The 58,602-nt window shown below is 45.8% G+C and overlaps 2 protein-coding genes across 3 annotated transcripts in view; one reads left to right on the top strand and one right to left on the bottom strand.

The window, feature by feature from the left end:
* LOC104291554 (transmembrane protein 45B-like) overlaps positions 1-2,804 on the top strand; it is a 3,289-nt gene extending 485 nt beyond the window's left edge. The window contains 4 exon segments of the mRNA XM_009890803.1: positions 1-159; positions 1,380-1,564; positions 2,239-2,384; positions 2,675-2,804. The exon segment at positions 1-159 is cut by the window's left edge and continues 18 nt beyond it. Coding sequence (XP_009889105.1) covers positions 1-159; positions 1,380-1,564; positions 2,239-2,384; positions 2,675-2,804 — 620 coding nt within the window.
* A 13,513-nt stretch (positions 2,805-16,317) lies between these two features.
* Positions 16,318-41,514, bottom strand: APLP2 (amyloid beta (A4) precursor-like protein 2). 2 transcript variants are annotated; one of them, XM_009890801.1, is made up of 17 exons: positions 41,345-41,514; positions 39,993-40,122; positions 36,265-36,377; positions 34,583-34,758; positions 33,798-34,015; positions 31,925-32,092; positions 29,686-29,801; positions 29,251-29,325; positions 27,900-28,058; positions 27,363-27,491; positions 24,971-25,070; positions 24,238-24,408; positions 23,589-23,624; positions 20,590-20,672; positions 19,691-19,765; positions 19,069-19,224; positions 16,318-17,911 (listed from the first exon to the last, which is right to left on the bottom strand). In XM_009890801.1, exons 1-17 carry the CDS (start codon positions 41,462-41,464, stop codon positions 17,810-17,812), a joined length of 2,127 nt encoding a protein of 708 aa, XP_009889103.1. In that variant the 5' UTR covers positions 41,465-41,514; the 3' UTR covers positions 16,318-17,809. The 2 variants fall into 2 exon arrangements, with proteins under 2 accessions (XP_009889103.1, XP_009889104.1); XM_009890802.1 differs by lacking the exons at positions 23,589-23,624; positions 31,925-32,092.
* Between the last annotated feature and the right edge of the window lie 17,088 nt (positions 41,515-58,602).

Raw genomic sequence — 58,602 nt, 5'->3', positions numbered from 1 at the left:
ACCCCAAGACGCACAGCTGGACCGACCTCACCCACTGGCACTACACCACCATGTACCTCTTCTTCCTCCTCTCCGGCATCGTGGACGTCTCGCACTCCTCGCTCAAGCTGCCGCTTGGCTTAGATCGGCTCTCGCTGTCGGTGGCTCTCTTCATCGAAGGTAAATCGCACGCGGTGCCCGGTAGAGTAGGGGATATGGGACAGGGGCAGCACTGGCAGGGTCACCCATGTGCAGTAGCCCAAAATCCCTGGGCTGTTTTGAGGCTGGCGAGGTACTGTACAAGCAACTGGAGCCGGAGGGTGGGCAGATGCGCGATGGCACCCCCTCCCTATAGTTTTCCAAATACGAACCCGGCCATGGCTGGGTGCCCCGGGTGCATACGGGACCCACGAGGCCCTAGGGATGTGTGCCTCTTCTGGTGACAAGCAGCTGGCTCTCTCCGGAGTCACAAAAAGGTGGTGTCCCCCTGCCTTGGTTGGGTGCACAGCAGGACAAACCCTGATACAAAGCTCCCCACCACCTTCTGAGCTGAAGGTCACCATGAGATGATTTTGCCCCTCTGCTGCGCTCTGGGGAGACCCCACCTGGAGTGCTGCGTCCAGCTCTGGAGCCCCCAACGTAAGAAGGACACGGAGCTGTTGGAGCGGGGCCAGAGGAGGCCCCGGAGATGCTGGGAGGGCTGGAGCCCCTCTGCTGGGAGGACAGGCTGGGAGAGTTGGGGGGGTTCAGCCTGGAGAAGAGAAGGCGAAAAAGGGGAGACCTCAGAGCCCCTTCCAGTGCCTAAAGGGGCTCCAGGAGAGCTGGGGAGGGACTCTGCATCAGGGAGGGGAGCCATGGGATGAGGGGGGATGGCTTCAAACTGGAAGAGGGGAGATTTAGATTAAATATTAGGAAGAAATTTTTCTCTGTGCGGGTGGAGAGCCCCTGGTGCGGGTTGCCCCGAGAAGCTGTGGCTGCCCCATCCCTGGAGGTGGTCAAGGCCAGGTTGGACGGGGCTTGGAGCAACCTGGGCTGGTGGGAGGTGTCCCTGCCCAGGGCAGGGGGGTGGAACTGGATGATCTCCAAGGTCCCTTCGAACCCAAACCGTTCTGTGATTCTATGATCACTGTGCTCCCCCTGACAGCCCTACGGCCCTGGCCGGGGATCCCCACGGTTACAGGGGCTACTCTGCGGGCAGAGCGGACCCTGGCGCCGGGGACTACGTGGTCCTCGCAGAGTGAGGGTGATGACAGCAGGCTGTTTGCTGTCTGGCTCTTCTGACCGGGCAGATCATAGCAAGACCTGGAGGATAGGCTCAGTGTTCAGATATTTTTGTTTGTTTGTTTTTGAAAAAACAAATCCCAGAGCATCCTTTTCTAATGCAGTGTGAATCTTGGCAGGTTTGCTCTTCTGTTTCCATGACTACAGCGATGGTGCACTGGACCACCACCTCCATTCCCTGCTGGCCATGGCTATCTTTGCTGGAGCCCTCTGTGCCCTCCTAGAGGTGTTTCTCCGAGACCACATCATCCTGGAGACCTTCAGGACCAGCTCCTTCCTTCTCCAGGGCTCTTGGCTTTGGCAGGTCAGTGTGTGTCCGGCGCTGTCCTCCGAGCAGTGGGCTTTGCAGCCAGGAAGGCAAGCGGAGAGGGGCTGCTCTGCCCTTTATGGCGCATCTGTTAGGGTTAAAATTGTAAGCCGGTTGGAATATCTTAGTAAATAAGAGAAGGGAAAGTGCCAGAGCGGTCCTCGTGGAGATAAGCACATTTAATGTCTGCAGCATGGGCAAACCTGCACGATAAATGGAAATTAGACCCCACGAGGGTGGGAAACCACAATCATGAGTTTTTAATCTTTTTATTACGTCCAAGTTTTTCCCCTCTATGTGTTCCAAGTAACTGGAAATATCTGGAAACCTCTCATAATCGCCCAGCTTTGGGTCTAGGGAGAAATGCGCAGCCTGGCAATGCAGCCTTTGGACTGCCAGCTTTCTCTGGGGATGCTGGGCTGCGCTGTGAGCCCTAAGGCTTGTCTGCAGAGCATCCCTCTCCTCCTGAAACACCCCCACCCGTGTCAGTGTGGGGAGACGAGTGTGCTCGGGGGTGCTGATGGCAGTGGTCCGGGTGTTACTTGGGATTATTGTGCTTCTAGTCCATAGCCAGCTGCGGCAGCGTGGCTAAAATCAGGAGGAAAAGAGAGGAGGGATGTGCTATCGCCCGATTTGTGCTGGTGCCTAACATCTCTTCTGTCTGCCACCAGATTGGGTTCGTGCTCTTCCCTCCGTGGGGAGGACCGGGCTGGGATCAGACCGATCGCAGCAACTTCGTGTTCCTCACCATGTGTTTCTGCTGGCACTACGTGGGCGCGCTCGCCGTCTTGGCAGCAAACTCCGCTGCGTCTCGCTGGTACGTGGGGGAGAGGGGTCCCAGGGGGTCCCGGCACCGTGCACGAGCTGGGATGACCAAGAGCAACACCCAGACCCGATGCTACCCTGGGGAACCCAGCCACCAGCATCTCATGGGATAAGAAAAGTGGGTGTCCTTGCATGGACGAGTCCATGGCTTGGCTGGAAAGGATGGGTTTGGTGTCACCACGGAGCAGACAGTCCTTAGCATCCTTCCCGAGCGGGCTGGGGGTGTGCTGATGGCTCTCATTGCCCACAAATTCCTGACCAGTGTCACTGCCCTTTCTGTAGCTGCAACGAGTCCTGCCAGCTGAAATTTGGGGACATCGATGTGGAGCTGGACTGCGGCATGTGCATCCGCAAAGGCAACAAGAGCTCCAGCGGTGCCCTGCTGCCGGAGAGCCCATCGGATGATAAATGAGGCCATGGAAACATCTTCCCCGTTGTGGCTTGGCGCTCTTGAGATGAGGTTTTTAATTAGTCTTGATAAACTACACCGGCACTTGATGGTGGAGCATCAGAAGTGGGAGGCGGGACCCCGAAGGCAGAACGCGGCAGGAGATGCGAAGCCTTTCCCGTGCATCCCTTTGGCGGTAGCAAGAGCAAACCAGGCTTGTCTGGGAGGGAGGTCTTTAATTTTCCATGCTGCAGCTCAGACTGTGAACCGCAGCACTGGTTTGCTGATGGAGTCCAACTGGTGTGGCCGATCTGGCTATTTTTTTAATGTTATTTTCACTTCTGCTCCTGCAGAAGGGAGCCAATCCAGCATTTGAAGCTCCCGGTGGCTGTCGCTCACTCTGGTGTTAATTGGAGGGTGTTTTGTACAAAGCTTAATGTGCACACAGTATACGTGATCACCAATAAAGTCCTTTAACAAACCACCTCGACGGATCTCCTCAATACGATGCCTTGAGATTGAAGGTTAAGGTGATGTCGGGCTTCAAAACAGTTGTTGGGGGGGATGAAATATCAGAGGGATGGGAATGCGTGTGACTTTAATGTGGCCAAACCTGTCTGGAGAAAAGGGCTGATGGCCAGGGATGGGGTTTTTCCCTGTTGGCACTGGCAGGTAGCTGCTCTCTTTTGTGTCTGTACTCAGAAGCTCAGGATGATGCGGATAGGTGAGGCAGCCTGTTTGCAACGGGTTTTGGCGTGCCTGGGAGATGGGGTGTTTGCCGGGCAGGGTTCAGCTTGGGGAGAGGCCCCGGAAGCAAAGTGATGGCTTCAGCCGGTCCGGGCTGGGCGTACGGATGCTCCTGGTGAGTCTCTGAGAGCCGGGCTGTGCGGTGATCTCAGTGCAGGTATGGCTTTTCTTCTCCTCCGACAGCGTTATTCCCTCCCTGGAGCTGGTCAGAAACAAACCTGTCGCTTCTTGGTGTCCAGGGCTATGTGGGGTTGTTGTTTTTTTTTTTCCCTTGGGTTCTTCATTTGGTTTGCAACAGAATAGCACAGGGAGATGCTTCCTGCCGTCAAGATCAAAACCTAATTTTAAAGATGTCATTAAACAGCATTAGTGGAAGAACAGCAAGTTCATCAGAAAGTTCATCATCAACGTTTAAAATATGTGTGCCACGTCCTTTGCTAAGGGCTGGTCTAGTAGAACAGGGGAGCACAAAGAGGGTTGTTATTATCTTCTAATACCTTTGCTATACTGCTCTCGGACGTACCAGAGACAACTTAGTCTAAACGCATCACTGCCAGTCTGCACAACTCCAAAAACTCAAGCAAGCGGTGGGAGGAAAGAAAAAATCCTCCCTGGCTCAAAGCAGTTGCAATTCCCAGTGCCACGGGAGGTCCCTGGAAGAGTGAGAACTTGATATTTTATTTTATTTTCTCCCTTTGGAGCAGGGCTGGAAGGAGACCGACGCTTTGTGCTGCTGGCGGCTGTCAAGAAAAGGACCTCGAGGAGCAAAGAAACCAAGGCGAGCGCTGCATTTTGGGCTCCCCATTTTTGCACCCGTCCACCGAGGGCTGTTATTTGGGGCGGAATAGCAGGCTAGCGTTCACCAGCAGTGGTTTCTGCAGGATCTGGTGGGAAGCGTTGCCTTTAACCCAGGCTGATGCGGATCTCCCGTGCCGGAGCGAGAGCTTCAAACATGCTCCGTGGAGGTGATGTGCTCTGGTTATTAATAATCCTCATGGGACGAGGAGCCGGGTCGTTTGGTCAAGTTGTTATAGACCAGCTGCCATTAACGGGAAGCTTAGTGCATAGGTTATAACCCTATGTACTGCACTTTGATTGAAAAGAAAGGGGAAAAAAAATCTCTTTCTCCTTTGATCAAGTCATGTTCCTTTTTTCTTATTTTTTTCCTGTTTTTTCTTGTTCTGGTGTTGTCTAAGTAATGCTGAATCCCCCTCTTACTGAGGTTTCAGCTACTGAAAGTGTAGGTGTTTAGTGAGGATGTTTGTTCTTTCCGTGAAGAAATGCAAATAAGAGCAAACGCTTACTGATCATCCTGGCTGTGTGTTTTACCAAGCTTTGTTGGATCACACCCTGAGCCTAAAGCGAATGCGCAAGGGTTTCTTTGAACAGGGCCAGCAAAATTACCTGTCGTCTCGTCGGGTGATAGAGGTGCCCCATATCTGAGATATGACGGACGTTTGTTGGGTCAGTCGAATAGAAAGAAGAAATGCGATTATTGTGGCTGTAATTGCCTTTGTGCAGCGGTTCCGAGCCAGCCTGCGTGTGGAACTGACACCCTCGGTAACGAGCCTGTAACCCAAAGCGCTTCTTCCCATTGAAGCTGGAAGGCAACAGAACTCGTTGAGGAGGCAATGCGGTATTGGCCGGCAAAGCCCGCGCTGTCCGCCCAACACCGATGCTCTCCGCGCCGGTACCGTGCTATGGACGGACACGGGTGGCCCTGAAATAGGGTGGGAGCACAGAGCTGTGACATCCCCCTCCATTGCCATCCCTGCCCCCACACGGGGGGTGATGATGTGTGCCTGAGAGGGTTTAATTACTGGGGACCTCATTATTATACACAAACCCAACTGATGCTCTTCCCCTGATGACACAGTGTTGATTTCCTGTGGATCTCCTGTGGTCTGTCCGTGCTGTTGGTCCCCAGGGAGACAGCAGTGATGGGGATGTCCCATTCTGGCACTGATTTATCTTTTTTTTTCATAGCCTGGGATGTCCGCTGGGCTGTGATCTACCCCTGGAAGCACCTTGGCCAGAAGGTGATGCCACATCTCTCTGCCGCTCCACACATGAGCGAGTTGTTAAAGTTTAACCAACCGGTACTGCAGGAGCTCAGGTAATACTTACCCACACTTTATCTTCGTTTTCTGCCTATCGGCATACAGAAACGCTAAGACGGGTGGTTTTAATGGCAAATACGTGGTGTGGTTCGGGATACCCTCTTGGTGCCGCTGGAGGGACGAGAAGCTGCTTAAAGCCATCTGGAAAGGTGCTGCTGGAAGAGCTGAAGTGCTTTGTGGACTCTGGGTACCTGGAGTCTGTATGCAACACGTCTTATTGTTATTGCCGAGAGACTTTGCTGGAGGTTCATAGTTTAAAGAGGAGTTGAAATTAGTGCTTTAAGCGCCGCTGAAATCTACTGTTTCAGTTTAATTAGCGAATTTAGTTTCCAAACTTAGTGCAATTGCCGTTCAGAGGACAATTGGATTTTCTAGGTCACCTTTCTCTTGCAGAACTTATAATTTTGGTTGTTGGTTTGTTGTTTGGTGTGTTGTGTTTTTTTTTTTTTTTTAATCTTGTTGCATTTCTTGCCTATTAACTCAAGTGATTTGAATAACAACAGTAAGCAGTACATGCTTATGCATCCCCATAAGTATCCGTAACTCGAATCTCATCCAGAACTCAGGGATAGGCTGCGTACGATAACAGCAACTTGTAACAAACAGTTCAGCAGTTTTAGTAATGCAGGAGTTGGGTCCTACCTCTGCTGGCTGCCCTTCGGAATTAGGAGGTTGCTCATGGACCTCAGCTGCAAACAACCATCCCGGAGCAGTCGGTAAGACTCGTGGCAAGCGGTACGGCAATATTTGGCCACTGGCATCCCTGCCAAACGCCGGGGGCAGGCTAGCCACCAGCTGGCACACTCCAGCCAGGTGCAGAGGAGAAATGTTGGTTTGGAGAAGGTGCGTGGTGTTCTGCTGTTGCGTAGTTCTCGGTTTCAGTTTTTTTACGACACGGTAGAGACGATAAACAAATTGTTTCTTGTTAGCATCTTTGCTGTAAAATTCATGGGATTTCAGACCAGCAAGTGCTGTGCTGAATGCGTGTGTTTGTAACGTGGTGCTTGTAAACCATACATTTTAGAAGACTCCGTGACACTCACATTGAAGTGGCATTATTGAAATAGTGTTCAGTTTTACCCTTGGTATATCATCGGTGGGGTCTAACCTGCTCAGATCACTCGCGTCTTGCCTGACACTTGGACAGGTATGTGAATTTCTGGTAGGTGCGGAGCTGTTTTGTTTTGGTGTTTTTTTTCCATTGCTGCTTGGAAAATAGATAGGAGTAACTGTATTTCTGGGTGCAGGAATAAAACAAAAGAAACGGGTGTGTCAATGTGTTTCATAGAACAAACTGCGGTGTTTGTAGGACAGCCTTTGGTCTCAAACAGCAGATTTACGGTTGTTCAGCGAACAGGCAAGGTGTAATGTGCTTGTTACTTCAGATAAGAGCAGCTGCTTTGCGAAACATAGAAAAGTCGGCAGCTTCAGGTGAGCCAAAACCTCTGGGTATAGAGGAGGTGTTTCAAAATATACTAAAAAAACCCAAAGCAATTGCAATCTATGTAATTGCACTTAAGCTTAGTAATATCTATTTGCCTTACAGGACATGGTGAGGTTCCTGTGTTGTGTCTACCTGCCAAGACTGGTCTTGGGCTACCTAGTTGTGCTGGATGGCCGGCTTGTGCTGGCTCTGAAGTTCAACAAGAGCACCATTGACACTGGACCAGTAGAGCACCATTGACACTGGACCAGTAGAGCACCATTGACACTGGACCAGTAGAGCACCATTGACACTGGACCAGTAGAGCACCATTGACACTGGACCAGTACAGCACCATTGACACTGGACCAGTACAGCATTGCTGGTCACCCAAGAAGTTCCCGGGCCAACACCTTGCTGAGAGAAGGCTGTTTTCCTCGGAGGCTCCAGGTAAGTCCATGCCCTTGTCACTCCTCAGCAGAGCTCAGCAGCACATGGACAGGCGTAGGAGGAACGTCAGCGAGTCGGAGCCCCTCCGGCTTTCCCCGACTACCGTTCAGCAGTTGGGGCGTTGAGGCTGTGAAGATGAAGGCAATGGAACACAGCAGGCAGCCGGGGAACAGATGCACACACCAGTAGTGCTGGTAAGCGCTCAGCACTTCCGATGTTTCCATACAGCAAAGTGGAGTCCAATGAGTTTGTAAGTACCCGTCCTACTGTTTTCCTTAAAGAAGTTTGAAAACATCTCACGTGCAACTGCTAAAATCCGGTAAACCTTTTGTCCTCGTTGTGCCAAGCAGACTCAAGGTTGTCCTGGGAGTCCCCGACTGTAGTAGTGGTCAGGTGTGTCCCTACAGCTCCCGGCTTGGGCGAGAGCTTGGGTATAAATATTAAAGGAAGGTTGTTCTAAGTGTTTAGCATTGTTTTAAGGACTTTGTTTCTCTAGAATCTGTTTTGATTGCACGTGCTGGAAAGAAATAATCACGTGTAGCGATACTGGGGCACAGGATACCTGGATTTAACGATGAGCTGCCAGCGCTGCTTGGAAACACAGCTCAAGCCCTTAATACCGTATCAAAAATTGGAATAGTTTTTATAAGCTAATCTCCATAACTGATGCTGCGATGATGAAATAACAGCGGTTGCCTCTTACCTGCTGGCTTTCCTCCCCTCGTGACTGTCACTGCCCCTCCTTTCTCTAGGCTGAGGGTGACACTGTTGGAAAATGACATGTCTGTAGTGCTCGCTTTGTTGTGTGGCTTTGTAGAAAGATGGATTTATTTGTGAATTTATTAGATAACCCACTGGTTTTATTTGATTTGCAGTGTATTTGTGATACATTTTTCTTTGGCAACCTGACTGTATATGATGTGCTACTGCTGCTCCCCGTGTCAATTTGGCTGCTCCATCACCTGGTGAGTACTGTCCCTGAGATGCCAGGGTGGAAAAAAGTTGGGTTGGGGATGGGGGTTGGTTTTTTTTTGGTTTTTTTTTGGTTTTTCTTGGTTTTTCTTGGTTTTTCTGGGTTTTTCTTCCCCCTGTGGACTAGTGGCAGCTGATGGACATGTGCAGCTCTGTTTCCTCCTTATTGGGAGACTCTATTTGTAACCCAAGGGACAAACCCTACCCTGTTCCTGAATTTGTCTGGAAGAGGTACTTGGAGGAGCTGTGGCACGGCTCAACTGAAGGGCTTGAAGGAGATGTTGGGGTCTGAACTGCAGCTTGGGATGCAGCAGTGTCACCTACATAAAGTTTTATTTTTAAAATCTCATTAGAATGAAACTGATTTAGTTTATCTTTAAATTCAAAATATTTGTCTTGGATCTTGTAGCGTTAGACACAGGGCCAGTAATTGTGTGTTTAAGTTCTTTGGGGGTGAAAGTTTTCGCTTTGTGCTGTCATAGTGCATTGTAGTTGTGCTTTAAATTTACACTGCACCAAAACTTTTTGTTACAGAATCCTTGGGAAGGTGCAACCAGCAAAGAGGTGGTGGTCTAAAGTTCTGCATCTACACTGTACGGCTGAGAGGATCTACATAAGAAGAAGGGAAAAAGCTCAGCTGCTCTTTTTTCTTAGTGACTGAAGGGAAATGACGTTATCGTGTGTATCTCTACAGCTTGCTGATGATGTTCTGCAGCAAAGCACAGGTACGAATCCGATTTAAATGGCAACAAGACAGAGGACTGGAGATGTACCTTACAGCTTAGTTCCTGGAGCCACAGCTGTAGTAGTTTGCTTCGTGAACTAATTGATTAATTATCACTTGAGCTCAGAAGCTGGGACTCTTGTGATTCATGTATTACTTGATGCTTTCGATGTAGAAACTAGTTTATATTTTGGACCAGGCTTAAGCACAGTGCCGGAGCCTGTACTGCTGTCAGCCCACGATGGATGTACAGAGATGAGCGTAGAGCCGGTGCGCCGCTCTCTGGGGGTGAAGACTGATCATCTGCGTCCGGTCTGGTTTTGACAGAAAGCTTTTATTCAATGTTATATTATGTTTTACTCAAACGGCTCTATGCTTTGTCTTGTCGCTGTGATTCAACAGGTGTAAGTGGAGAAGCTTCAGAATGAAAGACGCCTTTTCCCATGTCCATGATGTTTTTAACTTCATACTGTTCCAGTAAAGGACGATGGATGGACACAGATGAAGGCGGCCATCTCTCCACAAAGAATCATCTCTCTAAGTCTGTTCAAGTTAAACACACTTTATTTCAGGCTTGTTATTTGTATTTTTAAACATGATTATTACCAAAAGTACAAATAAAATAGTAATAATAAACAGCAACAAAAAAAATAATGTAAGACCCAAAAATACTAAAACCAAACTAAGTCCTTAAGTTACCCCTCCTCTCCCCTCTTCGCTTTGGCTCCAGCCAAAACGCACGAGATAGGTTCCGGCCTGACGTTTACTACTGTAGAAAGGAAAATTGCAGCCCCCCCCCTTAGAGTTTTTACAAGGGGAAAAAAAAAAGCCGCCAGCCCCCCCAAAAAAAAAGAGGCTAAGTCCTGCGTTTTTTATTCAGCTCTACCCCGTAAAAACCAAGCAGCACATACAGACCACCATCATCTACATATAAATACATAACCAAGAGGACTTGCTCCTGCAATTTCAGTACAAGCAACAGTACTACACCAACTCTCTCAAAGACTGGAGCTGGGCACACTCCTGTCCCCTAAGTAGCCATCGACATATACTAACATCTCATTCAAGTGGAGAAAAAAAGTCTAAGTCCTTCGTTGAAAAAAAACCACCATAATTTCTGTGCTGAAGCTTCTGTCTTCATAAAGATATTTATAATATCACTGGAGAGCAGGTTCCCCCCCTGCTAAGTAGTGCATTGGTGGATGGACTCACTCCAGACCCAAATCCCTTAATGATTAGATAGTCTATAAAAGCAGAGAACACTTGAACATCTCAAAAAAAAAAGCCAATGTCCAAGTCCCTTGTAAAAATATGAACGGACAGGAAAAAACACACCGCCTAAAGCAAGAGCGTGCGATAGCTGACTTGCAGCACTGCTCTGCTGGGGAAGATTCAACCCCACTACTGAGTTTAGGTTGTAGAAAATTCAAGCGTTCTCGCTTTTTACAAATAAACTCAGGCAAATAGGCCTGAAAGTAAAAATACAAGGACTTTTTTCTCATCTTCAGCTTGTAGTTCTTGCTGCATCATCCTGAAAAATGAAGGATGCCTCATCTCGTAGTGGTAGTGCGGTAACGTCCTCTGCCACGCTCTTGGTATTCACCCTTCAGAACAAGGAGACAGCAGTGAGAAAAAAAATAATCTCCCAGAATTATGAGCAGAGGGCACAAAATATACAAAATACACAGCGGAGTAGCTGTGATACCCGAGAGCTCAGTCCAAACGTCGCCCCGGGACCATCCCAGTCTGGCTCTGATTCTCAGCAACTGGACTGAGCTCCAGTGATTCGCTCCAAGTTTGTGAGACCAGCGAGTGCTAAAACCCAAATTCAGCCCAGAAAACCCACAAAGCACCATAAAGGCGTCCCGGCAGAGAATAGCCAGACCATCGCTTTTGCCTGCAGCTTATTTCTGTTCCAGCATGCGGGTACTCACGTGGGGATGAGCCCTTCTCCAAAAACGCTGCGCGAGGAGCAGTGTTGCCTTCCTCTCACCCGCTGAAAGCTCACGACCGCGCTTCTTCACAGCGTAAGACAAAATCTCAAGGCCTGCAAAGCAGATTATCCCATTCCATCAAAAGAACCAGAGAGTGACACCCGGGACCCTTCCCGCCCCCCAGAAATAGGGTTTAGCATCGCAAGGACTGCATCCCCAGAAAGAGAGCTGCACGCAAAGTACATTTGCCTCGTGGAGGAAAAAAGGATGCCTTTTTCCTGTTAGGATGGAGTACGAATTCACCTTTACTGACCTCATATAATAATTCACATAGTTTTTCGTGCCCCAAAACCCACGGACAGGGGAAGGGGAGCCACTGCAGGAAAAGGCGGCGTTCTGTTCAACCGCACAGCGACCTGATCTGACTTCCCAGTAGTCCCTTCCAACCTATATTTCTGCACCAGCTGCCGGATCATTCCCTGCCAAACCGCCGCGCTGGAGAAAATGATTATTCCTCACCTTGCATTTGATTACGCGGTGCCAGCCCCCAGAGAATCGGCTCCGCTCTGTTCTTGTGCCAGTCTCTGCTGCAGAAACCGGAGGTCCCCGTAAAACACACCGAAAAACAACTCCCCCTTCCCAAACACAGCCCGCAAGCCCCGGCAGCGACACAAGAAGCCCACCTTGAAACATCTCTTTGCTCCTTGTTCAAAGGCATGTCCTGGGGGCACCAAGCCCTGCTCCAGAGGAGGAGTTGCAGGGCTCCGGGTGCTCCTCGGGGAGCACAAAGGCAAAGCAGCCACCCAGGGAATCAATCAGTCCCTCCCTCCCCCTGCTCAGAAAGCAGGGGCTTCTCTCTGTCTTCATACAGATATTTCAAATACACCAGTAAAGTATAGTATATGTATACCAATAGCAGTCCGTTGCTGGATGGACTCAATCCAGTCCCACATCCCTCACCGATTGCATAGTCTATAAAAGTAGAGAAGACTTGAACATCTCAAAAATAAGCCAATGTCTACTTTCCACCACCTTCTCCCTGCAGATATTTTCTCTGAGGCAGCTGCGCTTTCAGCTAAACAAAATTAATCAATCAATCCACCCTGGCACCATCCAACAGACCAGGATGTTCCTACATCTCGAGCTTGCCGTTGCCGGACAGACCCCTTCACCTCAGAGACCTTGCAGGAGGATGCACTAAACAATTGCTACGACCCAACCCAGAAGGGATATTCAATCCAACACAGTCACCACAGCATCTCCCCTACCCCTCATCTACGTTGTCCGGCGTGAGCAGCAGCACAAAAAAGCCCCCTCAGCCTCTTACGCATTAGAGCGACAAGTTTTACAGGGAGAGGATTCCAAAACAATTTAGGCTGGTATTTGTTTCTCCCAGCAGGAGGAAACCCCACGGCGTGCAGCCAGCGAAGAGATGCGTCCTGCAGGACAGCCAGCCGCCTCCATGGCATCCCCAGAAATTGAGGATACACACCTCAGCCCACTGCGGGAAAGCAGTGGGAAGAGTCCCTGCCACCCGGCAAGCTTGGCTAATGTGGACCTTCTCAAGTTTTTGGCACCAGAGACGCCTCTCATCAGCCTTATAGCTACACACAGACTGCTAAAGTCGCCGCGGCGTGTATGCTAAGCGAAGTACCTTTCATCCTCGTAAGGAAGAGCTTCCTTTCTCGCAGGAAATGCGCCTTCCACTTCCTCGGATGGAGGAAACCCCGCAGCTCCTGGTAAAGCCGACAGCACGCTGCAGTCTCAGAAGTCACCAGGTTGCCATCAAAGGCAGCCTCTGCGGTCCCAGGGAGAATCGCATCCTTCTCCTCTCCCCCAGCACGGAAACCTGGAAGAAAGCACACAACCGGTGTGAGCAGCAGGTTCAATGCAAAGAGCAAACACCTCCAAAGCCTCGGGAGCTTCCCATCGCTACGCAGCTGGGCGGAGAAAAACCCAAAAAAACCCCACGGACTCGGGGGTGATCCATGGGGCTGTTTGCACATCCACGCCGTCTACAGGCAGGCTCCCTGTCACGTAAAGTTTTTGCGGGGGGCAGGTGAGGAGGAGGAAGGGAGGAATTCCTTCTGGGGGAATCCGTGCTCTCGCATGAAAGCACGGTGAGAAGTTCCCGGCCTCGGGCAGCCGGCCTTCGGGAGGTTTCTGCCTCCGGAGCAGCCTCCAGCCCAGGCTCTGAGGAAGGATTTGGACCGGCTGGCGTCGCCGTGGGGACCGCAGGGCGTTGGAGGATGCTAGGAGGAAAGCGCCCAGGTAAGACTGCCTCCCCCGGCGCTTTCTGCTCTCCCATCCAGAGATCAAAGGGACCGTCAGGGGAAGCCTAAGGCACGGCCAACAGAAAACCTGCTAAATCACGTACCTTCCCACCGCACACACAGCCGGGCTGTAGGACCCACACCTGCACAGCGGGGGAGGTGTGGGTAAGGAGGGAGGGCGAGGAAGCCTCCAGAAACCTGGAATATCCCCAGGTTGTTCCAGCAATTCTGGAAGAGGGTATTAAGCTTCAGGCTCCATCACCTCCTCCTCTTTACCTCTGCCATGGCGGGGCCTTGACACACCCCACGTCCCCTTTTGGGGAGATGGGACTCAGCTTTTCCCATCGCTTTCAGCCCAAATGCACCGGAGCATCATGTTTGTCTGGTGATGGGCATGCCAGCCGCACGGAGAACCTCCCAGATGCCATCCAGAGGGCGGCTGATGCCATTTAACAGCCGACTCGGTTCAGCCCGCCGCCTGTTCCCAAACCGCTCTCGGGAAAGGAAAGCTGCTTGAAATAAAACAGGGTACATCAAACCATCCCAGAGAGGCGACAGGCCGGAGGTTGAGCGCTCCTGCGACAAAGCACAAGCTCCCCACGGGCCACTGTGGGAAATACAGCGAAACTCTTGCGGTTTAACATGCTCTTTCCTGCAGAATCACATACACGCGCATTACCGCCTCGTCTCTGCTATGCGCTGCGCTCAGCAGAGCCCTCTCACCACATCCGCAGCGCGGCCACCAGTGCCCGCCGGCAGCAAAGGGTGAATTTGGGGAGAGCGGCATCCGAGCGCCGCCTGGCACGGGTTAAGGATGCCCCGTGCTGCTTTCCATGCGGAAGGCAAGGGAGGTTGGCAAAATAATTCCAGCCACGCTACATCCACTCAGCATTGTGCGCGGAAGGGTTTCATCGTACGTTACCCCACCGCACCCTCGGCGAAGCGGGATTCGCAAACAGCTCTATGGTAAGAAAGGAGGAGACATACCGACTCAGCGCTTCCCCCTCTGCTCAGCGCTCCCACTTGCCAAAGGCCCCTCAAAAATCCTTCTGCCTTAACCGAGAACTACACCGCTCCTCTTCAAAGGTAAGCACAGGACTACTATTTTTTTTTTTTTTTAAAAAAAATCACAGTTTTCTTTTGAACTGCAGCTCTCTACGACACTCTGCAAGTCTTTTACTACACCACGGTGCTTCGGACCACCTAATTTCAAGTGTCTTATCACAACGAAACTTTTGATGCGTCCCCCAACAGGCCCCGGTGGCCTCCACCCCTTCATTTGCACAGCTGATACCAGTAAGGTCTGGGACATGTCTTAGCACCCGTCATCAAACCAATACTTTTAAACATGACTTTTCAGAAGCTGCGGCTAAAATCCATCATAAAGAATCGATCCCGAGCACTTGGCAGTCTGCGCCAAAGCATGTAACTAATAGACTTTGATTCCAGCCTGATGTATTTATTTGGTAGGACTAATAGGATTTATCGAAGGAAAAATCTAATACCCAAATTCAATTCTGGAATTCAATCCACAGCCTCTGTAATCTGTTTCTCTTTCAGGTCACCCTACCTGAGGGTGCAGTTCAAGACACAGCTTTGGACTGGAGATATGCTCTGGCATCATTGGAATTAAATTTACAGTTTAAAAATCAAACCTCTTTCCCAGGAAGCTGTGACAAGCCAACAGACGGCATTTTCTAGGACAGCATCTGTTCTCTCCTGCAGAGTCTGAATAATTTAACCAGAACATGGAAGTTCCAGTGGAACCGAGGAGCCCACAATTAAGGAGAAAGAGGACGCACGATTGTTTCCTCTTCAAAATCGCTAAGCCTTCGGGTTTCCTCCTACCTCCTCTCCCCCTCTTCATGCAGACCTACTGGGAACTGCTCAGATCAACGCGAAGGAAGATTAATTCTGTCTCTTGGCCTCCTCAAACAGCGTTCAAATGGCAATGACTCTTCGGTCATTTCACGGAGACGCGAGAGAGGAGGAATTTGCGTTCGAGGTCACACTTCAAAGGAGGCAAATAGAAGAGGAATGCCATACGGGAGCAGAGACAGCTGTGAGCCTTACACGCAGTTAGTTTTACGTGTTCTGCAAGAGAAAGTCAAACCAAACAGTTGAGTTATTTCCCTTCGTAAAACAAAACCAGTAGAAGTGATACAGTGAACGCCAGTCAGCCAATTACTGCCCCGGGCTCTTTACATCCCCAAAGTATTTCAGATCCAGCCATCCACCACAGGAAGCGTCCGAGGAAACTGTCGCTATTTGAGGCTTGTCTTCTTCTATGCCCTCTTATCTATGAATTTGAACGCTTCCTGCAGCCCCCCCTTCTCCTGTCCAACCCTATTTCTAAGACACGTGGGCAATACAGACCCCGAGCGCGAAGCCGGCCCCGTCACCGTGCTACCCAAATGCGGCTCCCCACCACCTGAAGCAGTTCCTCCAGCTCTCTGGGAGCGCAGGTGGACGGCCGAGCGGCAGCAACAGCTCGCTTTGGCAGAGCGCTTTGGCTCTGCTCGCTCCAAGAAGCCGCGCCAGCGGCCGCCTTCATCCAGGGAGCGGTTCCGGCATGTTTACTGCCGCAGAACCATTCGTGATGTCTTCTACAGCCAGCCAGATGACAAAGAGCAGCTACCGCTCTAACTGACCTGCGCGCCGGCGTCTAAGGGCTGCAGCGTGAGGATGTTATGCTATTCAGGAGCCCCAGCCTTGGTTTTGTATCGCGCCTCCTCCTCTCCGCAAAGGTCGGCAGGATCTGCAAGTCCCACGTTCCTTCTCGCTGAAGCGAAGGTGGACAAAAAGGTGGGGAAAGGTCTCTGCAGGTTTGGCGAGGACACGGTGGGAGGAGAGAGAAACTCGCGCGAGGCCGTGAATAAAGAGAAGAAACTGTCTGGAAGTTAAAGTGTTTATTGATGTGTTTAAACTTTGTACATTCCCCACAGACCACACTAAGGAGTTTGCAGGTAAATCTGTGCATAGTGGGAAGAGACACGGAAGGGGGAAGAAAAAATAAAGTCACAGGAAAAATAGAAAAAATACACCACAGGTTACCAGAACCTCCAGATTTAAAAAAGCCGTGAGCATTAACACCAACTATACAAGCATTACAAAGACATGATGGTGAGTGGAACAATACCCCTGTTGTTCTTCTCGGGGCCTACGCATCCAATTTCCCTTAAAGCAGGCAGTATCCCTTTCCCAACTTACCCCTCTCTTAACCCCAGTTAAAGTGAACTCCACGTTCATCAGCTCCCAAGGTACTGATTATTGCGGTGAATTGTCAATTCCGGCCAAACACCCAAAGCCGTGCCTGTGGCCCAACATCACCGAAAGAGACGCAAAGGTTCAAAAACCTGCGCCTCTTAACTACTTACCACGTCGGTGAGGCAGGAGAGACGGGGAAAATTAGAAAGTAATAGCAAGAGGGGGCTGTTAATGCCAGGTGAGTTCTGAAGGAAACTGGTTCAGAACGGAGGATTTAAATTCAATACCGGGAACTTCCAACTCTAGAGCAGAACTGAATCTGGAAGGGGAATGTGCAGACCCCAGTATGCACAAACCATGTTCTAACATTCCACTAGAATAACTATAAACAGAGATGCTAGAAGCCTTTTAACTCCTTGCCTCCAGGGAGTCTTGATTCCTAGAGCCCAAACTGCTAAGCAGCAGGGTGCACATCACTGGCGGATGAGGATGGGGGGTTTTCTTTTTTTTTTTTTTTTTCTCTTTTCTTTTTCTTTTTTTTTTTCTTGTTATAAGGATTTTTGTTAGTTACCATTCCCAACTGCTTCCTTGCTTATGCTGTCATAGATGCTATCCCTAAATTAATCTCTTTGCAACTCCCAGTGAAGTTCACTTAAAAAAAAACAAAAAAAAAACCAAAAAAAAAAAAAGGAAAAAAGAATACTGCTTTATATATAAAAGCCAAAATGACTGAAGAGCCACAACTGTCTCCTTTTTACAAGGCGGGCTGGTACAAACGACCCTCAATATACAGGTGGTCTATCAGAAATAAAATCAACATTTTCCATTTTATATATATAGAGCTCGTATCAGACAACAGTACAACAGAACTGGTATTTTTCAGATTATTAAAAAAAAAAAGAAAACTACATCTCAGTCAAATATCTGCAATAGATCCATTTTTCCCATTTAAGGAGATTTATATATCATATTGTTATATTATCATTTCTTCACCCATTTAAAAGAATGGAAATTGCAACTCTACAGTAGTAATTATAGTCTTAATGATCCAGGAGTTCTGAATGTAAGATGAAGTCCTCTCAAAGCAACTGTTGGTCAGTAGTTGATCCAAAACGCTGGACCACTTTGGCCCTCCGCCCTGAGCCTTTCCCGGTCAGGGCTGTTGTATCTTCATCTCTTTTATATCTGCATCTGCTCCAGGTATTTGTAAGTGGGGTTCTCGTAGCCGTGGTTTTGCATCTTGCTCAGATGCCGCTCTTCTGGAGTAAGCATCGGGTCAACCTTTAGAAACACCAGACAGTTACTGGTCAAAGGAGGTACTTGCAAGCCTTACTGCATACAAACAAGAGCCGACAGACAAATGTGGGATAAATACCGTGGCAAGCAGCAAACAGGAAAAAAGGTAAGCCACAAAAAATAATGTGCTTAACAGTGTTCCCCATTGGGGTGCTAACGCCTCCTGCCTGCCCACGCCTCTTGGGAATGTTCTCCATAAATCAGAAGAATGGTTTAGGTTAGAAGGGACCTTGAAGACCCTCTCGTTTCACCCCCTGCCCTGGGCAGGGACACCTCCCCCCAGCCCAGGTTGCTCCAAGCCCCGTCCAACCTGGCCTTGACCACCTCCAGGGATGGGGCAGCCACAGCTTCTCGGGGCAACCTGCCCCAGGGGCTCACCACCCTCACAGAAAAGATTTTCTTCCTAATATCTCATCTAAATCTCCCCTCCTTCAGCTTAAAACCATTTCCCCTCGTCCCATCGCTCCCCTCCCTGACCAAGAGTCCCTCCCCAGCTCTCCTGGAGCCCCTTTAGGCATTGGAAGGGGCTCTAAAGTCTCCCTGGAGCCTTCTCTTCTCCAGGCTAAATCTCTAATAAGCTAACGTTACAAATTTGAGACCCGCTTCTCTCATTAAGGAGGTCGTTACCATTTCACACATGGGTTGGGCAAAGGGGAAAAGCAGCTTTCTGCAGACTCCATTAAGCTGTCATTAGAAATGAGCACGTCGGAGGCAGAAGGAAGAAGAAGGAGCCGCTTCTCAGCGCTCAGCCGATCGCACTGTCTTAATAGTTGTTACATTAGTTGGGAGGACAAATTACTATAGATTGACTGACTTACTCCCCTGCTAAAGATATCGCCTGAAAAGCTCATTTACTGCTAAATCCTATCCTGAGCCAGACAGGGAAGCCTAATTGAATTCCTTGTGACAAGCGAATACAGCTGTGAAGTGACAGGTCCCAGCATGGCACGCCGATGACTGATACCCGCATACTAATAAATAAGCAATGAAGATGTCAGCAGCTACAGAGTTAAGTCCCATCTAGCTAGGAGCGGAGCAGTTGATGGCTTGGCAGCTACTGCCATCTTCGCCCCCTACACACAACATGTGATTCAACGCTGACTATTTTCATCCTCGGTTATGGAGCAGGAGTTGTTTCTCACCTCCACAATTCCATGGCTGATGGTCCCATACTGCCTCTTCCTCAGCATCACCAAGCTGATGACTATAACGGTAGCTATGGCAACAGCAATCACCAACAGACCAATAAGGGCGCTGCTGCTGAAACTGAAGTCGTCGCGAAGGGAGTTGTCATTATCCTGGAGGGAAGAAAACAACGGAGCGGGTAGAGGAAGAGCGATGCGAGAGACGCGCTGCTAAATACAAACCTAAAAGGTGGCCCCCAATAAGGTCTTCAGCCTTCTGTGGTATCGAGACGTGACTGATTACACTAGACAGTGTAGATGTTTCCCCTCTAAACAGGTATTTCACCAAAAGGATAACGAACACAAAATTGTTTCCCCACTTCGGTATTCTGGAAGGCACTGACCCACACCGCTTTCCTATCCCACAAAGCTCTTTTGCAACTAAAGAGTCGGGTTAGCATCTATGCGCCTTTACCGTTTACATCTTTACGCAGAAATGCTGCACTGCATTATACTCTACGTGAGCTCCCAGAGCAGTGTCGAGGCACTGAACCCCTGGAATTCAGTAACACACAGGGACCGAAATCCAGCTTTAGGAATTTGCTGGTCGCTCGGCTAGACTCGGTAGCCACATACATACCGGCTCATCCACCAGCCCGCCGACACGCTCCGCGTTGAAAATCATTTCCTTCACATCGAGGGTTTCATCAATTACCTGAAAACAGTCACAAAAGCGTTTTATGAAAGGAGCCCTACCAAACAGGTGGGAGAAGGAATATGAAGGCAGACAAGAGACCTTTAATGAAAACTAGCAAAGGCTCAGAACCACCTACCATCCTTCCCGTGCTCTCAACAGCGTGGGATGTTCTCCGACTTCTAAGGCCACTTGAGTTAGTACCGCAACCATTTGGACGGTCAGACTACTTCAAACTAAAGACTCACTTTAAAAACTAGGCACCTGCCTCGGACACAGCATTGCTCTTGTGTCAGATCTAAGCAGTGGCTTTAAAAGAAAACTCTCAAAAGTTGTCTTTTGTTGGTGGTTTTTCTTTTTTTTAAACCCAGGGAACTGAGGCAACTCGTCTGCCACTCCGACCTAGTGAATCCTTCACTCTGTAGACAGAGCTAATACCTACGGGGTCGCTCACCTTCAGAAGGCGGCAAGGACTTTCCTGCCATGAAAAAGAGGTGGGAAAACAGATGGAACACACCAGCATTCCGCACACTCAGACAGCAAGCTACCTAGCTAAAATAAAGGCGTATCAAAGGGTCTCTGCCTGGGAAAGCAGTTAGTAAATCAGATGCTTCTCCAGCTCCGACTGCCAAAGATCTAGATCTCTCCTTCCCTCACCCTCCCACCCTTCTGATGCTAATCAGTATTAAGAGCCTACAATAGTCAGAAAACTGACTCCCCCACACCATATGGATAATGAATACATTGACATTCTGTAAGCAGGAAGGAGACATGGAAGTAAGCCACCGCTATTAATTAGCGTCCACGGCAGGCTTTGCTTTACAAAATAAAGGTGGAGGGCTCACCACATTTTCATCCACTTTGTTCTTGCTGTTAATCACTTTTTCTTCAGCGCCAATCAGCCCATCCAACTCGGTCATGCCAGAACCTGTACCAAAAGAGCAAGGCAGGGACCGTTAGCCAGCCCCCAGCGACGTTTCGGAAGGGTTACCTACTCTTTGTAGAGCTGCCACGGCTAGCGCGTTTAACCGCGTGGACCGCTGATTATTAATCTGTCTTCATGCTGTTGTGTCAGAAGGGGAGCTCATAAGCTATGCTACAGTGACAAGTGATTAGGGGGCTTCTGTTAATGAGGGGAAATGAGGTGGCGATGAGAGGAGCAGACAAGACTCACCAAACCCAGGCTGGAGTGTAAATCCAGAAATACCATACTGCTAAAGCGCTGCTGTTAGAGAGGGTCCAAGGCAACACGTAACACAAACTGTGAGCACGCGGTTCCTTTCTGCAAATGTCACCCCGGGTCACCACCGCCTCAGCGGGACCCCCGTGGCAGGAGTGCACACCTCCTCTCTGCGGAGAGCCAGCGCGCAGGGAACGCTTTCAACCGCACCGTCAGCATCGCCCATTCTTTTGAAACCAAGCGCATCAGCAAGTGCCTCGGGAATGAGAATTTCAAGGTCACCCAGCACGGCTCTGTACCGAGCTGCTGTCCCGTAGCTGGCACGAGCCCAGAAACAATAAATCCCAGGGCAAGGGAGGAGCAAAGAACTACACCAGCCTTTGTACCAGAACATCACTCACCCATTTCTAGGCTGAAACTAGCATAGGCTCAAGAGAAGAATATCAATTACCAGTAGGCGGCTGCTCTGCATAAACTGTTTTGATCTGAAGCGTTTTTTATAAATAGATCAGATCAATAACAGAAGAGCCTGCTGCAAGATACGCAGACCTAACAACATGGCAAGTTAGGAGCACGCCAGTTTTCCAGTATCAGGAGGGACAACGTAATGTCCTTCACAACACCTACGCCTCCCTGACACCAAAGCAGGAGGACAGAGAAGCCTCAAACCTCCAGCGGGGTCTCTCCAACGAGGAGCACGAGGCGGGGGAAATATTACTACAGCACTTAACACTTTGCCGGTGATTGCATACACCTCTCCACAAGCTGCTGAGCTTGCAGGTTGCCTAAGACATTATGTCAACTGCTGCTGAAATTGGCAGCATGTTCTTCGATGAGATGCAAGGAAAGGCTAGTTGGCTCCAAGGCAAGTTTTTACAGTGACAAGCTTTTACTGCCTGAAATTGCCAAGGAAACTAATGTTTCACTCCAGCTCCTCCCTAAAGAAGCATCTCGGGTTTTAGTGCATCCCCTTTTTCCTGTACGGTTCTTTGGAGACAGTAATCGGATTCCAAGCACGGCCAAGACTGCCAGTCTGACTTCTCACGGCTGTCGAAGCAGGTCACGTTATTGTGAAAGTCAATGATTGGGGTTTTCTGGAGAGACTAGCCACAAATAGTTGTCAGAGAACTCCTGTATCAGCTTTTGGCCTACGGCTGCTTTATTTAATTCTCAGGAGCCAACGTGGCATAGTGTCCAGGGCTGGGAGCTCAGCTGCTGCACCGAGCTTTGCTATTTGCCACAGAGTGCTGTACCAAATAACAGACCCAGTTCTACGTAGCTCAAAGGCACCGTTTAGATCATATACTGCCCAGGGAAAAACACCCACGCAGACGCACAACAAAAAATCCCCAACGCTCCCTATCAGCCCTCGTGAAATTAAAAGGGAAGGGAGACAAGGGGCAAATGCAGGATATAATCTCGTCCCCGAGTCATCAGAAATTCTTCCATTCGCCCAAATGGGGAGAACGAGCCTATATTGATCATCTTTAAGTCAACAAAGCAGGTGTCCAACAAAACCCCCTAAAAAATTAAAAATTAAAAAAATTTCAAACTACAGGCTGTCCCAATTCTTTCCAGAGCAGTCAGTACACTGAATTAGCTGTACGCTGTTCCACAAGAGGGATGAAGGTGACTTACATTTCTAGAGAAAGGCTGATAATGAGAATAGTTTCAAGCTACCTGGCTTTCACCGTGTTACAAAACTATTTGTGTTCATATTAAATGGTTATTAGCAAAATCCTTTGCTCTCCTTTGAGATCCTGCACAACATATTTGGCACCAAAGGCAGATCGAAGTGCGGGGTTTACACCCCACACAGAGCACGTGTACCACTGCGCCGCAAGAGCATTTTGGGAATTGGCCTTTCATTTCTCCTTCAGGAACTAGATCTGTGGCAGCAGATCAGCCAGGCCCGATCTCTACCCGAGACTGCGTTGCTAACAGAGGATTCCATTTAATGCCAATGTTTCTATGCCGCTGTTAAAGCCCAGGCAGACCCTTTTTAGCCAGGCACTGAGTTACTACAGAGTTAGTAAGAGCTAAAGGTGAAATGGATAATCACACAGGACTTTGCTAGCATGGAGAGATGCCATATGTGAAAAGGTGATGCCGAGGAGACCACAAACACAAAGAAGGAATCTCTTAATTTATCTGTCCCAGACCAGCTGCACTCTGTAATATCTACAAGGACATTTAGGTGGGAAACAGAGCCTATGTCTGCTGCAGCACTCTCATTCCTAATTTATCATCGGGCTGTAAAGACAGATTCCACAGCAGGCAGAAGAGCCTATACGCTATCTACCCTCAGCACTGCGAGGTTTATTTTGAGAAGTGTCAACCATGAGTACACACGGAGAGGTGCAACGTACCGCCCGGTCGCAGACAGACAGCTAGGCCCACGTTTCTTGAGAGCAAAGCAGCTACTCCGTGCACTCGGTGACGCCTTGCGAGCCCATCAGAGGGGAACGCGCACAATCAATTAGATGCTCAGACTAGCTCGTTTCTTTAACACTAGGCCTAAACAAGCTAAATCGAGTTACTGATCTAAATGAGAGCAGGGAAATGAAAATAAAGGCGAGTATGAAACTAAAATGAAGCTACCAAACACACTGAGAAGGTAGGAGAGTGATCGAAAGCACTGTGAGGGAGCAGCTTAGAACCAACCTTTTTTCATTGGATGGTACAAATCCGGCTGAGGATCTAGCAGGAGGGAAAACAAAAACAAAAATAGCAGAGAAAGGAGATTAAGAGAGAAAGGAAAAAGGCTTGCGCATGATTTCTGACTCAGACCTTGGGAAAAGCTTTTAGTCTACAGCTTTCTTTAAGCTCAGGACTCTGTACAAGCATTTTTAAAATAAATACACACGCACACACCAGCTGTCAACACCCGATGATACAAAAATACAGATAGATATTTTTACAAAAATAAAGAGAATTCCTGCAGCCCTTCAGCAGGTCACGGCACAAAGACTCAACATCACACGAGAGAGAGTTTTGGTTAAAGACTGAAAATCAATTCCAGAGTCAAGCCACACAGTAAAAATTTCACCCCCCCTGCAAAATGGAAAGAGATGAAACAATTTTGCAAAGAGAAGAATTGGAAAAATCAAGACAGCAGCAGCTCAGTGCAAATTACTACCGGCACTGCCTCTTTCCAACGGGCAGAGTCTGAGGGGTACTGCTGGGGCGACTGCTTCGCTCTTCAATCACCCAAAGGGATGGAGCTTTCTGTGCCACCGAGCTGAGCCTGCCGGCTAAGAAAAAACGCCTACATTTCGTAAAGCCAGTGAACCCAATTTTCAGTTCCACATACCTTCGCTTCCAGGCAAGGCTGGGAAGGTTTTCACCTGGAACGGACGGAATGGTTTGCCCTCCAGGGGAATTTCTTCGCTCTCCTCAGAGCTCACTCTGACATCCACCTGGGATTCAGAAATGGAGGATGTGAACTGATCCATGTCTGCACGTTGCTCCTGAAGCAGCTCATCTGAAAGGAATAAGAGGAAATATTACACAAACCGCATGAAGCCTGGCATGAACAGAAAGGGGCAGATGGTTCGAACCTAGCTGAGGCAGGGCTGCAGGGGAACACTGTTCGGGGCTGCCAGGTTATCTCATCTTGCATGCTCTGAAGTCTCATCTGGAATTCTCAGTAAAGGCGTTGGCTAGAAATACATACAAATAAGGGCCAAGAGGTTTGATGTGGCAAGAGCTTTTGGCAAGATGGGATTAAACTCCTATAAAGCGGGAAAGCATCTGCTTATTTTGATGAATCTTTTTCACCTCCCTTTGAGAGAGAGCTTTGCTACCATGAACGATGTTGACTTTTTTTTTTTCCAAACAGACACTGAAAGTTCTTAGGAACAAGCTATTTTGACTGGCTGGGTTGCAAAACCCAGTGACTATCTGCCCCGCGGTACCTAAGCCTAAGCGCTCGTTGAGGGCATCCCCTTAAAGGAGCTAGTAGTCTCTCTGGAGCCCACCTCATTTGATAGAACAGCTCGTAGTCTAGCACGGCGGCACGGGAGCTGGCACGCAGAGACACTCACCAATCTCATCCTGGATTTCTTCAGCCACATATGGCACTTTGTAGAGCAGAGACAAGCTTTGATTCATCCGCTCCTCAATCACATGGAGATGTGTCATCACCTGCAAATGTACAAGAGTGTGCTGGAGTAGGCAAAGACTGTCCATCACTTGACTGGTACCAGCACATCACTTAATTACTAAAATACCTACTACTGGTGGATCTGCCATGGCAGACAACAGAATGGGACATAGGTCCATCTAGTTCAGTTCTCTGACTGACGCTCGCTAACACATCATGCTTCACTGGAACCGGCCGTTTGTACACGGCTCTCCCAGTGTTCTGGGAACGGCTAGGGGTGAGAGAGAGGACTCAGCGGACTCCTGCTCTCACCAGCTCTCCACTGGAAACACTGAAGCACTGATATTTCCCATATGCCAGATACGGTCATAATTCATTTCCTGCAGCAGCTTCAAGCAAGTACTGTATTAAATGGATTATCATTCCTGACTACTAGAAAAGATACACGCGAAGGGAGCAGACAATATTATTTATCAGCTCTGGTTTCAGAACAAAGGTGCCTTTCAGAACAACAGTGGCATTACATTTGTCTTACACCCACTACACCCACCCACTGGCAACAGCGTTCTCCCTTCATTGGAGAAATCAATTCAAACTCTACACAACCTCAAATCGCTCTTCCCTGGCATATTAAATTCACTGGTGAAGTCAAGCCTGACCTGAAGAGGGTGCTGCATAATCAGGGATCATGCAGCCCAAGGAAAACATTTATATGGATGGCCAAATGTTGGAAAAGCTAAGGAGTTGAATGGACCTGTTTTACACTCTGACATGCACCTGACCTTTAAGAGCAAGGATGAAAGCAATTTAATTTTACATGTGGCAGCTTGTCAATCAAGGGAATCGATTGAAGAGCTTAAAGTGCATCTGAAAAGTAAAGCAAATGGAAATTGAACTGTACCACCCACATCCCTCGCATGTCGATTTGTTGACACTGCAGCCTTCAGAATGAATTAAGGACTGTTTAGGTTTTAGCTTAAGAATACAGTTCACACACTCCCTCTTGGGCTTTGGCAGCATCAGAACAAAGGGTCAGGGTGGACTGCGCTTGATATGCTAAGCTGTCTCTGCAAACGCTACCACATATTCTGCACCACAAGCCAAACATCAGCTTGTAAATACCACAACTGCTACCAGTCCGTCGGAGGACGCGCAGCTTATCACAGAATCACAGAATCAGTGGCAGACAACCCGAGAGACAAGAGCTGAAGGGGCACCGCTAGCACCCAGAAACATGAAACCCAGGGGACCGGGCACCTCCAAGCATGAGGTTCGCTCCTACAAAAATCACTGCAACGCTACTCTGCACCTCATCGGAGGTGACAGTAACAGACTCCAGTCCCTGTCTGACTCTTAAACCACGGTATTTCCCTCTACTAGTTATACAGCAAAGTAATAAAGCATTTTTTCCCCAGTAAAGTGGGACTGGCCAAACGTTGATTACATTCCTACAGCTGTGACTGGACAGTCAATTCTCTCTGCTTCTCTTGTGAAAAGAAAAAAACCCTTATGAACAGATCTTTCCGTGTTAACAGGCCATTCTTAATTTGATTCTTAGCCTTTCAGTACATCTTTTGCTGTTTTAAAAGTGTGTTGTAAAAACAAGTATCGGGACATAATTCAAAATATTTGTGGAGTATCTGCAACTACTCTTACAAAGTACAACGGCCAGGTTTGACGTGCACTTGAAGCAGTGTATTCGCATACACTAGCCAGCAGAAGGAAAATGACTTTCTGGCTGTTCAGGAGTAAAATATATTGCAGCAGCACAAAATAAATGCATCAAAAGAGACTTTCTAATGCAGCCAACAATGCCGATCAAGTGCTTGCCAAGGGTTATGTACTATGCTTTGGAAACAAGGCAATAACTCTGCAGCGGCACAAGAGAATTCCCACAAACCCAAAACACAGGCACTGTGAAGAACAAGCCTAATGACAGGAACACAGGGACATGAGGTCTTGAAGAAGTGAGGAAAGTAGTGTTCGAGGATGACCAAGTCCCAAGCAAATAATTTCACGGGTGTTTGACAAAAGGAAACAAAAATCATACCGAACTAGTTCGAAACCCCTAGGCTCTTCATTGTAACCAACAACAATTCGTTGCTAAAACCAAAGTTCCAGTTTTTAACACTGAGTCAAGAACCAAAGAAAATGGTACAGACAGCGTATCTGCTGACAGGCAATACACATACAGAATGGGAGATCTCTGCAGGAGCATGAGAAGTTGCTATAGCACCCAGCAAATTAGCGTGAGGACTTAACGCATGGCTTCTAGACTCTCCGACAACCAGGGCTGGGTAACAATGCCCTCCTTGACAGAAACATTCTTATACCTGAGATTTCATCTGTGCAGCCTTTTCTGGGTCAACTGCCAGGACGTGCTGGTAATGGCGGATGGTGTGCAGACGGTCCTTGTTCTCAGCACGAACATAGCGCTTCAGAGCTTGCAGGATGCGGTGGGGCTGCAGGATTTGAGAAGGTAAAGAGTTCAAATGCATTCAATTCAAATAAAATTCACAGCTGAAATAAGGCACTTCAGATGTGAGCCTGCTTTGTTACTGGACGGATCAATCACCTGCGCTAACCTCAGATATTTTCTTTCTAAATTAAGTCTGACTCAGAACACTATGCCTCATGAACACTAAACAAAGCCAAGGTTTTTTTAAGCAGGCAGAAAGGAGAGCGAGTCAATTAGGAGACCCGCTGCTAGGTGTTCAGCACAAACTGCCACGATGGAGGAAGCTTTCCTGGGAACCTATTCCCAGCTTCTGCCCCGGCAGGTCACAGCCAGTCTTCTCACCAAGCCGTTCCCACCTTCCACCCTACCCGGCGGCTACCCTGTTGTAGAAATCCGTCGCAAATAAACTCACCCGCGGCGGGTCAGCCTGCAGCGCAGCCAGGTAGTTCTCCAAAGCAATGCGACGGCGATCATTCAACATGGCTTCCACACGAGCCAGGTGAGTTTCCACAAGCTGCTGCTTCTCACTTGCTGCCTCTTTCTCCAGAGACTTAACCATTGCCTGGAAGTGCTGGAACAAAGAAAGGAGTCTGTGTGAAATGCGCTCTATGCGTCAGGGTCACCTACTGTCTCTCACATAACTCCTTAGAACAAATGGAGCCTGTCACACTGCATGTCCTAGGCATTTACGGTAGGAGAGAACAGCGCCGATAGATGTTGATGCAGTTTGATCTCTGCAAATTCAATAGTGACAATTTGCCTTCAAAACTTCCTTCACAATCCGTTTCAAAGGTCTGGAGAGGGCACGTGGCCTTACAGATAACGATCACGTTGAAACTGGGAGATCCAGACTGTCCTGAACAAATGACGCAGCACTAAATCTTTCCCTCAACCTGGAAACAGGATAGATCCCTTCAGCCTAGCACCATTAATCCCAATTTGCAAAAGTTTACACAGGTAAACTTAGGGGATTTTTCATCAGCGTGCCATCAGATCAGATCTCTAGATATTCTATTACAAAGGTCATAAACCACATCTCCAAACGAGCCAGGAAAGTCCACTAAGCATTGTTATGTTTCAACAGAGACGATGGAAAACTCTTTTGGACTTACAATGGCTTACGTTAAAAAACGTAGAGAGAAAACTGTGTTCCAGGATAAAATCCAAAGTGGGCTTAAAAGCTGGAGTCAGTCACATGGCGGTACATTGGTTTGAGGGACCTTCATACAGTCATCGCTGCCAGAAGAGCCTGCCCCTAACAATCCCATACTGAGACTATCCCTGATTAACTTCACAGTCTAACTGAACTCTCCTCATAAGGCAGGAGACTGGCATTCTGGCAGCAAACCAGCTTTATCTGCTGCCTAAGTGGTTTTCACTAAGTCTGCCCGAACAGGAAATGTGAGTCCAGAGAGTCAGGGCCAATCTGAACTGGGCTGTGAGGCCACTGGTTAGTGCAAAACGGGCCAAAGGTCTGAAGTTACAATTTGGCTCTGCTGTCGCTGCGCTCGAGGGGTGAGATAGCTTCCTACTATTGGGCTTAGGAAAGGACCTGGCACAGTATCGGATCATCTCCAGCTTTAAGAACAAAGCACGCAATTGAATCAGATCTCCTCTAAAAGGCAGCTGTTGACAGAACAGGAAAGCTGTTCTTCCATCTCGGTCGTCTTTTGGCTTTGAATATTACCATCTCTCATTTAGTTTACTGAGAAGACAAAGGCCAAGCACCAGTAACTTTCCTCTTTAGATCCTCCAACTCTTACCTGAATGAGAGTCTGCCTTTCTGCCTTGGGGAGATTTACGGCTTGGTGTTCTGCTTCCTCCCATTCCTTTTTCACCTGGACAAGAAAAGGACAGAACACATCAACAAGACACAAATACACATCTGATCTTTTCGAGCTAATTTGCCTTCACAGGCAGCTCTAATGTGCTTTCAGAACCTAGCCAGGCTGTCCAACAGAGCTGCTGTGGGGTTTAAACCTAGCACTTCAGCCCTCTGAGCAGCAAGTCAAGCGTCCCCACTGAATCCTCTCTCCCAATGCTCTGAAGAAATGAAAATCTAACTGCCACAGTGAATTCATACTGCAAGAAACACGAGGAAGGCTGGCGACCTGAAAGGAAGTCAGTTCCCCATCAATTTGTCCAGAAAAACACAGGCAGCAACTATGCAGGGCGGCACAAATGACTATAAAGCTCACCCGGTCCATGCGGTTGTGGTGCCTGACCTCCAGCTGCTCCTTCGCCTTCTGGAAGCGGGCATGCTCGTTGTCATCAGCTGGGGTTTCAAAGTAGACATCCACATCATCAGTTGGCACTGCAAAGAGAAGGTAAGACTAAGCGGAGGTTCGGAAAACGGCAATCCTGGATTGCAAAGGACAGGTAGGGAGAGGAATCTCCACGCCTGCATAATTAACAATCTGGCAGGCTGAGTCTACTGAACCGCCACCTACCAGGAGTCCATTTTGGTATTTTTAAGCTGCCAATTTACTGCACAACACCAGTTAGTTACATCATCCCAAAAACACAGTAATGCACTGCGGCAACCAGCACCTGTTCGGTTTTCTCATTAGTTCTGAGACGAGCATTATTCAGCTCCAGCAACAGAATGACTTGGATTGCAGAATAAAGAACTTGTTTTCTCTTCCCTTTCACATTGGCTTCGGATAGTTTAAATGACATTTTGTGCATTAGCTGTTCGCTGACAAGCTGGCTCCAGGCATCATTAATATGATTAGGGAGCTCGACAATAAATCTGCACAAAACACTACCCAATATTTTACACTTCAAACCTACCTTTCCATACCAGATGCACCATGCAGGACTAACAGGCAATGATATTAGACAAGACAGCAACAGAAGGAGGCTCAGTGTGACACATCAACTCGTCCAATAAAGTGGACGGTTTGTATCTTTTTCCCTACCAGATGCACCATGCAGGACTAACAGGCAATGATATTAGACAAGACAGCAACAGAAGGAGGCTCAGTGTGACACATCAACTCGTCCAATAAAGTGGACGGTTTGTATCTTTAAGACATTCAAATCCGACAAGGGGAGAAATAAAACTTCAGAACTGACAATTTCAAGCATCTGCAAAATCCACGACAGGGGCTCCATATACTGCAATTCAGCAAACACTGAACAAAGTGTCCGTGCTATAGTTTTAGAAACTACACACCCCAGAGCCCTTTCTGGAGGGATGTACGGCAAACACGATGCACTCCGTTGTTGCCCTTTAGCAGAGGGAGGGCAGAAAGGGAAAGTGATGGCAACCTTTGAACCATTTTAGTAACTTGAGTGGAAAAAAACCTCCAACGCATCATTGAAAGACGGCATGCCTCAGAAAAAAAAATGACCTTGCAGTTTAGCACGCACCTGAATCCACAAACCTTTACTCTAACTAGGGAAGGAGGAGAGCGAAGAAGGGGAAGGAATTGTTGTGTGCGAGGGACAACGTCAGATCAGCACGGTATTCTGGGCCTGCCCATGGCATTTCTGAACCAAGCTTGGACAAAGAGAACTCTTTCCAGTCCCAAATCCCTCTGTAACAGGACAAACTTTTGTACAAAAAGCTCCTGACATCCGCATCTTTTATTTCACCACTTCAGTTAGATCAGCCCAATCTAAAGCACTTGCATGAAGCCCATTTTGTAAATAGGATTATGGCTGTATAGTCAGACTGCCAAGCCCCAGATAACACAAAAAGCCTTTCAAAAGGCTTTAATGGTAGCTGAAGTGGAAGTGCTGGAGTTCAACAATAAGATTAATAAGGAGGTTAAAATGTTTTTGGTAGTTTTATCATCTGACATAAAAGCCAGTTGAAATTGGTGCCAAAAACCTCAAGCTCTCAAAAATGCAGGGATTGAGTCATGATTCATATTTCAAACCGAGCCGAAAGTGGGAATCTGAATTCTGCAATACTTCTCTGATAGTCTCCCAAAATACAATACCAAGAAAATGCCTGCTACCAGGAGAACGGCAAGTAGCAGCCTGCTCTTCAGGACAGACTGGTCAAACATATGCACGGTAATACGACTGGGAAAAGCAGGTGCTTCCTTCCATATATTTGGAAAAAAAAGCCAGTTACGCAAACAGGCAAGCTATGTGGTTTTCACGAGAGGTCAGACACAGCCCCTGGTCCCTGCTATAGATCAGGAAGATGACAACTAAGAACTTAGCAAGAGCCGCAAGCCAACGCTGAGCACAGACAGCATATGTCGAGAGCCACTTTCCCCAGGAAAGTTCACCCTAAAGACCTAGAGAAGCGGAGACAAGAGGAAACTGCTGCAAAAGGACAGACAGAACTGCTGCAGACACCAGAACCAAAAGGATGAGCTACACACGTATCCTCTCTTGACCTGGGCAAGGAGGAGGAGACACCAAACGCCAGACAGACAGAGGCTAGCTGCAAAAGGGCCAGTGGGAGGCAGGACTTACTCATCTTTTTACACACAGCCATACAATACTCCTCTGACTCAAAATTGTTCCTGTTGCCTCCGCAGCCTCCATATATAAAGCGAATGCATTTTCTCTTGTTAGGGTCGAAGTACCAACGAGGCATCACAGCCCGGCAGGGCCCTGTCATCGCCTCCTGGGAGCAGACAGCTGTGTGGAGACGGGTTAGAACATGAGCTAGTGAGGAGCACAGGCCTTGCCGAGAGACTTACACAAAGCAGTGGTGGCTCTAGTTCACGCCTTCTTCTGGGGCACTCGCGCTGGTCTCAGCATCGCTACTTCACTGACCAAAGGGCTTTTGTCAGTTTGGGGGGGGGGTGGGGTTGTTTAACGTTGCATTCATCACAGGGCTTGCCAGCGCTATTCAGGGAGGTGCCTAGACGTGGTGCTTTGGAGCAAATGCACAGCAGTAGGCAACCCGAGCAGTTCTCTCAACACAGAGCTCTCATCTGCAAAAGCCATTTCTCCTCAGCTAGAGGCTGAAACAGCAAGGATCTATTTTGCTGATGCCACAGCGTTATGCCTTGGGTGTCCCAGTGGTGGAGCCTCCACTGTATAAAACCAACATGATGGAAAGAAAAGCCATTAGGGCTGCTTAAAGCATTCAAAGATGTCCTGTTCCGCTGCACTCTGCCTGGGTAGACACTTCTCATCTTAAAGGTGAGGTAGTAAGAGCAAGCGAAAAGGCAGGCTAAGCAAAATGAACATGATTGCCATGGCGTTCTCAGCCGCTAGGTTTTTAAGTTTCGAAACATCGATACACTAAATATTAAAACTCCAGCTAGCCAGGGCATGTGGACTGCTACACAATAAGCGGGCAATGTAAGCAGTGGGGTTATTTTGAGGCAAGAAAACAGATACTGCGTGTAAGTTAGCAACTGCTTGCGATACTTCAGGGAAAAGACTGCGTCCCCCCCCAAACAGACACCCCAATCACATTGTTTCCGTTCTGTTTCAACACCTGCAGATCTGTAACAGTCCTGCACATATATGAGCTAAGCCTTGTTTCAGCAAGTAAAATTATCTGCAGCATGCTGGCATTTTACCAAAAAGATGCAAGAACTGCTGGCAATGATTCAGTGATCTGTAGCTAATTGAATTTCATTCCCTCTCCCCTCCTCGTTCCTCTGCAGACACTTCCACACATAAAGCGTAGGACATCGCATAACGCTGAGGCACCACACAACCAGCAGATGCCCTCTGCAATGGCACCTACCACTTAACAAAACCTACCGCGAGTGTAGTATGTATTACTACTGCAGTAAGTGTATATTACTCACATAATAAAAGTGGGCCAATTTTGCTGGCTGACCTTCTTTCACGAAAGAGAAAGGTTTATGCAAAGGCTACTAAGGCAGCACCAAGTATCTTCCTCACTCTTAAACGGCCAGATGGCACCTTTATGCCACCTCTGCAGAATACGGCCCACCACTTTCAGCTTCCTTTTCCTAAGCTGGTAAAAAAATACCAAATCCAAGATAATCACCCCAAACAACGATTTTAAATTCTTAGCGTACCCCAAATGCCTCTCAGGTTTTTCAAAATTAGCCTGTGCAGATACGGTTTTCTGACTCGACACTGCACCTTCGTGGAGGTGCTCATTCACCGTGCCAAACGCTGGGCTTCCCGCCAGCAGAACTGCTGTTTATCTGGAAACATATGGCCCATGCTCTAGAGAGTTAATTTCAACACTTGAAACATAAGCATCATCAGCTTTCCTCTGTTTGCTAACTTATCTGGCAAATAAGACTTCCAAGTGGCATTTATTGACTTGATCAAAAACCCATCACCAACTGACAGCCAACAAGAACGCTCTCAGCGAAGCAAGCGGCCTGTAGGCTAGAATGTGTCTTACATTTCATATCGCTGCTGACTTCTTTTTCGGAAACAGCCTTGTCGCTGCTAGGCTCTGTGGGGGTCTCTTCATTGTAATCGTCAACTTTGTAGCTATCGTAATAGTAATCGCGATCTTCTACCACATCCTCCTCCTCTTCGCCTTCATCTTCTTCGTCCTCGTCTTCCTCCACAGCTGTTCCTGTGAAGTCTTCTACACCTGCCTCTGTAGGGAACTCACTGAAGGGATACAGTTCAGTTAGGGGGTAAAGTTAAGGTTAATCACTTAGCAGCCAACCTTTGATGTACCACAATAAGGATTCTCCTTTCATCTGTTCTAAAAACACAAGAGATGGGGAAAAAATAAATGTACCAACTATCGATCACCCCATCAAGGGCAGCGACGGGACTTCCCTCATTACAGACACACTTGCTATTGCAGACAGAGCTTCTCCATGCCTCTAGCTTCACGGGGTTTCCTTGCATTTTCTCATCAGCTTCTTTTCAGTAAGTGAAAATTTACCGTATTTGGGGGAGGTACCCCAAGAGCTATCAGACAGTCCTTTTGACTGTCTAAGGAGGAAGGGGAGGGGGGGAGGCTTTATAGCTCCTCCAGTAACAGCAGCACTGCAAAGCCCTTTGTCCTTCTGCAAGGCTTTTTCAGGCTCAGGACACTCCTTTGGGAAATCAGAACAGGACAGAAACTCTCCTCTCGATCCTCGCCACAAGGGAGTCACTGTGCGACATATTCACATACAGCAACTAAACATACAGAGCTGTTAATGCCTATGCCAGCAAGAACCCTACCTTTTATAAAGGTCGTACTCTTCATCCTCGTCTTCATCCTCTTCCTCTTTGGACAGAGCCTCATCCACAACCTTCGTCTGAGGACAACACACATATTCTGTTCCATGGAACTGGTCTACTCCACAGGGCAGCAGCATGCCGTAACTGTGCAGGATCATCCCTTCTGTCAGACAGGCCTGAAAGAGGAGCCCGTTCGTGTCAGTCTAGCATCATGCTTCTGCTTTGGATATATCATAGATCCCGAGAATGCTACCAGCGGGCTAAATTTGACGGCAAAAAGACAACAGCAACGTACGACGTAAATCTGAACAGCAAAGGAAAATGGATTTGAAAATTGTACCTTACGCAAAATCCCCAGAAAAGTCCCCGATTCAGAGCCATGCAGTGCTTCCTGGTGTTAACATATCAGGCACCCCCCAGCCACTAACAACCGCTTATTTGTCAGCCTGGCTACGTTCAGGAAAAATAACTAACCGTTTCGTGCCAACTTGAGGGAGAGAGCACTTGAAAGAAACAGAACTGTTGTTTGCTTTTCTGGGCTGGCCATTTCATTAAACTTTATCTACTAAACTTTACATTGGAGTAAGTGAATAATCGCTCAAATGGACTTTGTGTCAAGATTATTTTAACATACTGCAGATGAAAATCAATCAGATAATTCAAGAAAAAGCCAAGCGCAAACTGTGATTAGACATTATGTCTATATACTTCTCTTAAGTTCAGAAAATACATGGCTTTGTGGTGCCCTGGAACAGAATGAAGTAAGAAAGACTTTATTATGTACACGAGAACCCTTTTGTGCTTTGCTTTGTTACAGCACGGATGTAAAACAGGCCAAATATTTCTGGAAAAGTTCTCCAACTATGCTGAAAGCAAATGATTTTTAAATTTGCTAGACATTAACAACTTTATCCTCAATTAAAATGTGATTCCTCTAGCACAGCTTTATTTAGATGGGGTTTTGCTCTCGGGATTTGAAATAAATAGGAAGTTTAACTGGTGTGTCCTTAACCTCATCTTTACTAGCACAACCACAACTAATCATCGAGTTGCTGTTTCTACCAAATGGAAAACATGTACATTTAGTCATGATTTTGTTTTTATTACCCCCAGTTCAAACGGGTGTGCAGAGAATTTGCAACATTTTAGCTAGTCAGATAAAAAATACAAACACAAAAAAACCCACGGGCTAGATTTATTCTGAGAAGATAATCCATCTCTTATGTAAAACCTCCACTAATCAGTCACGACGAAACTCAGACTGTCCCCAAGCAAGCACTCCCAACCAAATCCCCAGCAGCAGCAGGTACAGCAATGCAAAAGGTGCAAGAAAAATAGGAAACATCCTATGATCGCTGTAGCTCTCTGCCCTGGAAAGAAGGGTGCGCCATAGGTTAAAGCAGCATCCTGCAGACCTGATTTCAATTCCAAGCTCCATCCTAGAGGATGATCTTGAGCAAGCTACTCAGGACAGGTTTTCAGGAGTGAAAAATAACTCAGCTAGCTACGCAGGTTTTTTAAGTCACTTGAGCACTTCTAATTTTTTTTTCCACTGCTCTCTGCCTCAGTCCACAAACTGCAACATGGGAGTAACAGATCCCAGCGATGAATGCTGTTATGCTCCAATACTACAAGCAGCCAAGCGGAGAGATTCAGAATTCCTGCCACGGCAGCTCAATTACCTCTTTTGCCACAGTGTGCCAGTGCTGATGGCTTTCACACACATCCATCCGCTCCTTGTGGAAGAATCGGCACTTCTCTGGAACTAGCAGGACATCACTGACAAACTCACCCACTGAAAAACAAGAAACATCCATGGTTCATACGTGTCCATCTTCCAACAGAAAACAAAGCCAGCATCAACTCCCCCAAAGTACATCTTGTTGCAAGCGCCTTAAAGGTTTGGTATATTCTTAACAGGGACAGGTCTGATCAGCAGTCACCTCTGCAAATACACAGAAAAACAGAGCCTCAGATTTTCCCAGGTAAAAACAGGAGCAGGGGCTAAAACATTATGTGAACCCTGAGGCTGAACTGAAGGCAAACTTTACACTGCAAGTTAATGAATACTCGTTCATGGAACAGACAGGATTGACTGAAGAGATTGCACACAAATCTTTGAAAAGATTGCATCTGCATATGGAAGTTTTCAAACCACTTCACTGCCAATTTCTAAACGTGCTGCATTGTACTGAAGCTAGTTCATGCTGTCTGGTGCTGTAACAGCCTGGAAATTTTTACGTGCCGTGAGTGTTATCTATGTTTTCAGTATCTGAGTAAGTCTTGTTTGTTTTTGTTTTTTTTTTTTTTTTTTTTTTAAACAGTTTCCAGATAGTTTAATTCAGGATCAACTGCAGCACATTCCCTGACTGGGACAATCCTAACCAAAACACAGAGGGCTGGAACAAGAAAAACTATACAGCCCAAAACACAGATTAGAACCAGAGTCAGCAAACACACCGCATTCCAGCATTTATATAACCACAACCTCAGCAGCATGATGAAGTTTTGGCACAATCTTAAAACCAGACTTTTGCTTTTGAGGAAGCCAGGGGGTAGAGAGAGAGGCTCAGTCTGCTCTACAGACTCCGGATTAGTTGGACTTAAAACGCTATTTAGCCTAAATTTCCACCACAACGCAGTTTGGTACCAGCACCTGTCAAATAACTATCAGAACTACATGAGCATTAATTGCTGTTCTTCACCCAGAAGTCCTAACAAACATTGCCACTGGAATCCAAAACGTGGAATTTTCTCAAAGTTGAGATTTTTCTTTCTTTCCTGCAGATTTCAATGCTGCATCTACTAATTTTAAAATACGGAGATATCTAGCTACTCTGAGACGACCAAGATCTTCAGTTCAAGTGTTTCAAAGCACCGTACCTTGCACACCTGACTGGCAGCTTTAGGAATCCTTAGTTAAAATTGGAGGAAAAGTCTTTGAGCCAAATGCCTTTTCTTATGGAGTCTCCAGGGAGCAGAATTATTTGTCCAAACAATCTTCAACATTACAATTTCAAAATAAATTCAAATATTATTCACGACCAATTTTTTTGCAGCCCCTTAGTACTGACGCTAAAGGCTCACAGACACTTCTCCTATGCACCGCACACAAGCCAAGTACAGTTCAGGGACAGATTACTGGATGACAATTGCAAGATAACAAAATCAACTAGCATTCATCATCCTTTTAAAATTAGTTAAATTTTGAACTAATAGACACAACAGAGAAATGGTATTTTCCCCATTTTCCTCACTCAAAACAGGCTAGTTACAACTTTGAGGTAAGAATCCTTCCTCCTCACTCTCACGAAAGGTTCGTTAAAACGTTTCCGATAAGAAAGCTAAAATTGACCAAACTTTAAAAACAAGAGGCTGTGGTTCTGGAGACTGAAGGCAGAAGACTCAAACTGATCAAATACAATAATCAGGTGCAGAAACCAGCCATTAAACAGCTGTTTTGAAAACACTGAATCCTAGCACCTTTGCGTAAGACACATGGAAATTTTTCTCAGTTCACCTAGGAACTGGAAAACTCTTACGCACTGTGCGTTACTGGACACCTTCCTCATTCACGGCCAGGGCTATCAAAAAAGAAAAATCCTCTCCCTTTTCAGATCAGAGCCGGCACGAGAGGTGTTTCCACGCCACCTAACAGCCTAGCCAGAACTGTCAACAGGTTGTCTTTTCACACCTCACCAGGCTCAGCCCTGCTCCCATCAACCTATTGTTACCTTTATTTTACAGCTCAGTGAGAGTGCTAATAGGCTCTCCTCTTCTCCCCTCTTCACCTTTGAAATACAAAGGAGCTTTCATTGGTGGGGGGGAGGCAGGAGAAGGTTAAACATGGTATGATAGCAAGATCCTACCTCAAGAACCCCGTGCTTTCATGTAGCAAGGAAGACACAAGCGGGAATGGGAACAAAAAAACCCATAGTTTGACTATAATCAAAAAGTCACACACCCCCCAGAAAAACACATCATCTACTTACAACAAGCAGTTTGTGTACCGCTAAAGACAATGAAAAGGTATTTTATACCCCTATGGACTACTGACTCGCAACCCAGATCTGAAAACCAAAGCTGCCTTGCAGGCTGGGCTGAACAAGTGAAAAATACTGTGAAAGACACTAATTAAAAACTTTAACAGATAGTTTAATGCTTATCAATTTTCAGGGCAGCGTCACCCAAATCAGCTTGGTTTTCAGCTGGAGAACAGGCTTGGGGGAGGATTATTTCTAAGAGACAACTCCTTATAAATCCAGAGATCTTGCTTTCATCTTTATTTCCATTAGTTCTCAGTAAAATCAGCTGAGTTTGGTTGCTTCTCAAACCTGAATTTCCACATCTTTGAAGAGATGCATCTTTATCCCGGGATGTATCCACACCAAATTTCATTTCTTGTGAAGTGCTTTATGATCATCTAGTAGAGGGTATTACATAGAGGGGTGCTGTAGGTGACCCTGCTCTGGCAGGGGGGTTGGACTAGATGATCTCCAGAGGTCCCTTCCAACCCTAATGATTCTGTGATTCTGTGATTCTGGGAACAGTACCCATACATTTCTGCAGATTTGCTTGCGTCCTCCTATGTCAAACCACTCTCAGACCTGAGGTACGGATACAAATTACGAAAACTGGTTGCCACTGAAAGCTCCCAGCAATCAGACTCTCCAAGATCGCACAAGCCTTCTTGCAAAACAAGTCTGTCACAGTGGATAACTGAAGAGATTCAGCCGGCTGAGACTAAGCTTACTACTAAGAACACATGCAGTGCAGCACAGTGTCAGGCGCAACCTACAGGTCAAAAGCCGCAAGGTAAACAAGCTAAACACCTTGCCCGATTCAAGTGGGTGGATAGATTCTGGAAAGCACCATGAAATCCATCACGGTTTATCTCATATTCTTTCACAGTTCAAAGTGGGGACATGGGATACAGCTGCAAGAAGCAGGGCCTCTTTGAAACAGCAAAGTTTAAATATAGTCATTGAAATAGAATAGAGATCTCTTGCCAAGACCAAAGCAGGAAGCCTGAACGCACTGAGCATTTAAGTCTCCAAGGCAACAAAATATTAAAGCTCCACAAAAATAGGATCAGAGTATTAAATCCCAATGTCTTTGTGATACTCAAATACAATAGCCTTCAGGTTTTTATGGCAGTTGCAGAGAGAATGGGAATTTCTTTTTCACGCCAGGCACCATTATTCCACCACAGCTGTTATCAAGCTGTCGATCTGTTCGAGAAAGAGTTCCATCTTGTGGAAATAAAAACGTTTAAGTGGAAGCTGGATGTGGAAATGGCAACCTGATATGAGAGAAGCCTCAAACTCAGGCGTCGTCTCTCTAAGCGGCCAGAAGGCAATTCTTTGTTCCTCCCACAAGAATGCACAAACAAATCATAGCATGCACTCACCCAGGCACTTGTAGGGCACGACAATATGAGTGTGGTCCTTGCACTGTTTCTTCCCTCTCTTGCACCAGCTGTCGATGCTGACAGGCTGATTGGCTTCCACAACATTTGTAATCTGAAGGTCTGGATACATCTGTTCAACAAGAAGCAGAGATAGGTTTCTCTCCAGAAAGAACAAAGGATGTGCAAAGTGGCTCCTAACCAGAAGTAGCAAGGCTGATTCTCTACACAAAAACGCGTTCAAATTTGCACAGGCACACACATTCTCTTCTGGATCAAGCTTACAACAGCTGAAGGCATAAAAAAGGCTCCGGCTGTTTGTCAAACAGGCCTTGAGAAATGGAATGCGTCACCACTTCTTTGTGGCAGGGGAAAGCCAGGCCAGGGCCAAGAGCCTTCATCGGCACTGAGTTGAGGTGTTTGGCTTTGCACGGTAGCAGAGGAGAAGTATTTATCTGTTCCGCTCCGTCTGGTGCAGCACGATACCCTCTGGAAGAGGGCAATCACCGACAAATAAGGTTTAGTAACATCTTCAGACGCTCTCGTCCCTTGTCAAGCTAATATGCACCTACCTCCTCAGGTTTCCTTATGCCTGCTCCTTTTATGATGTAGTAATATGACCCCTATGTCCCGCTCGAGTTCTCAAGTCCAGACACTGACTTATATTTAGGCTTCTGCTACGTGAACCAAATGTAGCCCCAGTTATATCAGCCTTGTAAAACAGTTTTTAATGTTTTCCAGTCCAGACATGGTGTGCTCTATCACTTTGCCATTTCGGAAAAAAACCACATTCCTTGTGCTATTTTACGTGCCTGTCACCTCAGAGGAGCAATTAAAGACACTTATCAAGGCCAATACGCTACAGCGTATCTGGAGCACACAAAGATTGTATTTTTTACAGTGAAGCATGAGAAACCTAAAAATACCGTCAACATTTTGATGAAAATATTTTTCTAATATTCTGGCTGGCCTGAACACGTCCCCAAGAACAACGCAGCCACATTCTAACTAGAATAGGTGTCAGCTTCCTTTTGCACAGACATGGAGCTGGTGAACTGGCTCAGAGGTAAAACATCTGAAGAAACTCCTGCAAAGACAGACACAGATACCTCTCTGACTTACGGACCAAGGATCTTCTGTGGCAGTGTAAGCTGATCTAAACAGAGGTAGCTCCTAAATCCCACGGCAGCATCCTCCCTGCTCCTTCCGGGCAGTAACATAGCTAGACAGTTCAGGGAACTGAGCTACTCAAACGCAAGTTAGCCTCCTGCAGGGTTAATCTGCTACCGACCTGCTAAATTGAAATCCAATTCCTTAGCAGCTGTGAAGATCCAGGATCACACAGAAAAACTCACCTCCTGGCAGTACTGCAGAATCTCTTCCTTTCTTCCAAAGCAGCTCTTGGTCCCAGAAGTGTCAGGTTCCCACTTCCCGGTCTGGATATTCACATGCATATTTAGCTTCCCACAGAACATGGCAATTTGAGGCTCTGCCACCGCAAACCCTGTCCCAGCATTGGCTGCGAGTGCCTGTGAAGACAAACAAAAACAAGCCATGTTGATTGTATTATCTGATCGAAAGAAGAACAACTCAAAGAACCAGAAACCCTCTGGCATCTTATCAGAGACCTCCTGCTTAATTCAGAATATGGGTGGAGTCTCGCAAACTATTTTGTAACAATATTCCTTAAAGCTGGTGAGCCCGCACCAAGTTTTCACCGCCAAGGTGCTTGTTTTTCCAAACTGTGTTTTTATTATTGTAAAAACAGCTTACCAAACCCAAGAGTAATTCACACTTAAACGTTGCTCTCACAAAGGCTAAACCAGATGTCCGAAACTTAAACTGGCATTTGAAGATTAATAACTAATACTAATAACTTTTGGCAGAAATACCTCTATGAGGTATTTCACACAAAGCAAGTATTGCTACTACTAATAAAATTACTGCTTCCCACTGCAAGAGTCCTGCTTAGAGTTGGAAGCCACGTGTTTCTCCCAAAACCTTAAAATATTTGGGAATGGAACACCCGAACTTCTTGCCCAAACACACAAGTAAAGATGACTTCTGCTGAATGAGAAAAACAAAGCTGTTGCTACCAACTCCTCAAAGCCTGTTGTCTCTCATTCAGTGCACTCCTATGGGTATTTGTACTGCCTGATTCCTGATGTGTATTCTGTGCACTTCTCACCCTGCACCAGCAGACAAAAACCCGACAACCCAGACCCACATTCAGGTCAAACTGCAGACTGATCAATGAAAACAAGGTCAGGATCCCTTTCTGAAATCTTGCTGGCTGACCAAAAGAAGAAAAAGGGGATTAAATTAAATTGCAGAGTTGGGTTTTTTCTGAAAAGACTGAGTGGATGCTGGGAGCTGAACATCCTCTCCCTGCATAACTACTAGCTGTTGTAAAAGAAAAAAAAAAAAGAGATATGAACCAGATGAACTCCTAAATCGAAAGCTCTTTAAGGTGTTTAGGGGAAATGAAATCCATTTCAACTACTTCAAACAAGGCGTTTTGGAAACAGCAATACACAGAGGCTTCAGGGCACCACTGCCCCTAAGCTTCTTTTCTCCTGGCAGGCAGCATTACCCTAGGCCACCAGCCCTGCCTTCCTATTTAACTTTTCACGCGCTCAAAAATACGTACATTACTGTGGGCGCTGTTCATCCCCTACCGCCTGCAGATCCCCATCAACTGGTATCAATACATGTATGCTTACAGCAAATAAAGGAGCTAAGAGAAGAATTCAACTGGACAAGCCCTGTGTGCAGCTCCCAGCTGCTGGATATTAGGAAAAAATTCACACCGTTATAGTTAGCTCATTTCTCCCCCTCCCCATTTACACATAAAATCACTACCTGGAGGTAAGACATTTCAACACTCAGAGAGTCAAGGATTATTTAGCACTGAACGCGTGGCTAGTGCTTGGGGGCTACGACCAACTTGAGACACAAAAGCATAAATTCATGTCTTGACTTCAGAAAAATTACCCCTTGAGTTTTAAGAATCATTCAGCTGCACATCACTCAAAAGAAAGAGTCTTCTACAAGTGGCTTCTATTTACTCTAACCCTTTGAGCCAACAGATGCTCACAAGAGCAAGTTTTAACACAGATCACAAAATAATGAGATATTGAACTTTATGTTACAGATACTGGCATGGACGTCCCTATCAGAAAATGCTTCCAAGTTCATACATACTTTCAAGTTTAGTGTAGGTACATTTGTTGTACTCTCTGTCTTAATGGAGAGAAGACGAGAGTTGCAGACTTCAGGTATAGGAGAACTCCTGATACATACACTGAGGCTGGGTAACAGCGTGCAATAACTGTTCTTTCATAAATCAAACCATTTAATAAACATGCGCTTCTAACAAGCGCCAACTGATACCACTCAGCAAAACCTAGGCTCTTGCACTGCCTTCCTCCCTGCCACAGCGTTTCAGCAGAAAAAGGCACACATAGAATGATCCTTTATAACTCCATAAACACATACACGCAAACTTTGCACGAGGGCCTTTTGACCTCTCTCCAAACAAACACCACTTTGGTACCAGCAATCACTTTCCAGAGAGCACAAGACTCGACATGTTAAAGGAAAGAATCCACAACACAATTTTGGTTTATGACAACGCTACAACTACATCCAAGATTCAAACTGAACTCTAAAAAGAACAAAAAGAAACGCAAGATCAAATATGCACAAAGCATTAACCCTTGTAAGATGAATACAGTGCATCAAAAGAGAGTAAAATGTACGTGTTATGAACAGTTTGGAGATCATTAACACTGCCTATGCTTGAAATCTGTTTTCTTCAAAGCAAACCTAACAAGTATGCAGCAAAAGAAGGTAAGTGCATAAGCAGGAGAGGCACAGGCTCCAACCGGAGAGGAAGAAACATCCCTAAGTAATCCATTCATAACAGCTCTTGCATGAGCAAAACTCCTGTTCAAACACATACCAACCTCCTGAAGTCATCAGCACCCCCTATTTACATACTGATGCGAGCTCCTGTTTATTTTTCCTCTCTCTCCGGCCTGACACCTCGGCACTGTGGCAAAGGTATCATTCCTCCTCCATGGATTGCTCAAATAGTTTGCATATCAGTCGAGTGCTGTTGCCGTAGCTACCAGAACATGCTAAGCCCCAATTCACAGCTGAATAAACGAGACTAATTACTTGCTTGATTTCATCACTTCTAATCAAATGGAAGAAATCTTTTCTTGAATTGCACTGTTGAATAAGTCAATGAACTTTGATATACGCAAGTGGAATCTTTAACCCCATGGCCTGTGAGATAAGATTTTTTGAGTAATGGGCTTCCATTTTTCACCACTGACAATCCACTCCAGCCACCAAATACACCAGTTATTTAATTTAGCATTTTACTCTCATTCTACATGTAATGAGAGAATACAGCACAGTGAACTTCATCTGCACCAGCAAAGGCCACACGTTTAAGACTGCTACTTAAGTAGTGAAGGAAGTCACCTACAAGAGTTTTTTTGGGACAAAGCCATTATCTGTCGCTCCCCACAATTGCCTTCAGCGTCCCAAAAATAAAAGCAGATCACTCGGGCTGATGATGCCCGAGGTTAGCTAGTCTACGGTCGAGCATCATTTTGCAAAAGGAGGGTTGGGGAACACGTAAACCAGCGGGAAGCTTGGGATCAAGCCGTGTCTTCCGTTAAGCTCTTCAGTACTTCAGAGAATTCACCCATTCCACATTGCAGAGGGATGAACAAACTGACAGCACATTTTTCTTTGGGAATTTCCCAGCCATAAATGGAAGTAGCCGCCTCTTTTAGTGCTGGGGAGCAACTATTCAACCTCTAAAATAAGCAGACTGACAGCTCAGGAGGGGCAACATACACATAATGGAAGAGAGTTCATCCAGTTGTGTACACCCTCGGTGAACATTATTTTAGTAGCTATTATCCTATTAATATATATCCATAACACGAGAGCAAGACAAATGTTATTTGGGAAAAAACTGCTACACAAACCATTACTTTCCGCACTGGCACTTGCATTTACAAGATGTTTCATGATAAATTCTGCTCTGCCTTTTGGTATAATTCTGTAATCCAGTTTGCTTTCCAAGACCAAAGAAGTATTTGATTCCACAAACACATAAATCTCTGGCCAGTTAATGTCAGCTGAATTCCTCACCCTGTCATTCAGTGCCTGATTTATGGTCCCGAAACACTGGAATTCAAACCTCTAAATCTTCTTTGTCGATGGAAGTGTCCCTGCCCAAGTATCCAGTCTTTTATTCACTACTAGCCTCTTCAACTTGTGACAGCAGGTTTGATCAGTGAGCTTTATCCATCCAGAGCCCTGAGCTCTACGCTCTAAACACAGGTCGTGCCTTTTCTTCCTGCAAGTATCTACCACCTCAAAAGAGGGATGCAAAGTTAGAGAGATTAGGGGCACTGCACAGCACAATGATGCTCTTCAGGGAGGATTTTTTGTGATTTTTAAGTCGTTCCTACTCTGTGGTGCTCCTCTACTTCAGTGCTGGGAATAACTATGTACAGGAATTCCTATCAACATATGTAAAATAAGGAACATTTTACATCTACCCCTAAAATTTACGCATTACATTGCAGGTCAGGCTCAAAAAGGCATAAACATGAAAAATACACCCATTTTCCTTGCCCTGTATTTCTAGGATCTCTTAAACCTCATTACAGCAGAGCTTATTGAGCATGCTGTCTATGCAGCTCCCTATCGAACGCTATTCGGGAAAGCCTTCTGGCATGCTGCTGGGCACTTCCGTGTAGAAGGGCGATTGGAGTTTCTCTTTTGTGAAGAGTCGGTTGTTCATTATATTTCACAGAAATGAGTTCCTGAGAGCTTTCCTTTATAGCACAAAGGTATCTGCAAAACGTCAAATTTAACTACATTCCGAATTTTCCATGAGGTCAAACATGACAGTAACCTTGCCCATCTGATCAGATTAGCCAGAACATAAGTCTTTATTCCAGCAAAAGCAGAGCGGATGGGAGCTTAGATTCCCTTTTCATTTATGCTAAAGAGCTGTTCGCACAGCGTATTGCTTCTACAGAAAATTGAGGAATAATGTATTATAGAAAATCACAGGCTCGCAGCGTTTGGTGCAAACATGTCAGCTACCGGGCACGTGCAGTGCCTGTTGCACAAGCCCGACGAGAGATGCTGGCCCCCGGTTACAGCGCAGAAGGGCTGCAAGGCTTGAGAAATACCGAGAGCCTGCTAGGAAAACTCACGCCGCTCGTGCTTTCCATCAGGCTTCCTCTGCCACAGTACACAAGCAGACCTGGCTGGATAAAACCACGGAAGATTAAGTTGCTTTAAAACTGGAACTCCAGCCTCTAGAATTTATAAGCTGCTGGAAAAAAAGCTCGAATTGCGAATCGCGTTGACTTGGCGGCCAGAGAACACAGATTTATAGCTGCTGAGGGCATTCACTGCCTCAAAAGAAAATGCACAGCTTTTTGCAGGATTGTCTGCAGGTCGGATCAGATTTCCTCCTCAGAAGAGTTACAAGGATTCCACAACTATTTGCTTCTACACTGACAAAAAATGCCAGGCAGTACTTTGAAAGATTACTTGCGCTGTTTGTTTTTAATTAAGTGAAGCCCCATGAAAGTAATACTGCTTATTAAATCAGAACTCACATGAACCACAACCTGAGGGACTTCAGAACATGCTGTTCAGCACAGTCCCCATCCAGAAAAATTACGCTTCCCACCTTTACTTAACTGAAGAAAAAAAGAATAAAAGAAAGAAGCTTTTCTGCATTTTTTTTTTAAATACATTTCCAATTCTATCTGGAGTACAACACTACAACTCTTCCTATGTCAGTGTAATATCCCCAGATACGTAGGATATAAATTGAACTCTTTCAAGACCACTGAGGAATTCTAACAGTTCCTTTGATACAAAAAATGAGCCTTGTTACCTTAACAGCTTTCCTGTGAGCATAACCCTTGATGGCTGCCACGTTTAAATGTGTGAGTATTCTAACTTTTCACCCTTTCCTCGGCTGAAAAACTGGTGTGCACATTTGTGCAGGAACTTGACTACCGCAAAGCCCACCTGCACACCCCGTGTTACTGCTGTCTACGCAGCTGAAGTTCACGGGCACTTCTCCTTCCGTAAGGAGAGGCCAGCCCTTGGCAAAATAAAAATTAAAAAATCAAGAAGAGATGTTGCAGTCACAAACTCTACCACTGCCATCTGACGTGAGGCGTTAAGCTGAAGCTTTTGGAAAGAGAACAGCTGGGTTGGCATTGTAGAGCTAAGCCTTCACGGATCTCGACGGGCTGCGCAGCCCTTAAACCTAATGTTCGTTGCCCTGAATCTCACCTGTGAATTAACGCTTTATGGCAAACTAGTATTCAGGAAACCAACACTTCAATTAAAAAGTGAAGGAAGTTGGCAGAGAGACTTTACACACAAGAACTTCTGAACAGAATACTTAAAATTCCCCTGGTTTTGGATTTATAACTTGTAAACACGAGCAGAGCTTTCACTTTGTGCTTCAAATTGTGTTTCACGCTTTGTTTTCCTTAGCTTCTCTTCCTGCTTTTATTCAGCAGATAGGTGGCTTGAACCCAGGAAGACTAATGAATGCCTGACACAGCAGGCAGTAAATCTACAGACTAGCAGCTCATCCTAGCTTTATTGCTTTATTTTTTTTTAAATTGCTGATAATTACAATAATGCACATGGGCAGAGGTCCAAGACAGGAAGAATTATTGTCTGCAGGCAGATCTGGTGTGAGCTGATAATACCAGCCTGTGTTTGCGTTTGAATTTAAATGGCAGAAATCTCAGTAAAGCGGTCTTTGGCTTACTTTAACTTGCTGGAAGGGGTGGAGTTCTCATCTGCCCGTCCTTTATTGACTTTTGTGGTAGAGGATTCTGCACCAGCAGAAAACTGGAAACCAATGCAGAAGCTGCAGTGCTAGCTCGGGTGCAGTTTATATTTAGCTCGCCACTGTTTATGGCTAACGTGCAGCCTCGAACGCTGGGAAGTTCAGTGACAATAATCTATGTACCTTCATACGTGCCGACAGCAACCGTAGCATTACAAAGAGCAAAACACTGCTGAAGCCCGAAGCATTCCTTTCTGCTTTTCAAAGAGTAAGTTTTCTCTCTACAGAGAAAAGGGGACATTTCCACGTACCTGTGACTCACGGGCAACCTTTTTGCCCTTGGAACTTATACTAATGAGGGAACAGATTACTTCCCCCTCCTCTCGTTTATCATGCTCCATAAACCAAGCCTACATGAGTCATTGGGCAGATAATCTGCCTGTCAGACATTTGCACTCAGGAACTACCACATTCAGAGAGGGAAAGCAACACCGCAGGCAGTACCCGTGCGTAGCTAGTCTCAGAGATCAAATTCAGTAAAGCCAAAATTCAGCATAGTCTTGGCTTCCCGAAGTTGTTTGTGTAACATGGTTGCCTTTGGCATCCTCTTCGCTACCCCCAGAGAGACAAAGTTCAGAACAACTCAGTTGGAACATTCCCCAAACAAATGTTACCGGACCCAGAGCAGTGTCCTTTAAAAAGGATTAATTGATAGGCCTCAGGCTTTCAAAACTAAGCCTTGTGTGCAATGGCTGGGACTGGAACAGCTTACCACAAAAGCCACCCTAAAAATATAAGTAGGCAGTACTATGATGCCATTACACTGTGCGCAGGTAGGTCCAAACATGCTTAAGCAGTCTGGCGGCCTTCCACTCATCACAAGGACATCAGGAACAACTTTCATGCGATGTATCAGACTGCTGGACTTACAGCCACGGCCTTCCCCTTTTCAGCAAAACATAGCAACGGGGCTATTTACAGTACCCTTTTTTTATGGAGCGATTCTAAGTCATATTACTGCACATGGAGGCCAGACCTATTTATTACTGGGCTAAACTAAGGCACAAAGTCAAGTGACTTGCCTAAGGTCAGTGGGCTCAGCCCCATTTAATCCTCAACCCCTCATCGCTCCAATCTGTGTCATCATTCTGTCTTGCACAGCAAGACTAATTACTGCTTTCCCACATGAATTATTTGGGCATCTGAAGCACAGAGACTCAAGATGTCCTGTTAGCTAGCCAGCAAGTGAAAACTTCAGCGCAAGTTAGCGTTTTCACGTACACTAAACATCTACTGAAGAAAAAGGCCACGGGGCAATTTTGCCTTCCTGGACAATTGGAATGGAGATCCAAAACACTATGGCTATGGTTTCATAGTGTTTCACTCTGCTTAGGAAAAACATTGGACTCTCCCTTCAGATCCGACTAACTTGCATTACTGAGCTGACTGTTAAGATGAACTATTGCCGGTCATAGTATAAAGGCTTCACTGACAACAGCACACGTATGCAGGAGTACTGAGATGTGCTGTTTTGGAAGTAACTTCTCCACACGGTTTGATCGCAAGTCCTTTCCATCTTAAGGCACTTTAGCCACATAAGAGTTACTGAATATAACCACTGTGGTTACCAGGATACTGATGTTCCATAATACACAGGAAAGTACATTTACAAAATCTTTCATCACTTCAAAACAATGTGCTGAAGCAAAAATAAAGTCTAGGCTAAAACCCATCACAACACACACACGCTTGTCCACCAGCTTTTCTACTGAACAAAACTGGTAGGAAGGAGACCAAGAAAATAATGTATTAACATCAGGCAGGCAAGAAACAAACCTTTACTATCGATTCAAAGTGATTTAGCACTCCAGGGGGCAACAAAGCAAAACCAAAACAAAAAACCTCTCCCAAAACAGCATGAATATCTGTTTTAGAGATCTCGTGACGCTCACTGGGAGCTTCAGAAGAAAGCCTGCAGTGGAGAGACCACTGCAGGAACCTGCGGTTCCTCAGTCTAACCATGCATCTAACCACTCGAAATGACTTGAGATAAAAAGGCTGCACAGATTGTGTTTTTATCTAACACAAAGCAAGCAGGAAATTGAAGGGCATATTTTAGGAGAGCATCAAGAATTTGAAGTGGCAAGGAGAAATACCTGGGAAAAAAAATGCAAGATAAAGGAAAGATAGTAAGTAGGAATGCAGTTTGCAATGCAGTTCAGCTTTGGTTTCAACCGTTCCTGAGCTCGAGTATCCCTCCCTTTATAGATGTTGTTCAGTATCGCAGATCAGCTATTTATGTGCACAGACTGCAATTGTTTTGGAACATGATAAAATACTCGTTTGGTATCTGCAGTCCTGCAATTAGGCCACACACAAACTTGCCTATAGCACACAGGAATAATTCAGCAGGCATTGCTCTAACCCCGCCGGAGCTCTGCGGGTCGTGCTGATTGCTTTCCATTCCCAAATTCACAATCCTCTGAAAAGAAAAAAAAAAAAACCAACAAACCCAAACCCAAATTAATTGGTAATTCAGCCCTCCAAACAATCCAGATGAAACTTCAAATCTGGAAGAGGAAACCATGAGTCCTGGCTTTCCAAACCATGCTAATGACAGTCTTTTGAAAATAGGAAACCCACAGCTAAAATACAGGGCTGCTTTCATCTTTGCTGCTGTTCCCAGAGCTTTGCCAAGTGTATGCTGAACCAGACCAAAATTAACATGTTACCAAAAAAATTACGGAGCAGCCTTGCTGTTTTCAGCATCCAAACTGAGGATATCTTCATATTTAAACCTTTGAAAGTTCTGTCAAAAGCACAGGTTACTTCTATAAATTAGAGTTCTATGAAAGTAGGCAGCAGTTAGTAGATATTATCGAGAATGGGTAACTTCACTCTAGCTCCTATTAAATATATTTAGGAAATAATGCAAATTGGGATTTTAAACCAAAACCATCTCCCCACGCACCTTCCCACACACCTCCTCCTGTTATTTATTCTGAGAATTGCTTATGGCTTGTTATGGAGCATCTTTCAGGCAGAGCCTTACATCACTGCTCGTGTACAAAACAATATTTTAAGAACCTTTAATGTCTTGGGGTGCAGAAATCAGTGCTTTAAAAAAATCTTTGTATTTGCGGTTTAAAGATTCCCATACTGACATTACAAGTTTATTCAGCTACAGTAAAAGATTTTTTTTTTTTTTAAAATAGAAAACCTCAGCGTGAACATCAACCAAGAAAGTTTAGTTTTCGGTTAAGTGCTCATTAGGAACAGTTCCTACCATTTATGGCTAAAAGATAAATGCAAGAGAATTGACTTAGCAAACCCATCTCAAGTTCTCACCAAAAAAAATGGTCTTTCATTTTCCTGACTGCAGCTCTTTTTCATCCCAGTAATCAGCAATAAAACTGAAGAAAAGCTGCCAGTTTCCTTCCACTAATGCTGGCAACCTGGAGGCGAGTGCGCAAGCAAGCAAGAGCAAGATAAAGCGCTTCCTACTCAAGTAGCAAAGGGGCTGAAGGGTGGGAAGATGGCTCGGAGCAACACTACTTACTCCCAAGAGTCAGATGGCCAAAGCCTCACTTGTTTATTTTTAAGCCTGTCACCCAACAGCCAAACATGTCACAGACGGATCCCAGTACTATTAGCAGAATTTAGGCTCAAAGCTCACAACTAACTTCCTTTTTTCAAAGCTGAGGATAAAAGGTGGACTTCTCTCTATCCCCTAGAGCTCAAACACCTAGACTTAGCAGCCTGACACAATACAGAAGTCAAATGACAAAGAGCCTTTTGAAGTACCCCTAAAGTTTTGCCAGCAGCAGGGTCATAGGAAGCGAAGAAAGGTAACAGCGTAATGGATTTCAATTTTTTACTCTTTAAAAGCAAACCTGACTAATTCAGTAGCATTTTATTTCAGAAGCATTAATTTATCAGCTGGGGTTTAATAGTCACAGCGTCATATCATAGCTAGGCTAGCACACTGAAACTCTAATGGACGTATTAAACAGTTCCTTTAAGAGAAGCAACAGATCTCTACTTAGAATAACTGCTTAATGCTATTAGAAAATTAAGTGGTAATTTATAGCACGGACTAAAGCTGGCTAGGTTGAGATCCCCTTCACTGATTTTGCTGATCCAGAAAGTAAAACTAGTTCAACAGAAGCTAGCCTAGAACCTCAAATATTTCAGGGCTATCACTGCGTAATATTTAACTGGCTTGGTATGTCATACAAACACACCTGATTTTCATAGCTCTTCAGTCTATTGAGCTCTATCAGATTGTGCAGCACCGCATGGAAACAAAACAAAATGGGAGAACCAATTTTTATCTTTGACAAAATGAGATTTCAACTCATTAGCAATTTCTTCCGGGTTTCAGTGGGAAGAATCTGTGTACACCGATACCCGTTTCCTCAAGCATTTTCTGGAAAATTTCAAGGTAGAGGATAGAAAGCAGCACTTTCTTTTCTGTCTGCTTAGCTGAACTACAATTGAACATGAGATTGGTGGAAGAAGTTAAATACTGCAGCTGCATACGCCCAATGGTCAGGTCTTTGAAGAGTTTTAAGAAATGTGATGCTTCAGAAAGGGCTTTGAAGCACAAAACCGTCATGAGCTGAAAGCTTTATTACAGATCTGGAAGCAAAACCTGCCTGTTCTGCAACAGTGGGGGAAATTGCTCTTTGAAAAAGAGCAGGCAGAACAGTTTTACACAATCTATTTATGTCTGCAATAGGCAGTATACACTGAGAACTTCCATCACCTCAACAGAAATTCCTCTGAAAGGTACTACTATTATTATTTTTTTTTTTAAACCCTTTGTCCAGGCTGCCCATCTTAGCAGCAATTTTTTTTATTTTTTTTTGCCAAAAGACTTAGTCTCCTCCAGCTGGAGGAACAGTCAAGAATAACTTCAAGATGCGTTGTTTTGAACACAAGGATTCCAAACAAATTCTTCATTTTCCTGTTTTGAAAATGCTGTCAGAGAGAAGAGGAGGACTATTTACTTTGTCTTGGAGAAGCTTTTTTGCCTGCTCAGATCCTCTTGTCCAATGTGATACACGCTTGAGTGAGAAAGAAATAAATGGTCAGTCATCACAAGCAAGTTTTACTTTCCTGGACCCTACACAGATATGGACTGCAATGGAAATGCTGACTTAACATGTAAATCCCATCAGTAGGACAGTGATTGGGGGGTAGGATTGATTTGAGTATTGATGCAATAGGCCACTCACCATTTTCCTAGCCATGGGCTGAGCAGTTTCAATAGAGCTTTCGCAAAGTCAAAGGAGAAAAATGTTGCATAAAGTTCAAACCCCAGGGAGCGGTGGTTTTGTTTTTCACTAGTTGACTTCAGACATGGCCCACTAAGGCACGTTTTTCATTCAGAACCACGGCTGTGTGCGCACCTCAGCTGCAAATATTAACCTCACCAGAATCCGCCAAATCACTGGTGTGGATTAGCCCTATGGAATATATGCGGAGGTCTCACATCGTAACAGATCAGCACCCGAGAAAGCCATGTCAAAACTACAGCTTGATGATGCAATAGCAGGAGACAGCTAGAAACATTCTCGTATCCTTATTTTGGACATCTAAAAAAAAAAAAATAAAATTGAGAGCGCAAACAAGCTCCTTAACGGACTAAGTCTTAATTATCTTTGAGGCTGCCTCTCCCTGCACAATCCCCAGCTAGCCTAGACAGCAGCGAGACCTGTACTAGATGAATCTGTGTTATGAGGCTAGGTACATTTAAAAGACTGCAAGAATACAGCACTGAGAATTTTTGTATCTGATTGTTCTACCAGTTTGTAGAGGAAAACAGGTTAGGTAACCGGCACAAAATGAATTCATGTGGATCAAGGCCGTGTGGCAATACTAAAGCCTGCACAGCAAAGACAAACGGACTATCTAGTCGCACAATTCCATTGGAGGTCGTCTGTATTTTCATAGTTATACTTATCAAGAAGAGGGCTGGGAATATTATCCCACAGACATGAATAATATGAACAGTCCTCAGCTTTGAGGCCACTATCTGTTCCCAAAGTTAGTTCTCACCACTACAGGAAATAGCCTAACAAATACTGCTAAGCACAGGATTTTAAATCAGGAGCCAAGGTGTTGCAGCGGGGACCAACCCTCCATTCATACACAGGAGAGAAAAAGAAAGTTAAGTTTGTCTGCAGACAACAATAGGCCGAGTGTTTCCCTACGCAAACTCAGCCCCAGTTTCATCTTTCTGCAATATGAGCAGTTGAAATTTGGCTGGAGTCAGAGATGTTCACATCCTGATGCGTTCCAACAGACTGTACCGCTCCAGCATGTTCAGTCTGTCTGTAACTTTATTTTGTACTTTACATGACATGTGGTGTGTTTTGCAGCTTAATGACTATTTTAATCCTCTTTATCACTGAAGAACGTCATCCTAGATGTGATGCAGATACGTATTGTTAGATGGATGCTGCTCAGAGATGTATTTGAAGAGATATTCCAAAGCACAGAACTCATTCCAAGGCAAATATTACAAAACAAAAATCTCTGCTTTACTTGATCTGGAGTATTTAAAGCTAGCTGCTATGACCAGTAAAAATCTACCAGCGCCCTGTTACCCCACAAGAAGCAGATTACAGGCAGGTCAGTAGCATTCTCTTAAAAAAATAAATGAATGAATAACTATATAAGTGGCAGTGCATCTTAAAGTCAACACCAGGGGAATAGCTGCTGAAAGTTTAGCTACAACCAGCTGTGAGTATTAAGCCAATCTTAGACAGTTAATTTTGCTGCCTGCTGTAGCTAAATGTTTGTTATGCCCTCATCAAAATAAATTAAATAATCACAGACTATTAAATAAAATAGCAGAACAGTATGAGTAAAGCTATCAGCCACTTACATAATGGGGAATAACTATTTAACTTTTTGCCAAAACCTTTAAAGACAGCGACAGGAAACACAAAAAGCCAAACTGACGCCCAGGACAGCAAGGCAAATGAAGTGAAGTCATCTTTGCTTTTGCCTCAAGCAAAAGGCCATTTAGAGTCTTAGGAAGCAGCGCTCCTCACTTCTTCTCTTCTACAGTATAGACAAAGCTTGCAGCCCAAAGTTTTGTGGGTACCATCACAATATTCTTCTCTGGAGCAATCACTTTAGCTGTTTGCATACACACGACTAAGAAGTATGACACTGGCCGTTTCAGAACAGTAATGCTCTTCAAATACATCAGCATCTACTACAATAGGACTACAATGATGCATTCTAGGCAGTGCCCTGCAATGAAAGAGGGAATTAACATGCTACAGACGCCCCGTGGAAAACCTCCCATACGGTTATACTTTGAAAAGTATTCTTCTCATCATGCTAATTCCCATGTGAAGCAAGTTGCAAAAGCTTGCTCAATATAATTGAGCGCAACAAATCCATCCAATCCTAGGAATTTCAGCCTCAACTTCAAAATGCCTTTTGTCTGTATTGCGGATTTTACATTTAAGCAAATTTGAAAGAAGATTTCCTGCCATCTTAACAGCCCTGCTACATTATGGACCTGGTGCTTCTCCTCAGTCTTCCTTGGAGCCATGCTGCTGAGCGAAGGACCTGGTAGACAGGGAGAGAAGGCAAAAGGACTTCAAGGTGATCAGCTGGTTGATGTTTATTTCTTTGTCTCTTAACCTGAGAAACGAAGACGTTCTGAAGCAAGAGGCAAGCATTAAAAAATAAAGGACAAATTTATCTAAAACACTATGCATAAAATACAGTATTATGGATTCAAATGTAGGCAACAGATTTCAGCTCTTGGTGTAAACTCTTACTCTCAAACTCAAATATATCTTGTACATGCGTACAATGAAGAGACCAGTAACAACAAAAGCATAAACACGTAGCCAGAAGGTGAAGGACCCAAGCAAATCACAGGCTGCGATTCAGACCATAAAGCCAGCTGCGGACAACGCAGGGATACAGCATTGCAAAATATTACATTGCATCGAGCCTGCACTCTGGCAGGCCATTCATCTCCTGCCTTTGTTATTGGTAAATTGCTTCCGAGAAAGCGGCTGTTGCCCTAAACAGAATATCCACATACTGACTAGCTTTGTTGCAGAGCAAGTATTGATGCAATTTGAACAAGACAGCATTTATCAGGAGTGACAGGGGCAGGAACACTTTTTTCCCCCTGTTTTTCAAGCCTCCAGCAAGTCTCTCTTGCTGCGACATGATGCCCAAGCTTCCCGCATCCACAAGACAACCCTAACTTCATTCCGTGGCCCCCATCAAGAATTCACTCAGCCTCTTCTGGGATCTGGCTCTTGCCCAGGTAAGTCCGCAGCACCGCATACATTCGTGTCCGAAGGCTGAGCTCTGATACACCAGTATGTCGCAAACACAAAAGCCCAACTTTTTTGGCTAGCTACCCAGAAAAAAAACCCTCTCCACTGCTTGATGCTTCCAGTGCTGAGGTTACATGGCTCTACTTAAAGACTCTGGAAATGAAGTGGCTATTCGAAACCCTGCAACTCAAACTACTTAGAGGCACTTAATCTTATTCCAACAGTCCAAACGGGAGCTGCGAGCACCCTGCTCCATTCAAAAGTAATAACTGGTTTCCACGATAACGTGCACCCTCAACAATTTCTCAGTTTTCCTTTTTCCTGACGGGCAGCAACTTTTAAGTACGTGCATGTATATACGTACCCTATACTTGAGAATTAATCTTGGGCCAAGACGGTTGCCCAGGCTAATGTGCCTAGCTTGAATGTTGACGCTGTTTCATTCTTTCGGGTTTCTAAACGCCTATGTGATCTTGCTGCGTAAAACAAAGCAGACATCAAATTCAATTTCTTCAGAAAGAGCTTTGATAAATTATGCAGAGAAAGACTCGTGTTCAGATGCCGATATACTCACTGGGAACTCAAACCACAGGTTTGAATCAACATTTTGCATTTAATCTTTTGAGAGGAATACTTAGCAGATTAAAGCAAATCTGCCCCTCTCTATTTCAGGCCACAATTATTGTAAGACTACCAGCGTAAGAAGTCAACCAGCGTTTGGTATTAGTGAATTATACTAATTCGTGCAGATTCCTCCGGGACCATTTTTGGCAAGTTAGTAGTCCCAATATGAATGGGAAAAGATTAAATACCGATAGAAAACCCTACTACTTAACTTAGACCTGGCAATGTGTCATGCCAAGTCCAAAACCATATAGAGAATTCAGCGATTAAAAGCTTTGCGCTGGAGGTTACCATACATCTAAACAGAGACCAGCTTCTGTTGTGAATGTGCAATCCAAATCCGCTTCAAATCTAACATGAGTGCATAATGTTTATCGTAACAGATGGTATCATCAAGATTTTTCCTTTTGTTGCTGTCACTTCACACAACGCAATGACATCATAACTAGGGGGATTCATCGACTCAAAATCCAAAAGAAAAGGGACAAAGCTTTTGGCAGGGAGCTGGAGCTAAAAATAACATAAGAGCCTTTAAAGAAAAGCCCAAAGATTAAAAACGCAAATGTTTGGCTTTTGATTTAAGCATCTCGGTACTGAAGTTAGCATCGGTCAATTCCTGGAAAATACCGAGTAGTTTACCAAATCGCTGTTTCATCTTTGCAACAACATCAGCAGCAGACTATTTTTGAGGTCTCCTCACTATTTTAGTGCTTTGAGGTGGCAGATTAAAGAACCCAAGCGCAGCAGTCGTGCGAGAAAATGCAAGCCTCTGTTATAGTACAGAGTTAACAGAATAATAAAACTCTCTCGAATGCAAGATTAAAAAAGAAAAGAAAAACAACAAACGAAATAAATCTTCCCCCAAAACCTCACCGCACTGACCAACACGTCAGAACATATCGATTCGAAAATATAACCTAAGCAGCCAATGTTTGTTGGAGGAGAAAAGACCTAAATGAGCGAGGGAACTTTCAAGGTTAAACACTACTTTCAGTTAAACATGAAGATGTCAGTAAGGAGACAATAATTAGCTACTCTTAAATGGAAACCTCACTAAGCATCAAGCTACTGTTACAGTACGGAACCAGGGCCCAGCCATCGCTGTGCGCTTGTATGTGTCTGTCTCTCTCTCTGTCCTTGACCTGAATCAAAATACACATTTGACTGTTGTAATTTTGTTAGAGAGAAGCTTACTATATGAAATTACTTAAATGCATCCCTGTCACTGAGCCAAAGCCTGGAATCCCAGTGCTGAAGCACAGTTATCATCCACGCCGCACCTCTGCATGATGCCATATATTAGTCACATTGTCAATAGTGGAGGTGAACCGTAACACCGTTGATGACTCAGTGCCTTACCCCGCAGCCAAGACACACAAAGCTTTACCGAGACAGCTGGGAAACGAGAGCCAGCTCCCACCTTCTGTGCTTTTTGGTTGGTTTTTTTTTTTTTTTTCAGGCTGCATCAAAGTGATGCTGGCAATTTTTAAGCCCTTCATATTTGGTGACTTGAAAAACTCGAACTCAAAGTCATAATTTCATAACGATTTTCAGTTAGTCTCAAAACACAGAAAAGCCATCTGAGCCAAACAATTATTGATTTTGTCTCCTCTGTAAACTTCTCTGAAGCTCACGTACTGCATCGAATAACAACTTTAGACCCTGCTTCATCAACCAAAGGGCTTGTCTAGCCCCAGCAGCCTGCCGCACCGCTCACCTCTGCAGGGAATCAGAGCAGTTGAAATAACCAGTGAAACTGTCAAAGGTTCAGGAGAGGAATTCCCCAGAAAGGCACCCG

This window comes from Charadrius vociferus, unplaced genomic scaffold (genome assembly GCF_000708025.1).
Source record: "Charadrius vociferus isolate BGI_N301 unplaced genomic scaffold, ASM70802v2 scaffold858, whole genome shotgun sequence".
Classification (NCBI taxonomy): Eukaryota; Metazoa; Chordata; class Aves; order Charadriiformes; family Charadriidae; genus Charadrius; species Charadrius vociferus.
The sequence above is the reverse complement of the archived record's forward strand: the minus strand, read 5'-3'. Positions and strand labels throughout refer to the sequence as shown.

Excerpts from the sequence above, each read along its gene's own strand:
- APLP2 (XM_009890801.1), bottom strand. The coding sequence starts at position 41,464 with ATGTTCTGTGGGAAGCTAAATATGCATGTGAATATCCAGACCGGGAAG. Across the intron at positions 36,378-39,992 it reads CGTGCCCTACAAGTGCCTGG|TGGGTGAGTTTGTCAGTGAT; the intron begins GTGAGTGCATGC and ends CTTGTTTTTCAG. Across the intron at positions 17,912-19,068 it reads TCAGCCATGGAATTGTGGAG|GTTGACCCGATGCTTACTCC; the intron begins GTGAGAAACAAC and ends GTGTTTCTAAAG.